We start from the raw sequence: 72089 nt of genomic DNA, 5'->3' as shown, positions 1-72089 counted from the left end.
GCCTTCACAGAAGCACACAACTTCGAGCCACATGGGTAGTTTAGCTTGTGAGCCCGTGCTCTGCCAGCACCAGCGTCTGGCCCCTGTACCTTGGTGCAACAGCAAGAGACACTTCTGCGGCTAAGATGTAGACTCGATTTTAACTTTGATGTCTTCCATTTCAAACTGTTCATAGTAAATGATTCCCACTTATAAGATACATCCATGGAAGTAAGACTGGAAGAAAGATGAACAATATGTTAACAGAGATAGAACATTTTAAAATGGAAAATAAAATAATTGTTTTCCGTGAGATACTATCTGAAACATTTGGGTTGTTATGCGATAAATTTGAAACTTCTTAGCTGGGCATTCAAGCTAGCTACCACTGGTGTCCCAACAATTGTTTCTGCAAACACTTCTCTAAATGAGCATTGTCCCTGAAACCTGCTCCAGAGACATTGGTCTTCTCATTGTTTTCTAAACACATCTGCATTCCTGCTTCTCAACTTGGTTCCATATCCTTCCCCTCACTTTCTCCCTATTTAAATTCTATTCATGCTTCAATGTGCAGTTCAAGCTTCCTCCCTCCATGAAGCCTTTTCTGAGTTATTTGGGACACAGCACATTCTTCCCCCTTGGAAATTGTAGTAGTGACTTTCTGTACCAATTATCTGGCAAATTGGCCTTACAATATCTCCAGGGTTCCTATCTACCTTTAACTGTCTCCTTAAGAGCCAAGAGTATATATTTATTTTGCCTTCAATCCATTGTCCTTAACTTAGTTCTATGTTCATAATGTGTATAGAAGGTGTTTGTCTAAAGATATGCAGTGAAAAGATCAGGCCCTGATGTCAGACTGATCTGGATGGGGTTTAGTCGTAACTCTGTAATTCAGTTTTCTCATTTGTAAAATGGTGATAATAATACATACTCCCTAGGATTAAATGAAATGTGAAATGCTATGTGTAAATTTGTCATGCAATCCCTGGCACAAAAAAGGAATTCAATAAATCATAGCTATTATTGATCATCATCATCATCATCATCACCCTGTCATTACAAGGTCCTTCGGATCAGAGATGATCTGGATCTATGATGTACCCTTATTATTTATTCAATAGATATTTATTAAGGTGCCTGTTGCATGCCAGGCACTGGAGACACTGAGGTAAACATGGCAAGTTAGTTCTTGTCCTCATTGTGCTTACGGTCTAGTGGGGATTGGTCTCATTATAGAAACCAAATCTTAAACCGTCAGAGCAAGAAAGCATCTATAATAACTTTTAAGTAAAATACATTATATGATTTCATAAATTCATTTGTCTACATAGAAGTAAAAAGAATTCCCATCTTAAGATATCCACTAGTCATAGTTGAATTCTCTGTTTTACATCTGATATGATTCAATGATGTTTTTGTTATACCTCAGGGGTTCATCGCCTAAGCAAGCAAATGCTCTGTGGAATAGCAGAAAGGAAGATGTCTGAAGCACCTGAATCCTCTCTTTACACACTCACACACACACACTCTCTCTCTCTCTCTACTTCTGGGTTTATGGACTGTGCACAATATTGTAATGGTGCCTGGGGTATCAGATCAGCTGGCCCCACCGTGAAACTAGATGGCTTCCTTTCCTCTCATTTTTAAAAACTCTGCTCGCCACCGCTTTCTCCAAGGCAGGCTCTTTGACTCTGTTAACAGCTGCTGCTGAAGTATCTTCTTAACATCAGTCGAGTAAACATTTAAAATAATAATAATTGAGAAAAAGGCTGGCACGTGCACTCATTATCTCTTAGTTAAACTAGTTCTTAGAACTCTGATCCAGAAATTTAGGGTGTCATTCTTCCACAGCACCTGTTAAAAATGCTTCTTTGTTAAATGACTCAGCTGGTGGCTTAATATTTTCCATATTAAAAGAATGTTGCAGATGGACTGGTATGTCACCTTCTGCGTATCCATGAAGGGTAAACCATGAGAGTGAAATGAATATCACCAGGAAAGTAATAGCAGCTATAGCACAGGAATAGGATAAAGAAGAGGAATGCTTTATTTTGCCTCTTGCATTTGAAAAAGAACCTTACTTTCAGCAAGTTTATTATTTATATATTATATGATGCGATAAATTGATCTTCCTCAGTGACATGCTTAGAGGGATAATAGATGGCTGTGGATTCGTCTTGGTGCTGTTTTGTTTTGGTTTTGTCTAGCTAATTATGGTGTGTAAGCACATTTGGAACTCTGTACAGGAAAGTTAGGGAAGAGAGTGGGAGGCATTTCACTGGCAAAGTTGAAAGGATTTTTCTGGAAGACAGAAGAGATAACATGATAGCTTCCATAAAGAGTGGAATACTGGAGAAAGAGATATTAAAAGAGGATTTTAAAGAAGTTTTGCTGTGTGCAATGTGATTGAACTCTCTGTCGACATTCCCCACTGACAATTTTAGATTGTATTTGTATGTGTGGGAGAAGTAAACTACAAGATCAGTGTTGAATGAGAAAGAGCCTTATAAGCAGCTTGAGAATGATATTGCTGGAAAAAGGGATCAGGTCATTCTTCCATCTAATTTTTCAATATAATTTTTATTCAGTGTAAAGACACCTGGGAACTTAACAAAAAAATCAAACAGTAGTTTATGGTGTTCAAGCCAATTCCTTAAATAGCCATTTAATATTTATATAGCTCAGATAAGCCACCTTAATTTAAGGACATATTATCAAGCAACAGCTTAGTATTCATGATTTTATTGATTTTAAATTTTTTTCTAAATAATGCATGTCTATCGCCAAAATTTCATAAATATGTACAGGTAAAAGTTCCCCAAGGGTAACTGGTAACCTACGTTAGAAATTTAGTGTTAGGTCACCTAGACTTTTTTCTATGTATTTATCATTCCTCTCTTTAGTCGTTTCTACCTCCATACTTGCTACAATGACTTTACAATTATCACCTAATACTGCACAATCTTAGCCTTTGTCGTTTTACATCTTTTGTGCCTAATTTTCTGGAGTCAAAGTTACCTAGTAGAATTCATATTTAGAAAGTAACTATCAATGGAATAGATTGCTACATATTTTTTAAAGTTCTTTTACATGCATATTATTATTAGATACTTAATTCTTAGGTTTATTTTTCAGGGAAAATTTTAAATTTCCACTTGGTCTTTCCCTGAAAAACCAGTATTTCTGAATCTCCTCTTCATACTATTTCTTGATTGCTTGTTTTGTGTTTTGTGAGAATGTAAACCTACTTCACTATTAATCTTAGCAAAACAAAATTGGAAAGAATTATCTGCCCTTTTGTATTCCAAAGCATTGAATGCAATTTTGAAGTTAAAAAAGCATGGTTTTAGTCCTACTGTGTTACGTGTCCCAGATGACATAAATAATTGCGACTCAACAACATTCACATTTAAAAGTTTTTAGGCCTCATGCTTATTGGGAAAAAATTAATATCGAATTCTAACTTATAAAGAAAGGAAGAAAAGTAAAATAAAAAGGAGAATCTTAGAAGTCAGGAAGAGAGACGAATTATGTTACTATTCTTTTCATATTCAAAATGACTTTCTAAAATGAGGATGTCTTCTTCTCTCCCTGGAATAACTGCACAAATGCTTCCTTCTGCATTGCATCCACGGTCAATCATTGATCCAGGCTGCGGATAATGAAGCCTCCTCTGTTCCCCACGTCCTGCCTTTGGTCTCTCTCTACATCCTGATCAGTACAAAAGGCTGTGGCCAAATAATAAAAACATTCGACAGTGACATCATCCCATCTCACTGAGTTTAGAAAATTCCTTATTGCTGTTTGCACATATTCAAATAACCTACCTAGATAATAGGTATTCAATCTCTTTCCATTCCCATGTGACACAGTTCAATCAAAAAAATGGTTCGCTCTATTTTTCTTCTTATTTCCTACACCATGAATTTTTCATGAAATTCTTTATACACAGAATCATTTCCTCTTTCATATCTTTTAAAGTCAGTCTTTCTATTCCTATTCAAAACTCAAAATTGCACAAAAATATATTTGTGTTTCTTCAGGAAGGCTATCATGAGTAACTTAGCTGAGGTAATGATTAGAATAAACTATGTAATTCCTAAGCTCGACTCATGTAAGACATCCCCCACTCAAGGATTCAACACCTGGGAAATGTTTTGTTCATTCACTCACTGATTAATGAAATACTTATTGACCTTATTATACCCCAAAAACTAGGGACAAAAATTTATAGCAATATTATTAAAACCATGGGCTTGGGTTTGAATCCTAACTCTGCCATTCATTAAATATGTGGCTGATTCTGGAAAATTATTTGACGTTCTATGCCTCAGTTTCTTCATCTGTAAAATGGGAATAATGATAGTAGTCCCCAAAGGTTGTTGTGAGGATTAAATAAAATAATCTATGTAAAATGTAATCTACATGAAATCTATTGTAAAATGCTTCAGCTCAGCGACTGGCCCATGTCAGCTATTTTTCATGATATAGAGATGACATTACATTGGTCAGCATGAGCTGGACACAATATTATTTTAATTTTTATGCTCAGGATTAACTTTATCTTTCAAAGTAAGGGCAACCAATTGGGCCCCACCTGCTTCTCTGACTGAGTCTTAGAAGTAATTAAGCCAAAGAGAAATATGCCCCCACTTCTGATGTAATAGAAGCATGTGCTTCGTAAAAGCAGCCCCATTCTCAGAGAAAGAACTCCATGCCTAGGGACTGGGATCAGGATAGGATAAGGCAGCTCTACAATACTTGAGAGGGTCCCACCATAGTTATCAGAAGGCTCTGTTATCAGAGTTTCCTTTCAACAGCAATATGTTCAGAACCAACTCAACTCCTCAGGCATGAAGCAGAAATTCAAGGGACCTACTAGCATTTAAAAGCCATCATTATGATGGTTACCATTGCCCCTCATGGTGTCCCAACAGAAAATACCTATCTGTGGCAATGCCCTTCCTTGAGACCAGTAGAAGAAGAGTGAGAGTGAAGACTTGGGCAGAACTTTCCTCTTTTCTTTTTTATCCATAAGACCCCCTGCCTATGTATATCTGTTTGATGAGTTAGAAAGGATTTTTGCTAAGCTCTTTTCCACTATGTCTTCTAGGCTAATTCAGAGCAACCATTTTTATAGTATGAATTGATTTTTAAAAATCAATTTTTCATACAATTAAAACACCTATTATACAAAGAAAGTTGTGACCATGGTTCACATAAACCCTCTAGGACATTCTAGTTTCTGACAATTTCCATAGGCAAGAAATACTTTGCATCTATCCTAAATTTCTCCCCTTGCCATGCACGATTATGCCCTCTCAATATGCCGTTAGTGGATCTAGATAAGTGCTCATTTCTTCTTTGAGAATTTGTTGGGGTATACTGCAGCAGGCTGCTTGCTAACCATGATAAAAAATGATTCTTCAAACTACATGGAGACTACTATTTGGTTTCCTATCAATATCATTGTTCTCTTCTCAAATTCAGAACATAATTTTTGAGTTTTATTTTAATGTCTGTGTGTCAGTAAGTTACATACTTCTTTGACTCTTCCTGAATAACTACTCAAAATTTCATAACTCAATTGTAAAGTCTAGAGTTACATAGAATATTCTAAAAGATTTATATGCAACACTCTAATAAATTGTTTTTCTCACTGTTGAATACATAGTGTTTCCTGTGATGATGGTAACACTAATTCACAATTTATATTATGTCAGGGTGTGGGCTATGTGCTGCTAGACATATCACAGGTACTTAACACGAGGTTGTTAAGGAAAAAAATGAATCAACTAATGTAATTCATGTATTATTCTCAAGTTCATAAATTATCTATGAATGATTCTATGTTCAATAATAATTTTTAAACCACATAATTTTTGTTAACAATGTTCAATAGTTCCATCCCATAATAAGGTGGTGGTTTTGTGTAGTAATTAAGCATGGAGAAGAAGGATTCTGCCAGTGTTCTTCCAAGGTATGAATCCCAGTTCTGTCACTCAGTTTATGTGTGACTCTGGCAAGATATGAAAAGTCCCATTCACAAAACCCACACCATTGATTTGTTGTTAAGAGTAAATGAGGGAATGCTTATAAATGCTCTTAGCGTGGTCACTGTCAAATGGAAAGCTTTCAGTAAATGTTGGCATGGTGGTATGGATTGAATGTTTGTGTCTCCCCCAAATTCATATGTTAAAACCATAAGCCCCAATATGATAGTATTAGAAGGTGGGGTCTTTGTGAGGTAATTAGATCATATGGGTGGATCCCTTGTGAATGGGATTAGTGCCCTTATGAAAGGAACATCAGAGAGTTTTCTAGGCCCTCTTCTACCGTGTGAGGACAAAGCAAGCCGACTCTCACCAGATACCACATCTGCCAGCACCTTGATCTTGGACTTCCTAGCCTTAAGAACTGTGAGAAATAAATTTCTGTTGTTTATAAGCCATCCAATCTATTGTATCCTGTTATAGAAGCCCAAACTGACTAAGACACATAGGGTGGTGGTGGCAGGATACCAACTTTCTGATTATTCAACTAACCAAGAGGAGGAGAATTATCCGTTTAGAGGTTAGACTCTAGATAATGTTGCTTGAGTGAATGAGAATGCATCCTTGTCATAGAGCTACTGTTATTCTTCTGACCTCCCTCCCTCTCATTCTCCCTTCACTTGCTCTTTGCTTCCATGGACTCCATGAGAGAAATTGTGCAATGCCTGTTTGTTCCCTGATTTCATTTCCATTCCTGTTCAGCTTAGGCTGCCTTCTCCATTGCTCCAAACACATGGCCACCAGTCAACACCCTGAACTCTGATCTTTCTGCCCCACTATCCTGGAAAACTCCACCCATGGTATCTATATCTGCTTTCTCTTTCTTTATTGCAAGACTGCAGAGTGCTATTGGAAAAAAATCATACAATAGTACAGATTATGCCTCTACATTTTTGTGTCTTCTCACCTCACTTGGGCACTCTGGGCCTCCCAGCAATTCTTTCACATATCTCAGTTGACTTTCTCTCCAATTATTCATAGCAGCTTTTCCAAGCTTTTCCATTTTGCAACAAATGTAAAGATTAGACAGGAAGGACTAGCTCTGAAAGGAAAAGGAAACAATCTACTATCCATGTTAGGATGCCTTTTTAGGTCATATTTATCTGCTCCAATTGCCTGTACCTCATCTCTGTGCCAATCAGAAAGCACTCATCTCTTGCCAGTTTTATTTTCTTTCTTCCAGCACATTGGATTAACTAATATTGAAAGCTCTCCCACCTGTGGGCTGTCTATAGCTTTACCATTAGAAGTCTCACCAGGGCCAAGCAGCTGCAGAAGCTTCTTAAACAGCTCACAGTATTGACTGGACTTGGTAGTAACTTACTTTGGAAGCACCAAACCAAAAGTTCTAGCTGGTGTTTCATTTGATTAACTGAAATCTAGACTTCCAAAATTGTTGACCATTTTCCAAGAAGCAAGCAGCTATGGTGCAGGGCTCACGTTTGTGGCTGTTGACCTGAGCCAAGACATTCACTACCTGACAACATAGGCATGTCAGGAGCAGCCAGTAGTAGTACTAGAGTTTGGGAGTGAAGGAATGTTCTGGCTAATGAGTACCAGACAAACAAAAATCTTTGATATTTTGTTGAGTTTTTTAGTTTCAACTAATTCATTTATTTCTTTGCTGCTGATAAAAGGGGTTCGTTGTGCTCAAAAACCCAAAATTGTCCAAAAGATCTGAACCATTGTTCAGTGGTCACTTGCCTAGGGTACTGCAATATCTCCTAAACAGATTCCCTGCTACTTTCCTTCCATCTATTTTCTACAAACTAGTATTTTCAAAAGGCATATCTATTGAAGCTATTCAGCTGCTTAAAGTTTTCTAATGGCTTCCACCATGCCTAAAGTAAAATCCAAATTCCTTATCCTGATTTACTAGGACCTACCAATCTGCTCAAGCTTATTTCCTACAATTCTTCTTCACCCACTGCATGCCAGGCACAGAGCTCTTACTGACCTCAAACAAGCAGGGTTCATTCCTGGCTTAGGACTTTTATGCTTGATGTCCTCTCTGTCTGGAATACCCGGAAGACTTTCCTCAATTAAACTTCCCTAATGTTACTGAAATCTAATTGGTGGAAATAAACAGAATTAAAGCAAGCCTATGTTTATTTAGCCACCTTTCTGGTAGATCTAAACACAAGCACAGAGCTTCCTGTCTCATCTACTTCTCTTAGAACATATGAATAACATACCCATGGTTGCCATTCATTTCTCTAAGAAACAATAGTACCCATACCCCAGAGGTCTAGTTCGTAGCTGAAGACTTTAGTAAGTCAAATTCCATCCACCTCTCTGGATCTTATAATATTGATCATTTAAGGCCCAAACAACTTGATCCTGGCTTTTAAGGTAAAGGCTAAGTGGGTGTAAGAAAGAGCCCCAAATACACAATGGCTTAAATGAGATAAGTGTTTACTTCTCTGTTCTGTAATAGTCCAAGGTAGCCTAGTGAGCCAACTCTGCTTTACAAGGACATTCAGCAACTCAGATTCCCTCCCTATTGATGCTCTGCTGATCCCTAGGGCTTATTCCTCCCTCCTCTAGATAGTCAAACTAGCTCATAGCCATATCTAAGGTCTAGTTCACAGACAGAAGAAAGGGAAAGTAAACTCCTTTTAAATAAGTGAGTTAGAAGTTACATTCATTATTTCGGATCACTTTCCATAGTGGTATTAACTCTTACGGCCACACCTAGCTGCAAGGGGGCTGGGAAATAAAGTCTCTGGGTGGGCTTCCATGTCCAATTAAGAACCGAAGAGCAGATTGCAGAGGTGACTAGCAGTCTGCCATACTCATGTAGTCAGTGCTCCACTTGATGAGTAAATGATTAATTGGCACACAAGATAACACTCTTCTTTCCCACCCAATACTGATATAATTGAGAAACGCAAGAAAGGAGTAACAGAGAGCAAAATATCATCTTTATTACTTATTGAGGTCCCGGGAGCTTGTTAATGCTGAATCTCAGAATGAGGCAGACACAACCAAGTTCAAGGCAGCATGGACCAGGGCAAGTCTTCCTGTGTGGTGGGGAGGAGTGTGCCATGGGAGGAGCAGGAGAACGTATGCTCTCTGCTGGCAGATTGCTCCCCAAAGGAAGGATGTCTACAGTTCAGCCAAGGATTCTAATGCCCAGTTATTCTAATAAAATTTACTAAATACAGCAGTAGCTCCACCTCTCCTGAGATGGTGTGAGTGGAGTGGAGACAGCCTGGTATGCATTCCCTGCTAAGAGTAAGAATGAGGAAATCACACATCTGACCGCAATCAAACCAAACTGGATATCAATGCATTTCTAAAATCCCCAATTATCCACCCTGCCCCTGCCTTCAATCTAAACCTAATCCCTCCACCAATCCCCCATGCTGTATCTCTGCTCGTACTAATTTCTGTGGCATAAATTTTGCCCTCTTGCTTATCTTTGAGATTCTTTTCCTCCACTGATCTCCCTCCACAAGTACATGTACTCATATCTTTCCCATCTTTAAGAAAAATTTCCTTTGGCCCTGAATCCTCTTTTAGCTAGAGTATAATTTCTGCTCTTATCTTCATAAACAAGCCTCTTGAAAGAATCATCTGAATTCACTTCATTCTCTGTTTATTCTTGGTCCACTGAAATCTGACTTCTGCCACCACCACTAACTGAAACTGTTTTTACTAATTACCAAAATCAGTGGACATTAGTCAGTCTTTATCTCACTTGACCCTTCACGGTGATGAATACTCTTGACAACTGTATATTTTTTGAAAGTCTTTCCTCCTTGAGTTTTCCATGACCACCTTCTCTGTTTCTTTTTATTTCCTTAAAAATTGTCTTCATCTTCTCTACTTTATAAATAGTGGTATTCCTCTGGAATTCATCCTTGATCCTCTTTTTCCCCATTATACACAATGTCCTTGGATAAACATCTAAATATAAATCACCAACATACTAAATTACCAATACCAATTACTATGATTTCCAAATTACAACTCTAACCTAGATCTTTCTCCTGAGTACCATACCTATACATCCAACTATCAACTAGATATCTTCTCATGAGTGCCCCTCAAATTCATCATGTCCAAAGCTGAATTCACCTACCTCCTCCTCAAACCTGAACATTAACATCCCCTAGTCACCCTGGTCAAGAACTTCAGAACCATCTCCCATTTTTTCCACTCCTTCAAATCTCTTAGTCAATTCTATATAAAACTCACATCCAAATCAATCTCTTCTTTATCTCTGCCATTATTACCATGTAGGTCCAGACCTCTTACATGGCCACCTCTACTATCGCTTTGGCCTCTAGTCTTTCTACTCTGGCAGGGATAAGGATTTTTCATACCACTGCCAGAGTGATTGCTCTAAAGTATGACTTAAATCCTATATATTAATAAAAAATCACAAATTAACTGCTCTTTCCAATAACTTTTGTCTCTAGTCCCTCTAGCTGCATTTTGTAGCAAAATCCCAACCTTTTGAGAGTTTGCCTTCTTTCCTCCTATGTTGCTGAGGACTCCTGGAGAAAAATCATATAATGTATGGATTGACTTCCTTACAAATTCATGGCTTCAGCTCAGTGTTTGTTCTCTGTTCCCTCCTCACATTTTCCTCATAACATCCACTGGGAATCTTTAACACCTTCTTTAGAATCCTGACATAACCATCTCTCACTTCACTCTTGGCAGGTAATATGGCCTCCTTCAGAAGAAGAAAGAGGATGTCAGAACTGAGATTTTTGTTTTAAAGTAGTTAATGTTAATATATACTTGATGAGATAAATTAGGCAGCAAGACCTCTGTATAAATCTCTGAGAGATTGTGAAATATCATCAGTACAGAGAACAATTTATCGTCACAATAAAGATTGAGCTCCTTCACGTGACATAGAAGGTCCTTCATGATTTTGCTCCTGCCTCTATTTCTGGCTATCCCTGAGTATTCCCCATCTGTAACCTACCAAACTGGATCCTTCACACGAAACTACTTGGAGTAGCCTTTGCATAGACTCCTTGCTTAGTCAAATTTAGATAATGGAGTGACATTTTTGAAGTATCTAGAACTTGACCTACTTTTAGATCAAAAGTGATTATCGTGGTCTATCACATAAACAAAGGTGCCAAAATGTTGTTCAGTGCTACATATTGTTTCCTCCCACAACACTGCTCCATCCCCCATGGAATTACATACATACCCAACACCCCAGACTCAGAAAAAGCTGGTGACAACTTCAAAGGAGTTACTATTTAACTACAGTCTGACTAAAACTATATTCTAAAGCAAAGTATTAAATACTAAATTCATTGCCTCCCAGTTTTCTTCTGAATTTACTCTGAGATGTCAAATATGAAGGAGGCTGGTCCCATGTTCCATGTTAGTTCTAGAAGAATAAAAAAGTTGTACACTGACTTGAAAAGAAATCTGACTAAAACAGTATTAATTTTATTATATGGGGAGATAAAATAATATTAACTATCATTGCTATAGAATTCATATTTTATTATAAGCACAAATAAGACTAGTTTAAAAAAATGGCTCTAAAATGCCATTTAGGATCTGACATATAAAAATCTGAGAAAGAGCTTCTGGACCATTTCCCTAGCATTTTTTTTTTTTTGCCACACACACACACACAAAATAGCATTTCCAGGATTATAATACATATAAAGTTCTATTAGCATCTCCTCAATACTTGTCTGTCTCCTCTAATTGACTGTACATCCCTCGAAGGCAGTCATCTCTGTATTTCTAGAGCAGAACAGTCTGAGCCCCACTAATGAATAGTAAATGAAAGCTCATAGACCTTCCAGGATGAAGGTTAAAAGTACTTAGTCATGTAATTAGTACTTCAAAAGGCATGGGAAATTGTGTCACATGCTGAATCTTACAGTCTAAATGACTAACAAGGTGGGACAAGGGTACTTTATACTCATACCTCAGTTATTCACTTTCTATTCCTTTGCTTCTGTGTGAAATTTACTATATTTTGGTTTGTATTTTCCTTTTCCTTCCTTCTGCTTGTCATTCCTCCCCTACACAGCTGTTCCTATTATGGAAATAAATTATGTTTAAATGTTTATTGAATAAACTTGAGTTTTCCTGGACTAAATATTAATAGTGTATTTACATTAACAACTTTTTCTCAGAACAAAAATCTTTCTGGATTTCTTTGACTTCTGAGGGCGTTATTAATTTGGCAATGTTAATTAAAAGGCACCTAACATAAAATATGGTAAGTAAATTTTTTTCAAAAAGCATATAGTTTATAAATAAGATGTTACCACTGTCTTCTGCTCTCTCCATTTTTCACCTTAAAAAAATAGAAAAATTTGTGTGAGGTAGCAATTGGCTTTATAATTGACTTTTCAAATTCTACTTATCTTTTTTGATAAACACAAGGTATAATCTGCTGGAAATTCAGTAATTCAAGAAATTAAGAGTCATTTGTGGTGCTTATGTTTAGGTTAAATACTAAATAGTGCTTTAAATAAGGAGTCTTAAATAAGTGGAACTGTGAGGATTATCTAAAATAGAAATACCATTGTGAACCAAGAGTTGCTGTGGCCTCACGTGAATACAAAATTGGATTTTACTTATTGTTAAAAAATTTGGTTATATAAAAATGTACATACAAATTTTTATGCAAAATAAACTATATTATATTGCCAGGTTTATACAGATCTGTGCACTACTTTATAATATCAAGAATTAGAGGTATGTGTTTTAGAGTTTCAGATGTCTCCTAAAATTTTTTCAAGTATAGTAATATAACATTTCTTTTTCTTTTGCCTTTCTAACAAAATTTAAGAATTGTTGAAGCATAAGCCTAAAACAACCTTGAACATGGCTGGCTGCAGTAACTCTAGTAGGTGGTATACACATTAGTCTTCTTTTTCTTTTTACATTAATCTTCTAATGGTGTTTCGCTGAAAACGTGGAAGTGATCAAATAAGCAAAGTGTTTTATATTTAATGATCAGTGTTTATGAAAAGAGATTACTGAATGTTTCATTCATTCATTTAACGAATGCTTGCTAAACATCTAATATATGCTAGGCCAGGTGATGGGAGCTAGGAATCCAGGGGTGAGGGAACCAGACAGACACAGTCTCCTGCACTCCAAAAGTTTATAGTCTAGGAGATATGTAGATTTTTATGAAGAAATTACAAGTGAGTGCGTGAAAGGAGGATGTCCATGGGGCTATGGACAAATAAAACCTAGTCTGATAGGTTAACAATTAAAAATTCATTTATGTTTGAGGTTTAATTTTCCTAACATCATGTTATTAAAAGGATAATATTTCTAGAGTTAATGTTGGCTAAATACTATATGCTTTAGAGGATGTGAAGAAGCCCTCCCCCACACACCCTCCCTGATGGTGTTCTGAATAAAGGTTATAGTCAAGGTCACAACTAAATGTCATTCAACAGGAAAAAATACTATCGAGTGCCTACTAAGGGCTAGAGAATAAGATAAACAAGTCTCGGCCCTGGGGAAGCTTCCAGTCCGGGAAGAAGATGACTGCTGAAGAATAACAAAACGTGATGAGTATCTCAAGAGGGGAAGCTGAGGAAAGATATAAGGAAGAAACTAAGCCAGTCAGCCAATGGCTGAAGATTTCCAAGAGATTTGAAGATAAATAAACAGCTCTGACTTTGGCATCTTTAGAGTTCTGTGAGGATCTCAATTTTGCTGCTCTTTGTCTCATATAGAGTGTGTCCTTGTTATGTGGATCAAGGCTGCCCCAGGTAGAGAAGCCCAAGGTGTCCTGGCCTACATGCTGATCTATATGACCCAATGGATTTTATGGTGTGGATTAGGGCTGCCCCAGGGAGAGAAGCCCAGGGCATCCTGGCCTACATGCTGATCTATATGACCTGATTCATATCTAAACTTATATGACCACAAAATAACCAGACCCCATCTGCACTGAAACCATTTAATGACTTTTTACATCATCTTTCCTTAGTCTAGTAAAAATAAGTCACGTACTCATGCCTTATAAATCTAGCCCCAACTCTCAACACATTGCAGCTCTTCACTGCCCATGGGTCCTATCCCCATGCTATTCCGTACTATTCTCTGAATAGAAGAGCACTATTGCCAGACCTTGAGAGTCCAAGAAATCTTTCTTTCAACTCCTCGGCTCACTGAGCCTGCATCATTTCCATGTGATTTTTGTATTAAAATGCCCCCCCAATGCATGCACACACATCCCAAGGTTGAGTGTAATGCCTACAACTTGGTAACTCAGGTAAGATCAGTTCTAAGAATAAAGAAGAAAGACTTTTATCAAACTTGTCTTTTCTCCTTTCTTACTATTGAAGTAACAAGACACCGAAAGCAAAAATTAGGATGTAGGCCTAGGGCAGAGGAGTCGAAGAGAGCTCTTTGCTTTCTTTTCATCTAGGCTTTAGGCCAGTGGCACAAAAGGAGTACTTGTAGAATTCCCTGACTCAGCCTTGCTCACTAGGGCTCTGGTTTAGTGCCAGAGACTTATTATAAAGAATGTACTTGTTTGCTTAGACTTTTCCACTGATCCCCAAGGAATCAGAAGATGGCTGATTTACTTTTCGGGGACTTGGGGGGTCCCAACAAAGGCTCTTTTTATCTAATAGAAAAAAATAAGACAACAATATATTGTTTTCTCTAGGAAATGTACTCAAATACTTGAAATATTTTTGTTGCTCTTTAGGTGTAGAACTCCACTCGACATTCACATCCTTTTTGCCACTTTAGGGAGGAGAGATGTATTGGTAAAGATCATAGGATATTGATTAACTTGCTTTTTTTCTAGAGTCAAAGTTTTCCAAGGGGCTGCAGGTCACTACAGGCCTCTCTCCTCTCTCTTGCTTCCAATCAGCTCACTGGCAGGTCAGGGCAAGGCAGGGTTGGGGCGGGGGCACAGAGGGGCTGCCTTCTCCCCCTTCTCCCTCTCCCTAAGTTTGGAGCACGGCCTAGGCCACATGCTGGCTTTCTCTCCATTTCTCTTAGTGCCCACTGGAGTCTTAAGGATGCCTTTGGAGCACTAAAAACCAGAGAGAGCAATCCTAGGAGACTGGTTTGGCCTGAGGCTATTTAGGTCTAACAAGTTCAAGAAAAAGAAGCCTTTCATGTATTCAGCCCAGATTACTAGAGGTTTGTACTTGGGCTTGAAGCCAAATTCCCAACTAATAAAATTTTTTACTGTTGTTGTTTGGTTATTTGACCTTGAATTTTGTTTTATGAGAATATACCTCTGGGAAGTACTGGGGAGGAGAAAATTTGTTGAGGCAAGTTCAGGGATATCATTGGTACTCTTTGGCAAAACGCCTTTAAATAGTACTCCAATCTCACTCAAATTTAACAGTGTAAGAATAAAAAATTGATTTAAAGGTAAAAATACTATTTGTTTGCAGAATATATTTTACTGATAGTGGTGTCAGTAAAAGCCTTGCCAGCAGAGTATACAGAGCAATTAGGTTCTTACAAGTCAGCCCATGGAGTTCAACAAAATCTTGACAGTGAACTCAGGGCTGCTCAAACTGAACAAAGGATATGCATGCTACTACCACATCTGTTCATGAGCCACTCCATCTGTCTTGCTAAGTTTGGAATTAGAGAACTATTAAACATTGAGATGCAAATGATTTGAATACTGTTAATAAAATATCTCTATCCGCAGTCACAATGCAGCCATGTGGCTGAAATTGTGCAATGAATAGAACTACTAATTGCAGTAATATACCATGCTAGGGTTTCCAAACACAAATGCTAAAGATTTCTCATTGTACCATGTTTACAAATAGGTATGTTGGTAGCAAGAGCATTGTATAAATTTCGACTTTTTCATACTGAGTCTTGAGGATCTCCACCCATATAGTTTCATTAGTTGTTACTAGCAACCCTGTGAGGTGGGTGGGACGCCATGACTGTTCCCTTAATCAAACTACTATGCTCAGCTGGCTGCTCTTCTTCTTCTTCAGGGGGTTTGCATATATGGTCTGGAAATGCATATTAAATTTTATAGTAATCTGAAAATGAAGCAAAAATATCAATTTTATAACATTGTCGACGAAAATAATCCATAACCAATCTATAAATGAAAATTTGGGAGAGTTTATTCTGAGCTAAATTGTGAGGACCATGGCCTGGGGCTTTTCTTCCCAAAGGAAGAAAGGGCGCCAAAGAAGTGGGGTGTACAGAGTGGTTATATATCCCCAAACAGGATGTTTCACATATGATTGAAATGTCCCTTTTACAATAGTTGCGACACTGCTCTCTCAGCACAGTGATTGATGGACACAGCAGGTAGGTCTGCTGTCTCAGTGGACACAGCAGGGTGGTAGATCTGTTGTCTTGAGCTAGGTGATCAGAGGGGAGCTGGGTGGTCAAAGGTGAGCACAGTAATCAGTTCCCAGCCTGAGGAAAGATGCTTATCCTTAAGGAAATGCCAATGTTGGGGGAAGTTGTGCCTCTATCTTAAAGGCATTTGTTCTTGCCTTAGGAAATGTTTAAAGCAGATATATAATGCATGATCATGTCAGGCCCTTTTAGAAAAACAAAGTCAGGCCGAAATTAGGTTTACACCAAATGGCTTCCTCATATATCCTATTGCTTGCCATTTCTATTTGTCAACATAGACCACAAAAAATAAAGATGGAACAATGTGGATATTGAGGCTATGATTCTCAGAGGATAAGGGGAAGTCACTGTGTTTATTCCAAAAGGGCATGGATTTGAGACAGCTCATAAAAATTGCTCTACTCCTTTTTCCTAGATGATCTCATCAACTGCCATAGCTTTACTAACCATTAAAATACCGGTGCCTTCTAAATTTTACATCTCCAGGCTGGATTTCTCTTCTATCTTCTCACTAGTATATTCATTTGCTTGCTGAGTAACTCAGGAAAAAAATGCCAGCTTGATTCACATTGTCTTAAAGCATGAATGGGGCTGATCTTGCAAGCTGAGATTCTTGGGCAGCATCTGCAGATAAGTAGGCTAAAGAAGACATGCAAGGAGCAAAGCACATGGCCTTTATCAAATCTGAGGTGCTAAAACCACTATTCTTTATAACGTTTTCTCTATTTATGACAAGTAATACGGATTGTTTTTTATTCCAAATTATTTTTGTCCTTCAACAGACCTCCAAAATCAGTTAGATAAACAAACCATAGGCTAAAAACAAAAGACTCCAAATAAGCACAATTTACTAGTGGGTTGGTCTACAACAGAAAACGAAAGGTCTATCTAGATATTACCAAAACACGACATGAGGGTATCTGGCATTATTCTGACAAGTAAACCCTCAAAAAATAATTGCAAACCAGGCTTTCCAAAGCAAATAGGGTAACTGATGGTTTACAACTGAAATAATGATCATCCCCCATTTTTATGAAATTGAAGATTCGAAAAATTAATCATCAACAAAAAATCAAACAACCCAATCAAAAAATTGGCCGAGGATAGGAACAGACAATTCTCCAAAAAAGATATACGGATGGCCAATAGGCACATGAAAAGATGCTCTTCATCACTGATTATCAGGGAAACACAAATCAAAACTACACTAAGATTATCACCTTACACCCGTTAGAATGGCTATAATAACCAAGATAAAAAATAACAAATGTTGGAGAGGTTGTGAAGAAAAAGGAACACTCATATACCGCTGGTGGGAATGCAAACTGGTGCAGCCACTATGGAAAACAGTATGGAGATTTCTCAAAACATTAAAAATAGAAATACCACATGACCTAGCCATCTCGATATTGGGTATCTATCCAAAGAACTTGAAGTCAGCAATTCAAAGAGACTTAAGCACCCCTATGTTCACTGCAGCATTATTCACAATAGCCAAGACATGGAAGCAACCTAAGTGCCCATCGACTGATGACTGGATAAAGAAAATATGGATAAAGAAGATATACATATACACACACAATGGAATACTACTCAGCCATAAAAAAGAACAAAATCATCCCATTCACAGAAACATGGATGGACCTTGAGGGTATCATGTTAAGTGAAATAAGCCAGATAGAGAAAGACAAACTCTGTATTATGTCACCCATATGTGGAAGATAAAAAAACACATGGACAAAGAGAACAGATTAGTGGCCACCAGGGGGAAGGAGGGTGAAGGGTGGGTACAAAGGGTGAAGGGGCACACCTATAAGATGACTGACAAATGGTAATGTACAACTGAAATTTCACAATGTTATAAACCATCATAACCTCAATTAAAAAAAGTAAAAAAAAAATTAATCAGCAGAAAAGCTGAACATGGAAAGAAGGAACTCCTGCTTAAAATAATTAAGACAAGAATCATATAAACCTTTCTATGAGGCTTTAGCAATCATTAAAATCCTTATTCTAGCTACATATGTATAAATGCATGACTCCTGCTGACTTCAATAGACAATACGTTTGCATAAACTCAGCAGAAATATTTACACTTGGGAGTTATGTTTTCCAAGGTTATTTCTGAGAATATTTGCATAATGAAGTTTTTATTTAGTATTTGTCTAAGCTTGCCCTTATTTCTCATTTGATTGAACTATATAATAGCAAACATTATTTCACCAGGGGGAACATTTTTCTATTTGTCTGAGAATATGTATTTTTATAGGTAAATGTTTTAAGTCTTAAAAACACAGAGACACTTTATTCTTTGTCTCATTCGATTTTTTCTTTTTTGTGTTTTGAGGTTGAAACTGAACATTTGAAAAGGAATATTACTGGTTTCATATTCTTCCACTTATATATTTTATTTGATAACATCCATACGAAAACTTGGTTGAAAAAATATGAAAGAGGATTCACTTCAAGAAGCAAAATGGCTGTTAGCCCAACAAAAATCTTACTGAGACAGAGTGAAAAAACAGCAATGGCAACACAAAACTGATGTTGTCATTTTCTATTACCTGGATAGTGTTTAAAACCAAAAGTGCTCCTGGCCGCTTTAATTTCATAGAACAATGGATTTCATGTTACCCTTTCCGAAGAGGTTGTCAATTTATCAAACATTGTATCATCAAAAAGCTATACCACTGAGATAAGCTGTATATAGAATTTAGTTACAAAAGAAGAAAATTTATTAAAATGCCATGCATCCACAAATTTATACAAATATATTCCAAGTCTCTATCTAATAAATTAGTAACCACCATATGGCACTCTAAGGTCATAGTAAATACCTAGGCACTTAAATAAAAATGTAATTTCATGACCTTTTTTTAAACTTATGCTAAAATTGAGTATGTCAGTGATACCATTTGATGTTTTTTTCCATTAGGATCATAGTTTCTCAATGTCACTGTAAATATTTCTTACTTAAAATGAATTTTGATTGATTAAATTGTTTAGAACATTGGTTTCTTTCTACTTGCATGCCTCATGGATTGGTAAGAAGAATGAGAACTCTTCAGCACTACTTTTGCCCTGTAAGCATGTCTAGGTAGAGATTCCTTAGAAGGGATTCCTTAGAAGAGATACTCCATCCGCTCCATCTGACCCTAGGGAAGATAACTGCAGGCCCAGCTGTCTTCACATGAGGATGAGCAGCAGAGACCCCACTTAATCTCCTTCCATCTATTTACATTTGCAGAATAAAGCTGATACCTTAAATTGAAAGTAAACAAACATCAAAACCAATTAAATTTTTATGTAAGAAAGTTGAAAAGGATAGAAAGTACTAAGGAGATTTTGTGAAATCACTCATAAATCCAACACCCAAAGGAAAACATTTGGTGTATTTTTTACAGTATTTTTATGCATACTTTTTTTTTCTGCTTTATCTCCCCAAACTCCCCCCTGGACACAGTTGTGTATCTTAGTTGCAGGTCCTTCTAGTTGCGGGATGTTTTTTATGCATACTTATTTTCAGTATATATTTCTGACACAGTAAGTCTTCATTTTTTGTCAAGAATGCCTAGCACAAATGGGAATATCATATAAGTTCAGTATCGAGTGAAAAACTAGAAGTGAGCCAAAATGAAAAATAATATGAAATAGACTAAAATACTGAAGTGGGGAGGTGATGAACTCAAAAGATGTTTACATGACCTATATCATGCTGAAGACAGTGGGAGTAATTATGGAAGATGTCCCTCCCAATAAAAGAAGCTGGTAATTTCTTAGTAGTTCACCTGTAATACCAGGAAGGAAATCACTCTTAAGGGCACTCTGTAGCCTGTTGTAATAACATGAAACTAATATAGGGGAGAATCTTGGATTACTCATACCAAAGTCTAAATGCAGTGCAAGGATGCTCAATGCAATCTTTCTGTGTAATCACAGGACCAATTTTTGTTGTTGTTGTTGTTTTAACCTGAAGAATGGCTCCAATAAAAATGTAATTTTGAAATAGATCCCTTATTTATGGTTTGCCAAATATAAAAAAGTTATTTTATAAACTGGGGATGTGAGGAGGAATTATGAACAACTCCAGAAAAATTCTCTTTATTAAATAGATTTTAAAAACTTATTCTAAATTGGAGATCTTTACTGGTTAGAAGGGAATGATATTTCTTCAACTTAGTTGTAAGGTAATAAAGATACTGTAGGGCAGGAAGACATTTCCTCTACCAGCTCTGGGTTCTTCTGGCTGGAGAACAAATTAAATTCACATGAGACAGAATAACAGGAGAAAATTAAACAAAGTTTTATAACATGTATACATGGGAGAGGTTCAGGCAAACTGAGCAACTCACCAAAATGGCTAAAAGACAAAGGAGGATGTTGAAGGTTGGGGGGAGCCGATCATGGGAGATTACCACACAAGTACAGTAAACAAGAGTCAGGTTATTATGCAGACTTGAGTCCTTGCCTTCTGCACTGATAAGAGTTTCTAGAGATAAGGTCATCCCCCCTTCTTCCTGGTACAGAGAGGGAGACACCTTTAGAGGCGGAGATTTCCTTTACAATGTAAATTTCTCTTAACAAAGGGTAAGTAAATTCTACTTTTCAGAGTTTCTTTCCTGTCTGAAGTTTTTAAAAGTAACCAGCCCTAAATAATCCTCATGCCAAAGAGACATATCTTGGGGTGGCCAATTCCAGTCCCCCACAGTACCAAAACAGGAGTCAAGGTCCATAATAATCTTAACTTCTATTCACATATATAAAATTTGTAAAGAGATTGGTCAGATTTTTTTGTGCAAATCAAGAAAAAATTATTTAACCATAGTAATTCTTTTTAAATATTAGTTTTGTTATACATAGCAGTATTAGTTCCTGTAATTATTGATATTTATTAACTAATTCACACGATATTCCCCTTTATTTTACCAATTTCTTATAGGACAGTTTTTCCAAGAAGACAGAGGAATTAACAAATATCACATTAAAAATATTCATATAATTTCTTGGTACTTAACTCAATTTAATAGATATTACTAAAATGTACATCAAATGCCCCTTTAAGTCATTTTCTTCAACATATTAAAATATTGTCCCATTTTCATTGATCAAGTGGTAACATTTCCTAAGAATAAAGCTTTCAAATTCTTTTCTTTCTGGCATATTTCTCAAGTCATCAATTATTAACAAATATTTAAATCAGTCAATATTTTACTTAAAGAAATTATTTAATAATGTAAATTGCTTTATAAATAAAAGGAAGTTTTTTAAATAACAGTTTTTATCACATTCTCCAGCCAGAATAATCACTATGGGACAAACTGTATATCTGATTTTCTTAGATGCGCAAACTTACCTGTCCAATACCTCAATGGATGGGTTTCTCATTGCCAAGTAGCCTATAATTCTGACATGCAGTTTCTTTCCTATTAGTTTCTTTTTTAAATAAAACAAACAGTGTTGTTTATGTACACATATCCTCTCCAAGGAGACTATGAACCTCTTGTATGTTAGGACTCTGTCTCTCTCATTTTCACATTTTCTGTACTTTTCAGTGACTGACACATTTCAGGCACTCAGAAAATGTCTTACAAATGAATAAATGAGCCAGTTTTATGTAAGTGCTCTATGCTCCTGTTAGTATTTCATAACAAAAGAAGAAATGATTCCTTTTATTTCTCTATGTCCAACTTCATCTTCATTATCAAATTTTCTTAGATAGCTGTATTAGTTTCCTAGAGCTGCTGTAACAAGTTACCACAAACTGGGTGTCTTAAAGACAACAGAAATTTATTCCCGCACATTTTTGGAGACCAGGAGTCTGAACTTAAGGTGTAGGCTGGGCCATGCTCCTTCTGAAAACTCTTAGCAGAGAATCCTTCCTTGCCTCTTCCAGCATCTGACGGCTCTGGAGTTCCTTGGTTTATAGATACATCATTTGAATCTCTGCCTCTGACTTCACATGGCCTCCTTCTCCTCTCTCTGTATTTCCCTCTTCTGTCTCATATAAGAACACATGTCATTTGATTTAGGGCTCATTCAGTTAATCCAGAATGATCTCACCTCAAGATCCTTAACTTAATTACATCTCCAAAGATCTTTTTTTCCAAATAAGCACACATTCACAGATTTTGGGTAGATATACCTTGTGGTGCCTCTATTCAACCCACTGCAATAGCTAATTGTACAGATTTATTTCTATTAACTATTTTATCAAATATCCTTGAAGATAGGCATAAATACTTGTACTAGTTAGTATAAATATTAAGCTGACATAAAACAGATAACCAAAAAACACAGTGGCCTAAATAAGGTAGAGATTTCTTTTTCATCTTACTGTATGGCCAGTCTAGGCTGGTAGAATAGCCCTGCTCCATTAGGTTATTAAGGGTGCTAGGCATCACTTGTCTCTGCCGTGTCAGCATTTCAGTCCAGGAAGGGAAAGAAAAGTGGAGAGCAAGGCATTTCTTTTTAAGCAAGTGAGGTTAGAGTTGCATACATCACTTCTACACCGCCAATCAATTGGTGAAAACTTATCCATGTGGCTACCTCTAGTTACAAGTGAGACTGGGCTGGTAGCTGTGTAACAAGCTATAATTCTAGTACTATGGAAGATGGAGGAATGGAATGAGTCAGAACTAACAGGGCATGACAACTTTTTAAAACTTTAACTTTCCTAATTACATATTTTTTAAATTTAATAGATCATTGGTAGAATCAACACAAGCTATATATCTAATTACTGCATTCATCAACTTCATTCATAGCCTGGAAAATAAATAATGACTTTCCTGATACTTTAAATTCCTAGTTGTGCTTGACATTAATTACCTTAAAGGAAGAAATTATTTTTCTAAAGTTCAGAAGTCATTGTTAGACACTGTTATGATTAGTTGTTATTTTCTTATAACTATCTTTAAAACTCTATTATAAAACACATCTGTCTTGAGTAATTCATCCTCTGATTTCTATGAAGAAGTGTTTATATTGACTTCTAGCCCTACATCACTTTACTCCTCCACATGGTGGCGGAATGAATTACCTGGGAGGTGAGTGACAGCCAATGGCTTAGGTAAATGTGTCTATCCTACAGATTCAAACTTTCCCTCTGGCAGGCTATTCAAAGGATTAGACTGGCAGCAGGTTGTTATCACCTGGCTCTCACTCCAAGACATTCTCCATCAACTCTGTCAGTGACAGAGTTGAAGTTTTTATCTTTGTTTCCCTGACTCATGTGTTTGTCTCAATGAGTTCAGAACTTAAGTGGTAAGGAGGAGTAATTTATTAAGCCCTTCTAACCCCAATAGTGACTAAATGTATTATGAAGCTTTTGTTTCCCACATGATTTGTGAGGATAAAATAGTGAATCAGAAAAGTTCCTGAAAGATTACAGCCAAAGACCATGTTTAATGTTGTTTAAAAAAGGCTAACAAGGGAGAAATTTGTTTTCAATTTAGACCCAATCTGAAAGTTACTCTTCTAGTCAAAAGAGAAAAATATGAGACCTACCTTGCCTCCACTGCACTCCATACTTTCCACCTTCTCCACCCCACCCTATCACACCAAGGGGCAGACACAGAGTCTGTAGTCCAGTGCAAGAAACACAGAGGTTTAATGGGCTGCAAAAACAAAGAGAAGTTAATGAGTTATAAGTATTTAGCAATGAGGATTGAAGAAAGTGCCTCCTTAGAAATGCTATTGACAGAGATTATCATGATGGAAAAATTCAAAAATTGCAAAAAGATTTTAAAAAAGGTTTGTACAAGGAGCTGATCATTTCAACAGCCCTGCAAGAGGAAAGAACAGCACAAAACATGCGAGTCAGCGGAAACTGTACTCCTTAAGAAAAACAACTCTGAAAGAAAGAGAGAACAGAACAGAGATGGGTCCTTAGTCACACTTGGCTAAGGACTCAATTGTTAGAAGGAGAAACTGGAAGTTAAAATCAAAACTTCACTGTATGCCATTATGGGTTGAATATAATTAGGATCAAGTTACTCATATATACTTTTCTTTCCATTTTGTGGTTTCAGTGAGTCTCAATTCGTCCTTAATGTTGTAACTATAAAGTCCTATGTATTGGAGGACCTCCTATAGTTATTAGAGAGTATACTGAGGCTGGAAAGACCACAGATGATACTCGCAGGCAAGGTTCCCATACTCAGCGTGGGCACAGTGGGTAAACAGCACCCCTAGATGGTCCTTCCTTAGGAAGTCTTAATCCTACATGAGTGGGCTTCATGTCACACATTTTTAAGGTGTGACTGCTGAAAGACCATGACCACGTCATCTCTCTGACAAATAAAAATGGAAAGCGATAGGATATATTGGAGTATATGAGGAAGACATTTGGTATAAACCTAATTTGGCCTGACTGTTTTTTCCAAAAGGGCCTGACTGTGGCCCTTGAGCATGCATTGTATGTACATTTCCTATGGCAAGAACAAAGGCCCTTGAGATAAAGGTGCAACTTCCCTCCCCCTCCCAAAGTTGGCATTTCCTTAAAGATTAAGCATCTTCCCTTAGGCTAGGAACTGATTGTGGCGCTCACCTGTGACCACTCAGCTGGAGACAACAGACCTGCCATCCTGCTGTGTTCACCTAGACAGCAGACCTACCTGCTATTTCCATCGGTCACTGTGCCGACAGAGCAGTCTCGCGACTATTGTAAAGGGGCCATTTCAATCCTATGTGAAACATCCTGTTTGGGGGTATATAACCACTCTGTGCACCCCACTTCCTTGGTGCCCTTTCTTCCTTCCCCCGGGCCGTGGTCCTCAGATTTCAGCTCAGAATAAACTCACCCAAATTTTCATTTATAGATTGGTTATGGATTATTTTCGTCGACATCTCTTTCTTTAGCTGCAAAAGCCCAACCCACAACACTGGCAAGAAAGTGAAGTGAAACTTTGTGTGATTTGTTGGAACCTATTTGTAAGATTTTGGTAGTGTAAAATTCTTTGAATACATAAATATTATAGTATTTCATTTATATTATGGAACAAAATTTTAACATCCTAAGATTCCTTCTTTCTCCCTCACTCTCTGTATTCTATCATTCCAAGTAATCTTGACTATGCCTCTAGACATTCTCAAGTCTATTTCATCTTTCCATAAATGGATTGAGGCCCATTTACTTTGTCTCTTGGACATGTGAAATAATCTACCAAGTGGTTTCCTCTTTCCCCAATTCTCTTCATAGCTCACGGTAAACTTTCTAAATCCAGATCTGAGTCTCCCTTTCTCAAGTTATAAAAGTTCCAGGTACTCTCAATTGACTGTATGATAAAATCTAGCTCTAGCGAAGTGGTTCTGAAAGTGTGGTCCCAAGATCAGCCACATCAGCATCACTATGGAATTTAGTAGAAAAGCAAATTTTTGCATGGGCCCAGCAATCTGTGATTTGAGCCTTCCAGAGGATTCTGAGGCATGCTCAAGTTTGAAACTCACTGTTAGAGAATGGCACATGGTTATGATACCTGCCTCGCTTCCCCCAGGCTCACATGTGTACTCTATGCATTTGCCCTCAGAGTTTGTCACCACTTCCCAAGTATATCCTGCCCTTTCACACTTCTATGCTTTGTCATTTTCTGTGTCCAAAATGCTACTCTATGCCTCCATCACCTAGTCAACTGCTACAAAGCACCTTAAATCCTTTTGGAATGAGCAGGATATAAATAAGTATGTACACATCCTTCAATACAAAGCTCAAATATCACCTTTGCTGCAAAACTTTCTCTGACTCACAAACAGATTTAGTCATTCCTTCCCCTGTGCTGTCATTGTGTGTAACACACCATGCTACAATTGTTTATGCCTCTCACACTGGAAGGTGGATACTTGTGGGCAAAGTCTCACTCTCAATGCGCCCTTTAAAATGCTGGGATCATAGATGTTCCCAATAAGTAATTACTGAGTAAGAGCTAATTTGGCAGTTTAACAAGCAAGCTGGTCTACTCCTGATGTGCTTTTTTTTCTTTTTAAACTCTTTTCTTTTAACTGAAGATGACTTTTCTTTCTGGGAAGATTCCCCTCCTCTTCTTCTTCAACTGAGAGCACAAAATTAGAGTAAATGACATGAAGAGATGAGATTAAAGAGTATTGACCAGATGGGTCACTTTATGCCTGGAGATAGCAGAATATGCCTTTCCTCCCTAACTCACACCTAATAAATAAAACAAATACTCTTGATATCAATCCAAATTCACATTTTTTAAATGTTCCCTAATCACAGATTTTCTTTCAGTTGGTTTATGAGAACAGTTGAAAAGCTATAAGTACTGAATAAATGTTGGGAAATATATACTTCTGGGTATGTATGGCTAAAAAGTAATGGATTTGTTCTGTGGAAATAATCAATATCAGACTCTGATGATATTTTCTATACTGGGGGAAATAGGGCTCATTGGCGGTAGGATATTCTGAATTTTCCTTTTGCTTACCTTCTAAACAACAATTTAAAGGGGATTTTTTATACTCATTTTTCTCCCTAATATCCTACATAGCGGTAATTGATATAGTGGCTAACTTGAGCACCACTTTGTGTACATCAACTTGTATAGTAACAGAATTATAATAACAGCAAGGTTTGGCATTTTCATCCACTACCATGAATGTACAACAGTTTTCTAATTGAACCCTGAGATACTATTTTCCACAGAATTGAAACTATTTGAAATTAGAAATACAAATCTTCTGACTATCCTGAACTGGCAGTTATATCTGTAGAGTCCACCTATAAGTTTTCATTTTCTTACTGTGAGTACTAATTAACTAAACAATTACTTAGGTGATGTGAGTGGGTGCTTCCCCTTTTTCCACTAATCTTTTCCTGCCATCTCCATCAAGACCCACTTCTTCGGGGTCAGATATGTAGAGAAGAGCAGTGAAAAAGGAGAGGAAGGCTTGAGAGATTCCTCAGGAAGATGTGTACTTGGTAAAAGATGGACATGCGTGTAAGCATGATGATGGTAGGTCAAGGCTGGAGGAGATTACAGCATTTCCCATCACAACAGTAATGCTGGACAGAGGGAGTTGTAGAAGATTGGTTACAGTCACAATTAGCTCAGGGTATTAAGGAAGCCTTCGGTTCAAAGTGTCTGGTTAAATACAACCCAGGAACAGAACTAAGAGCATTACTTGGAAATGCCCACCCCATCAGGAATCATTTCCTTTGCCCGTGCCATCCCAAACCTCTTGGTACTACTGTGATGTACCCTTCACACATGCTTTCTAATAGAGTATTGTTCTTTCTTCACAATTACACTGTATTTCCTGAAGTCAGGAAATGCCTTTAATTCATCTTTATCTTCTCAAGGGAGTCTAACAAAGTATTATCCTCAACATACTTTTGTTGAACAAATAAGTTAAATATACATCATTCAGAAAGAATTAGTTGCTAACACTGAAATAGCAACTTCATTCAGGGGCCAGATATATTCATTTAAATTGTATATCTTAAGCAAGTCTGAAAAGAGAAGATATTTGTCTTCTGTAAAGGGCTCCAAAAGGTTTTTCAAAGTATTGGCCTTGCTAGCTGGAGGGCCTATTGAAGAACAGCACTGTTGTCCTGATACCACCATTTGATGCAGATACAGTACTCACACTTTCATGTCCTTCAGCTGCAGGAGTAGTATTTGAAGGATGCCTGGCATGTGTGTTTATTTGGCACAGAGTTTCATGAAGAATTCAAGGCTTCTGGAACACTATTATCGAAAAAAGTCAGATTCTAATTTTGATCCCAGCCCTCTAAAATCTCCCCAAAACACACCAATCAAAGGTGTAAATAGGAGCCAAAGAAAGGCAAAGACACCACAGGCCACCAAACCCAGAAGAAAAAGAGACTCCTAATTGTGCATGAGAAACAATTTGCATGAATCACAATAAATCACAGCAAACTAATTTCAACTGTTAGCTTCAATATCCACATACCAAAATGTATCTATCATTATGGATGTGCTTAAATTTAAGTGGAAGATAATATTATACAGTACATGGAAATCCATAGCTATAAAATAGATAATCTGGAATTTGCAGAGTAATTTACCATTGAATTAGTTTTTAATAGCATATTCCCATTTTGCATTTAAATATGATTAGTTAATAATGTTTGACTGGATTCCCTCTTCTATCCCATCCCCAGTCCTCACAGATACTAACAAAGTAAGGTATCCAAATGACAGGCACAGTGGAAAGTCTATAACAAGGAGCCTGGAAAAATCTCCCCATTGTAGGACTAAGAGCTGAGAAGGTAAGTCAGTCCTTATATTTGATCAGAGAATCGCATGGAAATCATGCCCCAGGCTATCAAAGGGGAGACAAAAACTATCTGTCTCACCCCAAACATATTCAAATAAACCCTCAAATGACAGACTCCATACAATTAGAAATAAGCACTGGCAAATTTGCATTCATTTGCATGTCTTTCCTGTGAACCTCAGAGAAAGCATCATCTTCTCTGCCTCTAATCCTTTCCCCAGATCTTAATCCCATCCCCTCTCAGAACCTGGCTTCAATTTTTTTTCTCCTTCTGTTCCTTAACCCTTTTCTCTCCCTAGGCTTCTTTGTCTCAACTTATATACACACTGTGACATCTCACTTATAGTATTCCCATCTTCTTCACCCTGCATTACCTTCTAGCTCTCACCCTCTCTTTCCTTCCTTTCTGTTCAGGATCATCAAAAAAGCCATTAAAACTCACTCTTTTACACTCACTTTTCATTTGCTCTCAAAGTTCTCTTTTTTTTTAAAGATTGGCATCTGAGCTAACAACTGTTGCCAATCTTTTTTTTTTTTTTCCTGCTTTTTATCTCCCCAACCCCCAGCCCCCCGTACATAGTTGTATATCTTAGTTGCAGGTCCTTCTAGTTGTGGGATGTGGGACGCCACCTCAACGTGGCCCAATGAGCGGTGCCATGTCTGTGCCCAGGATCCGAACCCTGGGCCGCCGCAGCGCAGCACGGGAACTCAATCATGGGGCCGGCCCCTGCTCTCAAACTTCTGCAATTTACTTTTCACTGAAAGTATTTTCCCTAAGGCCCTAGCGGCTACTTTTAAAATAGATTTCGAGGGGCTGACCCCGTGACCAAGTGGTTAAGTTTGTGTGCTCCGCTTTAGCAGCCCAGGGTTTCACCTGTGCGGATCCTGGGCGTGGATATGGCACTGCTCGTCAGGTCATGTTGAGGTGGCATCCCACATGCTACAACTAGAAGAACCCACAGCTAAAATATACATCTATGTACTGGGGTCAGGGGGGACTTTGGGGAGAAGAAAAACAAAAGATTGGCAACAGATGTTAGCACAGGTGCCAATCTTTTAAAAAAAAATAGATTTCGAAGGGACCCTTATTGGTCCTTCTCTCACCTTGAACCCTTTGCTACATTGGGCACTGTTGACTGACCCTTCCTTCTTAACATTCTGTCTTCCTTGGACTTCTAATATAACAGCTTCTCCTGATCTCCTCATAATTCCTGAACTTGCTTTGAAGTTGAAATCTGGTTTCATCACTTTCTTTGTGGGGCCTTGGGTAAGTTATGTGAACCTGAGTTATGTGAAACTCAAATGTTAGTTTTACTGAACTCATTAGCCTCTGACCTGTCCAGCTGTGTTGGTCAGGGTACCAGCAGGCAACAGAAGCCATAGTAGAGAGAGTCTAGTGAAGGGAGTATTGTAAAGGATGGTGAAACATCAGGAAACCATTACCAGAGCCGAGAAAGAGCTAAAAACTTGGCAAAGGGGACACTCAACAGCAACTTTTATTCATGGAAGAATTAAGTCACCGACAAAAACATATTGAAGCTGGGTTGGGAATAAATAAATACCCTGACCACCTCTAACTCCTACTATCCTTCAGTCTTCTGGTGCATCTCATTGGTCAAACTTAACTGGAAACCCCAAGCACAATGGAGGCTGGGTGATGCAAACTCTAGAGGTCAACCTGCTGATATGCACAGCAATGCTGGGAAGAGTATGGAATGAACCCAGAGAGAGGACCAGAAGAGAACAGCCAGCACATGAGCACACTACCTCCCATCTCCTTCAGTCTCTTAAAAAGCATTTAGTGTGCCAGGGACTATTCTAGAGAATATAGGGGATCACAAGACAGAAAAGATGATCATTTTCATGGTGCTTTCATTCTCCTTAGAGAAGACAATAACAATACAGGACAACTTCAGATGGTAGGTGCAACGAAGAAAAAGAGTACATGACTCCAACACAGGGAGGTCAGTCCTTTAGATGAGGGTAATCAGAGCAGTCCTCTTTGAGATGATAGTAGAGCTTAAAAGAAATAATAATGAGAAACAATAAGAAAGTTTTCTAAGGGCTTTTTTTTAGTGCTGTCTAGTGGATTCTTTTCTCTTTTCTTTTTTTTTTTGCTGAGGAAGATTTGTCCTGAGCTAACATCCATGCCAATCTTCCTCTACTTTTTTTTTTAGTATGTGGGCCACTAGCACAGCATGGCCACTAACAGAGCAGTGTAGGTCCACACCTAGGAACCAAACCTGGGCTGCCGAAGTGGAGAGCACCAAATTTAACTACTAGGCCACTGGGGCTGGCCCTTAAGTGGTTTCTGACTCCTAGCCAACCTGTGTACAGAAGAGCAGAATCCTGCCCAGTCTTTTTGCACCATCCTCCCCACTTCTAGCGCTATATCAGACAATGCTCCACTGCTATTCATAGGATTTTCATGGCCAATTTTTTTGGAAATAGGTGGCCAGGTCCTTCTTCCTAGTCTGTTTCGGTCTGGAAGCTCTGCTGAAACCACCATAGGTGACCTTGCTGGTATTTGAAATACCAGTGGCACAGCTTTTGGCATCATCGCAACATGTAGCTGCCACTACAGTATGATCACTGACAGAGAGATGGTGCGGTTCCCTGACCAGCAAAAGAAGCTGGGCCATGGGAGTGAGGGTGCCAAATCTTAACCACTAGGCCACCAGGGCTGGTGTTCTAAGCACTATGGGAAGAGTATTCAAAGAAGAGAGATCAGAAACGGCAGAGTGCAAACATCTTGAGATGGAAACCAGTTTGGCTTATCCGAGGGAGAGACAGGAGGCCAGTGTGGCTGGAGAGAGGGTGGCAGGAGATGAGGTAGGAATGGTAGACAGAGGCTAGATCATAAAGGACTTTGTAGGCCAGGCAAGGAGTTGGGTGTTTTTGCTTAGGCAACAGAAAGATTTTAGCCTGGGGGTTGGAGGTTGGAGTGCTTGTAGGTTAAGACATAACTAAAATATAACTTTCACAATTCTGTGAAAAATAAATTGTAGTGGTACAAGAATGGAAATGTCCTATTATAGTTTGCATTGCCCTGACCAAAGCCCCCATGCTCAGGAGAGTGTTGTGGTTGCTGTTTTGCAGAGGGGGGGCACCGTTTGGATTAGGATGGGCACCAGACACAAGAATGGCCTGACGACGGGCTGCCTGGCAGCTCATAAAGTGGCCTAAAGCTAAAGGCTCTTGCAACTGGATTGTACTCCTCCGAAATGTGGATTATGGGATAAGAAGAGGATTAATTAGCAGTTGGCAGTATGAGAACAGATCGAAGAGGTAGAGAAGAAGAGAGATAAAATGGAAAAGAAAAGAGAGTAACTTCTCTCTAGAGATGACTTGCTTCCTAGCAACTTCTGATATACCCATATAAATACTCCTGCTTTCACCTTTTTAGTTAGGTGGTCTCTGGGTCTCTCTTTCTTGGGTGCAAAATAGTATAATGAGTATACTGGTGTCCCCAAGCTTTCATTCTTATTCTCTTCTCATTCACATCAGTCAGAAGAGACAAAGATCAGCTCTGGTAACAAATAAAACCCTCAAATCTCAGTTACTTAAAACAATGAAGGTTTACTTCTCACTTTAAATATCCATCATGAGGTGGATGGGACACTATTCGGCATCATCTTCTCTCCAAGACCGAGACTGATAGAGCATATATTCTGTGGAACATTGTTGATTGCCATAGCAAAGAGAAAAAGAATTCTGGAAGATCTTGCATCAGCAATTAAATGCTATGCTCACAATTCATTGGCAGAATGCGTCATGTAGCTCATCTCAACCACAAAGAGGCCAGGGCATGCCAGCCCACCACGTACCTGAAAGGGAACAGGAAGTATTTGGCACACCCACCAGCGTTCACTCATCCATAACCATGGCTTTAACTTCTGCCTATACACCAATGTCAAAATTTCTAGGTGAGATGCTCCATTTTCACTCCTTATCCATATTTTCAACCATTTACTAGAATGCTACAGTTGGATCTTAACATAGACACTTCAAGTCTCACGTACCAAGACTGAACGCTTCATCTTTTCCACAAGTTTTCTGTATTCTTTGTCTTGGTTAGTGGCCCCTTTATCTATCTACTACTTCAAATAAGAAACCCAGGGGTTATCTTTGCCTCCTTCTCCCTCTCTTCCAATACCCAATCAGTCACCAAGCCTATAGATGCTTCTTTCTAATTTATCCCCACCCTACTAACTCCATGATCATTACCCTACTTCAGCCCCTCATAGATTCTTGCCCAGACAATTTTGTTAGCCTCCTGTTTTTTCTGCCTTCATATCTTCCCCTATAAATTGTGATCATTTATTCATTCAACAAACATTTAAAGAGTGCTTACTGTTTTTTAAATTAAATAAGTAATGGACCCACCTTGAAGAAATTCAGTCTAAAGAGGGAGATAGTGATGTAAACAAAAAATTTCAACAGAATGGACAAACGTGATAATAGCTACGTAGAAAGCAGAGTGAGAATGGAAAGGAAACATTAAATTGGGAGTGGTGATGATAGGAAGGTAGTATTGGAAGCTTCTAGAGAGGAAGTAAGACTGCACCTAATTGAGGGGCTAGTAAGAGCTGCTCCCTCATGTGAACCACAGGAATTGGAAAAGGTGAAGAAAGCAGCATGTGCCTGGCACCTTTGAAGGATTTTTCCTGACTCAGCCAAACCAGGGTGAATTGAAAAGAAAGGCACAAATAAGCAAGCAGGCACCTGATCAGTAAGGACCCAAAGCATCGTGGCCAGTTATTTGGTAGGTAAGTGGGTGGAAGTTCATGCACTGAGGTAAGAAACTCAAAAGGAAGAGCAGGTCTATGGGAAATGATACTTTTAATTATGGATACCTTCACACAGTTGAACATTGATTCCAGCATCTTACTTTATTGTCTTATTTAATAATCTTCACAACAATTTTACGAGGTTAAGTTGTACTAGTATCTTCACTTTGCAATTTAAAAACAAAGGTGGATTTAGGGATTAATGATGTGCCAGCCACACAGTTACTAAATCTGTTTTGCACTAGAGCCCTGGTTAATATCTATCCACCAAGCTATGCTGAGCGCTGAGTTTAAGGGGCCACAGGAACTCCACCGGGATGTGTCCACAGGCTGGAGCGCAAGGGAAGAAGCGGCAAAAAGACACAGACTTGGGGGACATCAGCATATGGGGGACACAGTGGGGTCAAAGCTATGAGCTTGCATGAGATGGCTCGGTGAACTCTAAAAAGGAAGAAAAGACGACCTGGGGAACACTAACCTCAAAGGAGCAAAAAGAGGAAAAGAAACCAGCAAAAGAGTTTGCGAAGGAGCCATATGATAGCGCGAATCCTTAAGAAACGTCCTTTTGTGAATCTTTTTGAGAAGTCCCTAGTCCAAGTGTCTAGCACTCTCTAAAGGGCCTCTGGGGTCAGAGGAGTTCTGTCAGGAGTGGACCTTTGTACGTAATTTCTCCAGCTCCTTAAGAACCTAGTGATGACCTAAAACCGGCATGGAGACTTCACTACCTGGGGAGGTAAATAATTAGCAAATCCTCCTCAAAGCAGATAAAGAACTCTTCTTCCTCCAGTGTCCCAAAGAAGCTGTGGATGTGAGCGACCCCGACAGCTGCCCGCTCTGATTAGAGGTTACTACAGAAACGACAAATTGGTATTGAGCTAGGGTCCAAGCAGCTTGCGGACTGGGACCGAGTCCGAGGGGAAGAGCGCGCGCCCGTTTGGGAAGGCAGGGAGGGCGCCGGGCGCCCCGCCCGTCATCGACTCTGGTGCCCCTTTCTCTCCGGCGCCCCCATTCCCTCGGCTTCTTCTCCCCTCCTAGCCGCTCCATTCAGCAGCCCACATCCCCGGCCTTCCGACGCGGCTGCCGCCTCCCCCCTCCCGCACAGCTCCCTCACAGCCGGGGAGGGGTGGAGGAAGGGGAGAATTGTACGTCACGGGGGCGTGGCCAGGATACCGCTCGCGCCAGGCCCCGCCCCAGCGCGCCTGAGGCCCCGCCCCGCTGCCCGAAAGGGGGCGGGCTCGGCCGGTGCGGCGCCCGGAGTTTTCGCACTCTCCGCGGGGCCGTTCCTCCGGCCGTCTCCTACCCGCTGAGCGGACGCAGAGAGTCGAGGTCGGGCGTGCGCAGCGCCATGAAGGGCCGCTGCCTGACGGGCGCCGCGGCGGAAGGGTTGGCCGGCTGAGGGCCCGAGCCGGACCAAGGCATGTGGAGCCCCGGTGGGAGCCTGCTCCAGGCGCTCCCCCGGCTCCTGCAGCACGCCGCCCTCCCGGGCTGTGCCGAGCTGCCGGCCCGCTGGGCCCTGCCGAGGGCGGCGGACGGGGACGACCGGGCGGATCGCCCTTCCCGCGGGGGCGGGGCGAGCGCGGCGGCGGCGGCGGCGGCGGCCTCGGGCGCCCTGCTCGGCGCCTGTCTGGAGCGCCACGGTCCGCCTGCGGCCTCGGAGCTGCCGGCGCTGGGCGGGGCCTTGGCGGGCGGCCCCGGGAGCGGCAGCGGCGGCGGGGTGGTGGTCGGCGTGGCGGAGGTGAGAAACTGGCGCTGCTGCTGCCTTGGCAGCACCTGTTGGTGCCGGAGCCTCGTGCTGGTCTGCTTGCTGGCCGCGCTGTGCTTCGCTTCCCTGGCCCTGGTCCGCCGCTATCTGCAGCACCTCCTGCTCTGGGTAGAGAGTCTCGACTCGCTGCTGGGGGTCCTGCTTTTCATAGTGGGCTTCATCGTGGTCTCGTTCCCCTGCGGCTGGGGCTACATCGTGCTCAACGTGGCCGCTGGCTACCTGTACGGCTTCGTGCTGGGCATGGGACTGATGGTGGTGGGCATCCTCATCGGCACCTTCATCGCCCATGTGGTCTGCAAGCGGCTGCTCACCGCCTGGGTGGCCGCCAGGATCCAGAGCAGCGAGAAGCTGAGCGCCGTTATTCGCGTCGTGGAGGGTGGAAGCGGCCTGAAAGTGGTGGCGCTGGCCAGACTGACCCCCATACCTTTTGGGCTTCAGAATGCAGTGTTCTCGGTAAGTGCTGTCTCGCTGGCCCATCCCTCTCCAAGTCTGTTTTTGAGCGGTCTTGTGACGGCCCTGCAAGGGCTGTCCATCAGATAAATGCCAGCAGAGAAGTGACATTGACAACAGGAGTTACAGTTACTTTATATCGCACCCTGAGAGATCTCATACAAATAAAGCACATCTAAGTCGGGCCCTCAATAGGAGATCTGACAGAGAAAGAACGCCTTATTTGGCATGTGAGTTTGACTAAAAATGAAGAATCCTTTTCATTATGAGAGGAGATGAATGGAAGTGTCCATTTTAAGCATTTTTCATCTTATATCTGCAGCAGCTTTGGCAACGGAGTAACGGCGTCACATTTCTGGCTTTTTCTCTTGCCTGCGTAGAAGCAGCCAGGGTTTTGACTTAAGTTTTTAACAACATGGGACTAAAAGAAGAGTTTGGGTAAACAATGGAGGGGGTAGCTATAGACTACTTTGGAGGTCCCTAAAATTTGTAATAGACCTTCTCTTCTTCAAGTAATTAGCTTTAATGCATTGTAAAGGGGCAAATCCTCCTGTTTATCTTTCTTTGGAGGAACTTCATTTTGAAATTACTAGGTAGTGAATAAAACAAAATAGGACAGATAGCCTTTTGCCCAGTGAGCATGTACCTTTCTTTATACACACCTAGACTCTTTTCTGCCTTTGTATTCTTATGTGCTGCTTATCCAACTTAGGTTTCTCTACCTAGTATCCATCTTCATGCGACTGATATAGGAGTAGAAACACTGCTGGCAGGGAGACCATCCTGTTGGAAGAAAGGAATGGATCTTTAGAAACTTAGTGATTTTGGAACAAATTATTAGCCTTATCTAGCCTTGCTTTCCTTTTTTCTAGGATGAAGGGGTTGTACTAGATGACTGGGTTCCCCAAATTCCATGTTTCTAAACTACAGAGTTCATATAGAGATTCCCAGAACTCAGCTAGCCTCAGTTAGACGTAAAGAAATCTGTGTATGGAAATAAAGGAATATAGTATTCAAAACCATAGGAATTGATGCATTTTGTATTATGTTAGTGATTCTGACATATTGTGTTTTGTTTAAAAAGTAAATTATTGTTAGTCTCTAGAAACTTTCTCATTTTACTTTGTATTAAGAATAATTCTAACCACCCTTACTTCTTTGTGAAGAAATTAAGATAGTTTTCTTTTTTCATCTTTTCTTTTAAAATGCCTTTTGCAAATCTCGTGTTGATTCTAACCAACAGCAGCAGTGACTGTAGAATGATGTTTGGTGGAGGCATAGAAATAAATAAGGGGTTTTCTGTAGAGGTAAAGTTTGGTGTTTATGGTAATTTGGTATGGTCACAACCTTAAATTTTTCCCTTTTTACAGCCTCCTGTGGTATGAAACATAAACATGAACTTTTACCCAACCTTGGGTAATAATTGATCAAGTGTCCTAAGACTTTGAAAGAGGGTTGGGACTAAGGAACCTGAATAGTTTCATTCATTCATTCATGCTTTGTCCTCTAGGATAGCTTGTAGTCTTCTCCCTCGTCGACCTACTATGTGCCTACTATCCACATACTGTTTCTTTCCACATCCTATTTCTAATGTTTCACCCAGCCCTGCAGAAGATGATTATGCATACACTATAGACTGTTGTCTAATAGTTGAAAGCACAGGGCTCGTGCTCTGGAGTCCTGCTGTCTCTTTTAGAATCTGTTAACCTTGGTCAAGTGCTTATTCTCTCTGTGGTTCAGTTTCATACTTGTAAAATAGGGAAAGTAGCAGTACCTACATCATAGGATTATTGAGACGATTACATAAGAAAATACATGCAACAGAGCCTGATTTAACAGACACTCATGTATTGGCTTTTGTTGCCATTACTGTTATTTCCCGAGGTCACCTAGGTCGTAAATAAATGGTGGAGTCAAACTTTGCATTATGATCTGACAATAGTCTCAATCCATGGCTCTATTTCTTCAGTGTAGATTTAGCACCTAGTAGAGTCCTGGATGTATAACAAGGACTCATTATGTATTTATTAATTAAAAATAAGGCTTTACTTTTGATAATGCCTTTTTTAACAGGTTAAATATGTGAGTAAGAAGTTATACTGTGTACTTGGAAATAATTTAAGGTAATTATGTAGTTGAAACCGAACTTGACAGGGCAGCTCTCAGTTTGGCGTTGTGCAGTCAAGAGTAAAAACCAGAAAAAAAGAAAAATAGCCTCTTGAAATAGGCATTATTGGCACAGTTTTACTGAGGAGGAAACGGAGGCTCAACTGTTCAGAAACTTGTTTCAGGGTCACCTGCCTACCAAGTGGCAGAGCTGAGGTTTGAATCCAGGATCCGTGGGTATGGTGCATCGTTCTGTAAAATTCTTACTTGTAGCCGTAAGCCAGTTGTGTTGGGAAGCCATTGAATATAGTCTGTTGTATACAGCTAGTTCATTTCTATTATTCTGAATTATTTGCTTATAGAAGTAGCCTTTTCAACCAAAACAGTTTACTGAATTTATCCAGGGTGAGTGAGTGAAAAGAAAGCTTAGTTTAGGCTGACGTTGGTTTTGTTCTGACTTTCCCTTCTGCTTTCTAGAACTTCATTCTTCCTCTGCTCTCATCACCCCCATACCTCTCTGGCTACCCACAGCTATCCCCTTTCGAGGCATATTTCTCTTCTTGTCTTCTTCCCTTCCTACCTTTTAAATTATGTTGTCTTTTTCCCGCCTATTCCAGTTAAAAGTCATTTTCTCAGTGCCCATGATTAAAGAAATTTTCTGGGCTTACCTCAAAGAGGAACTGAGGTGTATCGTTCATGAGAGGCGCAAGCTTTGGAAATAGACAATCCTTGACTAGTGGCATGCTGTTTGGCCTTCTCCAGGTTTTCTCATCTGTAAAGGGAAGTCAAGTTATGAAGGTTAAATGAGTTAATGCAGTAAGGGCCTTAACTGTTTTGCCTAGCACATAGTTTTCAATAATTGTTAGTTATTATTATTATTAGTGGTGGAGGTAGTGGTACTTACAATTTAGAGGCAGGAGCTGATTGTAAAAGGTGAATATATGGAAGAAGGAAAGGGGCTTTCCCTTGCTTCTTATCTATTCTTGGGATAAGCACACTGACACTCCACTTTTCAAACTCTTGAAATAGAAAATAAGTATATAACGCTTTATAGTATCGATTCTTAGATCATAAGAAATGTAATTTCTTAAGTACATATTGAAATTTTTTCCTCTTTTAAAAATGCAGCCATCGTTTCTGCTGGGACATAGTCAAGGTTTTTTTTTTTTTTTTTTTTTTTTAATGTTTTTAATGTAATCTTGTGTCTGTGGCTATTACTGCCCTTTAAGACAGATTTCTAAATATGTAATTTGTGTGTATTTCTAAGTACTGTTCTTATTCGGACATATATATCCAGGATGACCATTGTTGCTTTCTCACTGTATCAGTCAGGATAGACTAAATTATGCTGCAGTAACAACCCCTGGATCTCAGTGGAGTAAAAAGCAAAGGTTTGTTTATCCAGTTGACTCTGGTCCAGGTTCACTTTGGTTTGAAGAAGGAGCAGAGAATCTCTACCTTATGTCATTTTTACTTTGGGATCCAGGCTGACAGAGCCACCTCTTGCACTTGGTTACTGTGACATGGTGAATTGCAAACTGGCTTTTAAAGATTCCACCTAGAAGTAATCTCACTTTTTATTGGCCTGAACAAGTTACATGACCACAGCTAACTTCAAAGGGGCAATGCGTGTACCACAAAGGGAAAAGAAATGGAGTGTTTGTTTGGTAGCATCTTCATGACTCTGGCACTTGACTACCTCCTCTCCCCACGTCTAATCACTGGCTAAGTCCTATGGATTCTGCCTACTGAATGTTTCAGTCTGGCGTAGTGCCACTACCCTGGTTCAGGCATCTCAGCCTCCCAGCTGGCCTCCTTGCTGCTGGGCCAAAGCTTTTCAATGTCCAGAAAGATCTTTCTAAAATGCCAGTCTGATCTTGGTACTCTCCTGCAGGAAACCCTCAACTGGGTTTTCTTTTCCCCTTAGGATAAATTCCAAAACCTCATAACTTACCTCTATACCCTCTCTCTTGCCATTCCACAATTACTAAATGCCCTTTGATGTGTTAATTTATATAATCTTGAGCTCTCTAAGAGGTAGATATATTTGTGATTCAAACATAGCAAATCTTGTCTGTAGCCTTGAAACTTCTGGCTTAACTTTTTTATCAATTGCTGGAAAAGGAAACTGGTTCTGTAAGAAAGGCCTGTTGCTGTAGGTGTGGAACAGGATGCACTCCTAAGAGTAAAGCCATCTGGAAGAAACTTGTTAATAAGGTTGAAAACTGACGTTTGCAAGAATAACATCCCATTCTGTTTTTAGTAATTGTTAAAATATTCTTATAAGTTCTGCTGTAAGATGCCCCGTAGGAACATCTGGACTTTTACAGTTCGAAGTTACTTTCTGTGAAATGTCAACTTTAATCCAAAAAATATTACGTGATAGTTGGTTGTTACGGATAACAGTATTGATATTGGTGCTTGCAACTTCCAAAGGGGTTTGATGAAGTTGTTGCTGTTCTACAGGAGATCCTAAAAATCATTCTGTCTCTTTTCACTTTGGTCATAGAAAAACTTAAAAAGTCAGTTTGTAGGTTTCTTCTCTTAAACAATTCCAAATGGGAAATTTTGTTACCATCATTAAATATTTGAAACCTAAAGTAAAAACATAAAGCATAGCATGAAAGATCCTCTTATTCATGTTGTATACCATTTTACAGCCTGCAGAGCAAATTTTCATACATGATATCCCTTAATCAGCACAGTCCTTTGAGGAGGTATCAGTGACTAAGAGGCAGTTATCTTGAGGACACATGTCACACACTTGAAATCAGAGTTGGTTCTAACATTTGCTGTGACATCTTGAGCTAGTGTGAGCCATACTTTTTGTTATAAAACATGTTTAATAATACCTGCTGCATAGCTATGATAAAATAGTTTATCTACTATTTCCTTATGTTCTTCCTCTGCATTCCAAAATGAGGACAGTGAAATTCAGATTTCTTTTTGTAATTTAACAAATATTTGAAGTGCCAGGCACTGGTTTTTTTTTTTCTTTTTCAAGGAAGATTAGCCTGAGCTAACATCTGCCAGTCCTCTTTTTTCTGAGGAAGACTGAGGGATGAGCTAACATCCGTGCCCATCTTCCTCTACTTTATATGTGGGACGCCTGCCAAAGCATGGCTTGACAAGCAGTGCCATGTCCACATCCGGGATCCGAACCAGTGAACCCCAGGCTGCTGAAGCAGAACATGCGAACTTAACAGCTGTACCACCGGGCCGGCCCCCAGGCACTGTTTTTATAACATGCACACATTGCTTATTTAATGCCCCAATCCTAATCCTCATCTTAGAGGTAAGGCAGTTGAGGCACAGAGTGGTGAAGTAACTAGCCCAAGAGCACACAGTTAGTAAATAAATGGTAGAGTCATGAACTTACCTCAGGTTCTGTTGTTGGTCCGAGAAGAGCTGGGTTTCTCAGAACTCTTCTTGTTCCAGTTGCAGAGCACTTGCCCTACAGCGCATGGCATAGCAAATGTTAGGGAGGATCTCCGGTGCGTCAGGCACTGGGCAGGGTTCTGCACTACTGAATTAGACATCATCCTAGGACATCAGAGCAGGAGTCAGCAAGCCATGGCCTTCGGGCCAGGCCCACTGTCTGATTTGTACAGCACATAAACTAAAAATTGTTTTTCCATTTTTGAATGATTGGAAAAAGTACCAAAAGAGTATTTCATGCATGTGAGAATTACCTGAATTCAAATTTCAGTGTCTGTAAATAGTGTTAATGCTCATTCATGTATTTATTGCTTGTGGTTCCTTTTTAAGGTAAAACGGCAGAGTTGACTAGTTGTGGCAGAGACCCTACTGCCTGCAAAGCCTAAAATATTTCTTATTTGGCACTTGACAGAAGAAGTTTGCATTAGAGCTATAGCAGTCACTGTAATAAAATAACTACGAAGCCAGAGCCCTGCAACTGTAAGAAGAGGCCCTACACTCTCACGTGTATCTTATTTACCTTTATGTTTAACAAAATTCTTTTGCTTTTCTAAACAAAAGCAATATATGAGTACTGTGAGTACACTGCAAACAAAATAGAAATGAGTAAATTTAAAAGCCCAAGGCCAGGCTGGCCCCGTAGCCAAGTGGTTAAGTTCGTGTGCTCTGCTTCGGTGGCCCAGGGTTTCGCTGGTTGTGATCCCGGGCACGGACGTGGCACCGCTCATCAGGCCATGCTGAGGTGGCGTCCCACATAGCACAACCAGAGGCACTCACAACTAGAATATACAACTATGTACTGGGGGGCTTTGGGGAGAAGAAGAAAAAATAAATAAGAAGATTGGCAACAGTGGTTAGCTCAGGTGCCAATCTTAAAAAAAAAAAAGCCTAAGGCCTTACCTATCACCCTGGCTCACTTCTCAGGGGAACCACTTTAAAGAATTATATGTTAAACTGTTAATTACTTTGGCTATTTTTATGAGCCCACGGTAGGTTAGAAGCAGCAACAAAAAGATTTTTTTGTTTTGTTTTGGGAGGCGCAGGGACCTGTGAAACTGGTTTACAGACTAAAATAATGATAGTGAAAGATGATTAAAGATGAACTAGAAGCAAATATAACTATAATGAATTTTCCTAGCGTTTGCAAGTTACTTTTGGTAATTTAGTTCACAAACTGAAATTTATTAAATAGAAGTTTTTGACTGGCTAGTCACCACAAATAGGGTAAAGTCTTAGCCTCATGTACTCTTTGGGGACTTTCAGTCTGTCTCAGCTCCTGTGTGACTTTGGTGAAGTTATTTAATGATCTGGCCTACAATTTTCTTATTTGTAAAATGAGAGAGGTTAGACAAAGTCTCAAAGTTTGCTCTTAAGAAGACAAATGTTCTGGGGCCAGCCCTGTGGCCGAGTGGTTGTGTTCGCGTGCTCTGCTTTGGCAGCCCAGGATGTCACAGGTTTGGATCCTGGGCATGGACCTAGCACCACTCATCGAGCCATGCTGAGGCAGCGTCCCACATGCCACAACTAGAAGGACCCACAACTAAAAATATGTACAACTGTGTACCAGGGGGCTTTGGGGAGAAGAAGGAAAAATAAAATCTTTAAAAGAAAAAAAAGCCATGTTCTAAGCAACAATTTAATGTTACCTTTTATTTTGTAACAGTCTAGTGAGAGTATGTTTTATTGAAAATATTTGTTTTCTCATCTTCTTAAATTCTTATTGTGTGTTATAGATATAGCCATAAATTCAGATATAGATGATGGGTGGTAATACTTGTCACTGTACCAGTGTATCTAATGATTATTTCTTCTAACAATAAAGTATACTGATTTGCCATCAGTGGTACAGTTCAGATGGAATAAAGACGGAGACGCACTCTGTTTTGAAGGAGTTTGGACTCTAATTCTGAAGGGTCAGATATGGTCGCCAAGGTTGGCAAATGTGATTCCACCTCAGCCATACCCTTAGACCTCACAGTACCACAGAGGATGGCTGGCTGTTACTCCTGGACACTGTTTCCGCTGTTTGTGCCTCTTCAAATATCTCATCAGCTTCTGTGGTTTTTGTGTGCTGGCTGTTACTCCTGGACACTGTTTCCGCTGTTTGTGCCTCTTCAATTATCTCATCAGCTTCTGTGGTTTTTGTGTGTTATATATGAGCTTACAATTCACAAATCTGTGTCTCTAGCCTATTGTGTCATAATAACACATACAGTGTGTCCTTTACCCCTTCCTGGATAAAAAAAACTTCTTTAAAGTCAGAAAGGTCTTATTAAACTTATTTTAACAGTAATTTTTCTGTCTACAGAATAAGTATTTATTATAAAAACTTTGAAAAGTATAGCAACTAAAAGAAAAAATTAACATTTTAGTGTTACTTTTTCTAGTCTTTGCATTTATTAATGCATGTACTTTTCCTATATAACATTGTGAGTAAATGTTATAAATGATTTTCGTGAACTTTCACTGAATGCAGTGAGCATTTTTGTCATTAAGTATACTACAAAGGGACTTAAAACAACCACACAGTCATCGTTATCCTTCTGTAGAGCTGAACCTTATGTATAGAGGCATTTGGTCAATTTTTGTTGAATGAATAAAAATTATAAACCTGTGGTTTGTCATAACTCTGTAAAGAAGATCTTTTTAACTTATGTTCCAGAAATTACATGTAATAAGGTATATATTTTTTTATGGGGATAAGTTTCAGTGCGTGTGTGTATTAATCAGATTTTCAATGGATCAGTGACTCCCAAAATACTTAGGAACCACTAAAAGAAGTTCCTAATTTAGGGACATCGAACAAATGAAGAAGTCAGTATATATGAAGATGGCTTCTATATTGTAGACAAACTTACTGATCTAACCATCTCTGTCCGTAGAAGCTTTACAGTGAAGACCTCTCCAGCTGTTAGAGTGAGGTTTCTCAGCGCCCCTGCCTTGCTTTTTTTTCCCAGTAGCAAGACTTTTCCCAGTACTTTCAGGGTTGCTGCCTGACCAGAGGGTCTTAGCTTTGACATCAGGTTGACTTCAGAAGTTACTGGAAATGCTTTTAATATTCATTTAATAATCACTCAACAAGTAACTGGTAGGTACCTACTCTGTGCCCACTGCTGTTCTAGATGCCAGAGATATAGCAGTGAATAAAGCAAAGTCCATCCTAGACCCCTCAAGATGCTTGCGGTCTGGTGGAGAAATAGCGTTCTAGATATATCAAGGTGTGTATTTTACTGATAATAAAGTAATTTCTAATACTTAGAACATTCCTCTGTGTGGGACAGGGAGCGGGAAGGTGTTCTCAATTTCTGAACAGTCTATTACAAATGGACTTTGCTTCCTACCCTGTTTATAAACGGGTGAATGTTATAAGTCTCCACATTTATAAACGAAACAGTTTTAATGTTGATGCATTCAATATCCAATCAACATATATTTAGCACCTAATATATAGTAGGCATTGTGCTAAAGACTAGAGACACATGAAGAAAAGACGGATAGGTCCCTTCCTTCACAGAATTTATAGTCTGGGGAGGAGGTGAAAGGCAGAAAGATTGATGAAAGCTTCAGTTACTCTCTAGCGTGAAGAGGACGGACAGGTATAGTGACGGGCAGGTGGTTTTCTGTCAGAGAACTTGAAAGCAGTTGTTTATGCAAACTTGGGAATCGGGGAAGGTCTTCTGGAGAAATTGATGACTGAATAGGGAAAGACAGTTTAGGACTTTTGCCCAAGTAAAAGGAGTGGGAGGAAGGGTGTGAGTGTCCTTGCCAGAAGGAACAAGGTACAAAGGCCCAGAAGGAAAAGAGAGCAAGAAGTGTTCTAAGAACAAGAGAATTTTGATGTGGCTGGAACAGTGTGTGATGTGAAGCGTGAGGCAATCAGAGGCCAGGTCGTGAAGCGCTCTGCATACTGAAGAATGTGAACCTCATTTTGATGGCAATAGGAAAGAGTTGAAGCAGGATTAGATTTGCATTTTTAAAAGATTTCTGTAGGTTTTAGCATAGGTGGTGAGTGGGTGTCAAGACTAGATGGGGAAGATGGAATAGGAATAGGAACAGACAGTGGGTAGATTTCTTAGATATTTAGAAATTGGAATCAACAAGACAGGGTAGATGATTGGATGTGGGAATGAGTGAGAATTGAGCTATGTGACTGACTTCTGAGCTATCTAGCTAAGGTAACTGAGATTGGGAACACAAAGGTATTTTGAGGAGGGAAGGGAAGGGAATGGGCGGTTAATGTTTTTCCTTAAACCTGTTTTAAAAATTTCGTATTTCTGGAAGTGGAAACTAGTTGCCATCTGTTAACTCTTTCTCCATCCTCTCTAGCTGTTTCTGAAATACTGATAGTAATTATTTTGAGGATATATATAATAAAATATGTAATTTATCAATAAATAATAATTAGATGAAAACATTAGTCTTTTAATTTTTTTGACCATTCCTTTCTTAAAAATTATTGTAGAGGTTAATGATTTTTTCTGTATAATATTTCTAAATATATTTTTTATTGGAATTTAGTAGTAACTTCATCAATAAACAGCATCCCTATTATATAAACCAAGAAACACATCTGCTTAACAGATAGATCGCCGTTATAGTCTTCATTTGATCCTTGTCAGGTTAATCTACGCAAAAACAATAAAGTTCCTTAGCCGGTTAAAGCCAGTAACGCTTTCCTGTAAACAGCTGTAACTGAGAAAGTGGAGGAGCTGGAGGCAGGGTTACTGGGGAGCTGTGCTTTGTGCTATGCCTGAGAGGACAGTAGGCTCCAGGTTCAGTGAGCATCTGAGTGATCCAACTAAAGACAGAAGTTCTCCTATTGTCAGCTCCAAAAATACCATGTTCAGAGGTGAATCAGCTTCACCTTCAGAACTAAGGTTTTTTTCAGATGGGCACTTCTTTGTTTTTAGGATCTATTTGGTATGTGGTAAAGTAATGCTCTACATTAACCCTTCGTGGCCCAGGCAAGTGAATTACATCTCCAAGTAAATCACAGTACCGCTTGGAATAAAAATGTATGTACTTTCATGGTGGTTCTAGAGTTTTAAACGCATGCGAAGATGGATATAATCGATGTCATCCGTGAATGTCAATTATGTGTTCTGTTTAGAGAAACTTCATTACATTTAAAGACTATGGACAGAAGCTTTGCATTCTCACATTTTGGAACTTAAATATTTATTTAAAAGAAAACTTCTGTAATGTGTAATGATTTATTAACAACTGCAATATAGTAATTTTTATAAGATTCATTTTTGTCTCATTTACTTATTTTATACCTTTGACATGTTTATTCTAAAGAAAGTTCTCCATTTCTGTAAGTGTTCCAAACTGGCAGGGGAACCTTCCTAAAACTTAGCCCCATTCTGATCATTCCTTGACTAGAGTCCCCAGTGCTTTTCTTCTCTTTTCTTATTTCTTTTCTTTTCTTTTTAAGGAAGATAAGCCCTGAGCTTACATCCACCACCAGTCCTCCTTGTTTTGCTGAGGATGATTGGCCCTGAGCTAACATCCTTGCCCATCTTCCTCTACTTTATATGTGGGACACCTGCCACAGCGTGGCTTGATAAGCAGTGTGTAAGTCTGCACCTGGGATCCGAACTGGCGAACCCTGGGCCTCTGAAGCCTAGAGCGTGAACTTAACTGCTATGCCACCAGGCCGATGCCTCAGTGCTTTTCTACTGAGTACAGACTCGTTCCCCTTTCACTCAAGGCCCCTAACAAGTATCACCTCCAAGTACTTGTCCTGATTTTATTTTACAGGATTTCCATGCATGTGTCCTATAAACAATCTGAACAGGACTGCCAGCCCCACTAATACATGCCATACTTCCCCTGCCCCATTGTCCTCATTCATGCTCTTCCCAGAACAACTTACCTTCCTCTTTCCGCCTGTCTCTGCCTGCCAAACCCATATGTAGCTTTCAGAGTCAATTTCGGATACCTCTTTTGAAGGCACAAGGTTACCCTTTGGTCCCCATTCCTCCAGCTAATTTTAATCCCTGTTTACTCTTTAATGCTCTGCACGTAGTCCTTCTCAGGGCTCCCTTTCTGCCTGTTTCTGAGGTGGTCGGTGTGTTCTTGTCAGTGTGAAATCTTTTGAGGTAGGAGTTGTGTCTTTCTGTCTCTTGCAGGCACCTACAAGAGCGTCTTGCGTGGGGCAGTCACTGAGTTAGTAATTGTTGAGGTGAATTGTTAACCAGCACTGCCGTATTCTTTCCACACCAGCAGTGATGCTGCTCCAGTTAATTGTCTATGAGTAGAGATGAATGTAACTTTATTGAAAATATGATTTACATAACTATTAGATTGTAGTTAAAGAGTAACTATAGGTTGCTCTATTAAAATACCAGATTTTAAAATTAGTGAAAAATAGTTTAGTAAAGTGGCCAGTGGCTTTCTTACATACTATTAATACCTTGATGGAGATATAGAAAAGTTATTCTCACAATTAATAGCAGTAGCAGCAATAACACAATGCTCAGAAATAAATGAATAAGAAATGCATGGTATAGATGAATAAAACTACCAAACTTTAGTAAGAGATGTAAAAGATTTTGAGTAATTATAGAAACATTACTGGATAAGAATACTGAATATTGTGCAGATTTCAGCTCTATCCAGATTAATTTCTAAATTGACCTTAATCCTAATATAAAATCTAAGATTCTTTTTTTGAATAACTGAATGATACTAAAATTTATCTGTAAAAATGGATAGGTAAGAATAGTTATGGCAGTTTTAAAAAGAAGAAGAATTAAGAGGTTTGAAGGATGAGAAATTCTTTATCAGATACTAACTGATAGTCTTACAGCAATTTTGTTTCAGTACAAGATTTAAGATATTGTTGGGGACAGTATTAGAACCCCAAATAGAGCTTTTATATATAATTACTTCATCTATAATAAAGTAAGCATCACAAGTCACTGGAGAAATTATTGATTATTCAATAAGTAATGCTAGGAAAATTGGCTCCTGGTGAAGGGGAGAAGCAAGGCTATATCCTCACCTTTAATCCTAGTAAATTCCAGAAAGAATAAGTGGTAAATATCATCAGAAAAGAAATATAGGTAAAACTAATAATGGGATGTAAAAAGCCTTTGTAAAGCTAAAAGAATGGAAAAATCAGAGGAAAAGATTGATAATATTTGATTATGTAAAAATTTAGAAACATTTGTATATCAAAACATAAAATTAAAAGATAAGGGACACTTTAGAGGAAAATATTTGCCAAATATAATAAGCAAAAGGTTACTCTTAGTATATAAAGAGCCCATAGAAATAAAATAAGTACTTAACATTCCAATAAATTAATGGGCAAATGTGAACAAATAAAGCCATAAAGAAATACAAATAAGAAAATGAATATTTAAAACTAATATCAATATAAATTAAAATAGTATAGGTTAAACCATGATGAAACATCATTTTTACCTTTATCAAACTAAGAAAGATTGAAATTTATTGCTTACTTAAAGTTGGTAAGTGTATGATACAATGGACACACTTATGTGTTACTTATTGATAGGTATGTAAATCAGTGTGAACTTTTTGAGGAAGCAGACATTTTTACTGTTTGATACAGTAATTCCACTCCTGGTGATCTATCCTAAAATAATGGAGATACGTAATGTATTAGTCGTTTCTTGCTGTGTACCAAACCACTTCAAAACTGAGTGACTTAAACAGTAAACATTTATTATCTATCAGTTTCTGTGGGTCAGGAGTTCCAGTGCAGCATAGCTGGGTGCCTCTGACTCAGGTTTTTTCACAGCCCAGTAATCCAGATGTTGGCCAGGGCTGCACTCATCTTAAGGCTTGACTGGGAGAGAATCCACTTCCAGGAACACTCATGTGGCTGTTGGCAGGCCTCAGGTATTTGCTAGCTGTAGGCTGAAGACATCAGTTCCTCACCACATGACCCTCTCCACAGAGCTACTTAAAACATGGCAGCTTGCCTGTTTGAGAGAGAGCTGGAGTTCTATTCTTTTTGTAACCTAATCTTGAAAGTAACATCTCCTCACTTCTGCTGTAGTCTGTTTGCCAGAAGTAAGCACTGGGTCCAGCCCACATTCCAGGGGAAAGGATCACACAAGGGCATGAATATCAGATGAGGTTTTTTAGAATATTTTAGACACTGCCTCCCACACAGGTTAATATACAAGGGTTTTTGTCATAGTTTTTTTTTTAATTTATAATAGAAAAAAATGTATAATCACATATACACAAAGAAACAAAGAAGCAATTTAAATGTTCCACAGCAGAAGTTGTTTTTAAATTGTGCTACATCCACATAGTGGTAGTATAATTGCATAATAGTGATAATTTCCACTTTTTTTGAGTGTCAGTCATTTGCTAGGCCTTTGCTAGATAGTGTATAAATATTTCTGACCCTAACAACAACTATGTAAGGTGGTGGTGGTTATCCTCATTTTACAGATGAGAAAAACAGATGCCCAGAGACAGAGTAGCTCATTGAATTCTCAGCACCGGAATGTCTTTATAGGGTTATCTGGCTTCAAAGCACTATGACCACACTGCCATTTAAGTGTGCTTATGAAGAATATTTAATGACATGAGGAAGGCTACAAAACTGTCTTTACAAAGTGATCCATGTGTGTGCACATTTTATTTACGTCTAAGGAAAAAAAAGTCACAAGTGTTGTTTTTCAGTGGTAGAATAATAAAATATTAATTTTTTAAAAAACTTTTATTTCACTCTAAATCTTCTACATTTTCCATGTATTCCCTTTATAATCATTTTTTAAAAATCAGTATGCTTTATAAAGTATTTCAGCTCTCTCTACTTCTGAGGAAAAATCACTGGCAAGACTTGTGCACAGTTGTATGTGAAATTGAAATTTTACTTGGTAATGATTCATTCCCTTTAATCTGCTCTTCTAGATTACTGATCTCTCTTTACCCAACTATCTGATGGCATCATCAGTTGGACTGCTTCCTACCCAGCTTCTGAATTCTTACTTGGGTACCACCCTGCGGACAATGGAAGATGTCATTGCAGAACAGAGTGTTAGTGGATATTTTGTTTTTTGTTTACAGGTGAGTTTAAGACCAAGGGTTGTCTTTTTTTTAAATTTTCTTTTTGTATGGCATTGCTCATTTAAACCTAACAGATTTCACTGAAAATAATATAAGAAGATTTTTCCTGTTATTTCAATTATACTTGATATTTTGACAATATTTACATTTTTAATTGTGTGGATAGAGAGGTGAATAGAAGTCTATAGAACTGAATTGACACTTACTGAAAATTCTCTTTAAACAAACAAGGGAATGACATAAATAGAGTTCTTTTTGCATTGATTATTTTCAAAGTCATCACTAAATCAAATACTCTATTTTGAGTTAATGTGACATGTTGTTAAAAATGTTTCTGAAGATAATTTTAGTAAGATTTTGTGGGATTGGGTTTTCATCTTAGTTACTGTGTCTTCAAATTATTGAACTCTTCTACTGATATTTTTTAAGGGTATTATACTGGGAATGTAAATTTTTTTCTAGGATCATTTGGTGTAGAACAAAATACTTTGTTTAGAAAGTGTTGTTGTATAAAAAGTGTCTATTCCGTTATAAATCCAAATAAGATTTGTGTAATGGATTATTAATACCATGCAAATTGTAATATAGTTTGGAGTACATTCCATATTGGAGATTGATAAAAGAGGAAAACCTTGCTACATAGGCAGATTTATTCAGTGTCTTTCAATTGTGTACAGGAAGAGTTAAAAATTCATTTCTTTAGTTATGATATATTTCATTCCTGAGATTTACCAAAATATAAAATCACTGTAATTTTTGATGATTTAGTAAGATGATGACAGTGATGATAGCTAACCTTTATTGAGTGCTTTATGTAGATAATTTAAGCTCATTTAATCACTACCGAAACCCTAGGAGGTACATACTTTTATTATCTCAAGCCAATTGTGTACATATCTTTCCAGTTCTGTGTCCGGAGATGTCAACATTGGTAGCTTGAAATTGATCCTGGTGTGGGGAGTATTTAGACCATGGAAAATAGCAAGAGCTCCAAATCAGGGCTCCCACCTCTGATCTCTAAGAGCTAGTTTATCACCACACCAGTGGATAGTAATTTGTCTAAGTCACAGCTGAAAGGCATAGAACAAGGATTTGAACCAGGGCAGTCAGCTCTAGAAACCATGCTCATAACCAATAGACTGTAGTCGACTGAGCAGATAATACTGAGATAGCTGATTTAACTTATTGGTCCCTTAACTTGCTAGTTTTAATTTATACTGTTATTGAATATATGGTATCATATTTCAAATTTACTGTTAGTGGCATTATTCTTGAGTTTTGAAGTACTATATTGTATTAAAAATACTATGGTAAATAAAGCCAGAGTTAATTTTCTTTGTGTTTATGCAGTACAAGTTTAGTAAACAAACTAAGGCCAGGAATATTTACATTGGATTATAAATAAAGCTCGTCAATAAAATGGCTTGCTTTAAGAAAAATTTGGAATATTTTTGATATTTGGGAGTCAATTTTTATTTTTCTTCACTATTTTATCTTCAGAGCTATATTTTTTTAGATAACCTGAATCTAGGTTTAGAGTTTTTATTATAATAGTTGGCTTATTGTTACTAATGTAGTATACTAATCACACATTAAGCTTTCCGTTATATCTATGTAATAATTTATGTTTATAATAATCCCTAAGTACTATAAGATTCTGACATACCATACATTCTCAGATAGAGTTTTTTTAGTATATATTTTATGTTTTTCCAGTTTCCTGCAAATGAGTAATCCATTTGAAACATCTTTGTTTCCTTATGTTATGTTTGAGTAATTAGAATTTGTCATATTAGTAGCTTTCACAGGATTTTCTCTATTTGATACTTTATATTTCTATACATCCTAGTAAATTACTCAACTATAATCAGGGGAGTTACAGTAGAACAAGATAATTGATGTATTTATCAGTGGTGCTTTTAAAAATATAGAGTCTTCTTTTTTTCCAATAATTTCTTACCCTTTTGTTTGAGCTGACAAATTTAAGTTTAGGATACAAGACAAGGGAAAAAGGCAGATATTTCTTAGCCCAGGCATTTATGAAAACAGTAACAACCACAACAAAAAAAAGTGAAGGCATATTTATGCCTCAGTTTGATTTATTGATGTTACTTATAGTTTAGTTTATTTCAGAAAAGATTTAATGCAGTTCACAAAAGATGTGGGAGAATAAAAAGAGAGAGAAAGGAAGTTATCTTGAAGGGGAAAATTAGCATAGGAAAAAAGGATGCAGCTTAGGTTAAAGTTAGTATAGTAAGTGTATTCATGAGGTTCATCATTTTTGCTAGAAATGAGGCACAGATTTGCCTCTCAGCTTTATAGCCACCTAAAGAGAATCCACAGTGTCTGTAAAATTAAAATAATACAAAATAGATGTTCAGAGGAAGCCACAACTATTTCTTGTATGGAAATCCAACTTAGATTCTGTGTCTGTGAATTCAGTTACTCTTTTCCATTCCCTATATTTTTCTGTGTACCCACCAGCCAGAACCCCAATCCTGGTAAATCCCAGTTTTGATCTGCGTTGCACCTGTTCTTTTGTGGAAGTCATACAGCCAAAGATTGGTAATATTTAATTCATGGTTACAAACTTCCAGCTGGTTTCTCAACACTGCCACGTATTATAACTCTTTCTTTTGTTTTCCCACTCCCCCATTTTCCTCAGTGACTCCTTCAAACTTATCTTCACTCTCCTTGCAATTTCCACTCCTTTCCCTACTTCCCTCTTCATTCTCAAGAGATTATCTCTCTTGCTTAACAGAACTCTTCAAATGGGAAACCCCTCAATTTCCACGTAAGAAATCTGCTAACCCTCTTGTGTTCTGCTCATACTCTCATCCTGCTTGACAGCTAACAGTGGAAGAGATGCCTTTCTGTATAAGGCTTGTCCTTCTACTTGTGTTTGATTCTTTCATTTTAATAAGGAAACTTTTTTAAACAGTTGTCTTTTTTTTCTTCTTCTTTTTTTTTTTTCAATGCTTCACTGGGCTGAGAAGGAGGGCGTGTTGGGAAGAGTTAATACAAATTGCCAGGCCCTGGGGTCCACAAGGGCATCTGGGGAAGAGCCCATGTAAAGATGTAGCCAGTTCACTCTTGCTGGGAGCCTGAAAGAGTTTTCACTGGTCTAACCTTACTTTCTGTTGCCTTGCTGCATCCTTCCCTCAAACCGTCATCACTAACCTTGTCTAGAATCAGATGCACTTTCCGTTTCTCATCTAGCTTGACCTCTTAGCAACCTAAGATTCTGTTGACCATGCCTTTTTAAAACATTTTCTTCCCTTAGCTTCCTTGATGCCACTATCTTGAATGTTTTTTTGTTCTTGGCTGCTCATTTATTATCAGCCCCTCCTCATCTTTTCATCTCCAAATTGGTGGTCCTTAAGATTCTAGCCTAAGCTTTCTAGTCTCACTCAGAATTTTTCTTCTTAGCAAATTCAGTTACTGTGTTGGCTGCTATTATGCTTATTTATGTAAGGACCCCTAAACACATCTTCAGCTCAGCCTTATTTCCATAGCGTTAGACACATTCACTGAACAGCTTTGGATACTTAACAGGCACCTCAAATTCACCATTTCTTAAACAACTTAGTGTCTCATCCACATCCTCTCCAGTTAGTTCTCTAACTTTTCCCGTCTCTTTACATGGTGTCACCATCCACTGATTAAGTATCAAACTTAGGGTTTTCAATAAGTTAGTTTTGTTTTTTTTTAAGAGCTAATATGTCAGAGAACAAACACAAGATTTAAAGAGCCCCGTTTAAAATACCTAATTTGCTTAGAATTGTGTTGAGTAATGGGTACTCACTTAACGGTGCCCCCTTGCACAAGTTCAGAGTTCCCTGTCTACACTCACCCCTAGGATGCTCTGCCTCTGCCCTTTCCCCACCACCTCAACACTTGGATTTAGAATATATTTCCCATAAAACTGTTGAAATTATGAATAGGCTTAATTGAAACAATGGTATGTTTTAGGATAACTCTGGTTAGAGCAGCGTTTGAAACTTGCCGGTACATTGAACACCTGCTCTAACCTTGTTTTGCTGAGAATATTTGCTCCAAACTCGAAAGAACTGATTTACAAATGAACCTTGGAATAAATACCATTTAAAAGATGTGGACTGCTTAGACATTCTTTTGAATTATATGTAGCATGTTAAAGCACAGAGGACTACAGCTTCCCGTTGGACAGTGGGAGAAGCCCACATGGTTTAAGGGACTTAACTGAAATCCCATCACTAGTGAGTGGCTAAACCGAGACTGGAACCTGACTTTCAGTTTGGTGCTTTTTCTAATATCCCTTTGACTGGCACTTTTTCCCTCAACATCATAGTTTCCTTTGTTTTTCCCTAAGTACAGACAATTTCATGTTCATAACCTTGTTGATTTCTTTGGAAGTTTATTGGCATTTCATTTTTTTAAAGTGGTTCTTAATATTTTTAATTTTGGCTGCATCAGGTAGTTCATTTGCAAATGGTAGTACTTTTCCCTAAGTGGGCTTAGAAATACCTGTGGACATTTATAGTCATGCAAAGATAAAATGCTACATTAATTACATTAATGTTTAATTACGTTAAAGTTTAGCTAGCTGTTACCTCTATGGTAAACATTTTTTATTCCTTGAACGAAGCTTTTTGGTAAAAGAGACAAGTTTGACTTATCTCAAACTAACATCATTTATATGGACTAAAAGGGATGTATGCTGGCCTTGTGTTAACCTGATATCATATAATGGTTATCTACAGATTTGACTCTCCACTCCCAGTAGAAGCAGCCAAGGAAGAATAAATGACAACTGTGTGTAAATCATTTAAAAATCTGACCTGACTGTATTTGAGAAGCATCCTATTTGAAAAATTTCTAAGCCAAGTATTTGTTGAATTTATTTCTCCCTTTTCTCTTTGTAAACTATTGTTAACTGTAATGTTTTACTTTTATTCACAGATTATTGTAAGTATAGGCCTCATGTTTTATGTAGTTCATCGAGCTCAAGTGGAATTGAATGCAGCTATTGTAGCTTGTGAAATGGAACTGAAAACCTCTCTGGTTAAAGGCAATCAACCAAATACGAGTGGCTCTTCGTTCTACAACAAGAGGACCCTAACGTTTTCTGGAGGTGGAATCAATATTGTATGATTCTAACAAAATGTGTGACTGTCAAGAGCCAAGTGTGCTGTCCGAGGTCTAGTGGTCACCTCACTAGGGGACAGAGACAAGTTTTAATTGTATTACGGCACAAACAAAACTGACTAGTTTTTAAATTGCACAGTTTTTTTAAAGCAAGAATCATTTTCTGGGTATGTAAGTGCAAATGTAGATGCAATTTTGGCTGCACCTCTTTATCATTTATTATGCCCATAATGGCCTATAGGTTTGCACTTTAGTGTTTTTTCTTTGTTTTCTTTCTGGGTACTTATGAACAGAGAAATAACCTAAATATTTTTCTGCTTAGTGTCTTTATTTATAAAGTCTATGGATAGTTGCATTTTTCCTACTTAGAAAGATGGGTAAAAGTATGCAATCTGAAATGTATAATATTACTGTATGTTCTTTGCTTTGGTAGTCTTTCCAGAAAGGATAAACAGTGTGTTTTGTTTTGTTTTATTGTTTTAAGTGGGACCACTTTGCTTCCTTTTTCCTTACTAGTTAGAAAATAGACGTTAACTTTTGGTTGAATGTATTTTTGTAAGCATCACATTGTTGCAGGGCCATTTACACCTGTTCACACAAGCTTAAATCCTACATTGTGGGACTGAAGTGCTCTTAAGATACCTTTTTATTTTCACTGTGTAATATGCAAAAGGGAAATTAATGAGTAGTGGCTCAAATTAGAACTTGTGTTCTAATTCCATTACATTAGCTTTATCCTCGTTAGATCTTTCATCAAAGGGCTGTCGCATTGCAGTCTTACTAAAATATTTTATTAAAATTTTTTCCTTTTATATTTATAATTAGGCTTTGAAATAAAGATGCTGTTACTTTAAAATGATGGGTTTACCATCATTGAAGATGTCACTCAGGTGGCCTTGCTTGATCAAAAAGCCTTTTTAAAAATCCGAGCTTTAAAATCATGTTTATAATTCCATTGAAGTATATATGTATTTGTCCCCATAGTCTTCAGCTTTAAGACTATAAATATAAGGTTAACTTAATACCCAAATCTGTATTATTTGCCCTACTATAGAGTAGATTTATTTTGTTTGTTTTTCAGTACTTGTTTTTCTCTGATAAGACTCAGGAATTCTGAAATGTGAAATTAAGTCTCTCAACTCTCTCTCATGGCATGAATTGAGTGTATTTATAAATAGCACTTATGAGTATAGCATACAGTAATTCGGCATATGATTCATATGACATAGGTATTATTCATTTATCACCTTATAATTTTAAAATAGTTTAATTGTACTTAGTGATTAGTTTTTTTACAATTTAGATTATAGATAGGAATGCAGATTTTCTGGTAGGTATATCTTTTTTGGCTATGAAGATCCCACCTTATCAGAGACCTTCCATTTGCCTTTTCATTAGGGTAAAACCTTAGCCCTCATTTCATAAAGTGTGAAAGAATTCTTTGGAAGCAGATTATTCTAGTCTTATGCTGGAGATGCATTTGATCATTTTAATGGATACTTTTTTGCCCTGTTGGAGGTATAATTGTTTTCCTTTCTTTCATAATACATAAGTTTTCTTACCTTTGAGTAACAGTGAAGTTCATTTATATGTCCATACCAAGAAGACCTCAGTGCAAATGATGAGAGGTACCTGGGTTTATAGCACTTAATTGGCCTCCAAATCCTTCCTGTTATTGGTAGGAAAAAATATAGTATTGGAATGTTCTTGTTCTTTTTTGAATCCTGATTACTTGTTTAGCTGTTTTTGGTGTTTTTTTAGAATGATTTTCGTTTCATAATCCCAATGAATGATACATTTGATTTATTCTTTTCTGTCTAAGTTGACAATATTTTTCTTGTGCTTCTTGTTTGTTGGTTAGTTTTTGTTAAACGAGTCATTAATTTAAGATCGCTACTTTCATACTTGTGTTATACTTCATGTATTTTGAAGTGCATTTATTTACTTAGCATTTTATAACTTGAATAATTTCACCAAATGAATACCTTTTGGTAGTTTGTAATGAGTTCTTCCAATTGTTGCATTTTGCTTGGTACTTAAAATAAATATGTAAAGCTAAAAGAGAAATAATTTTTCTGTATTCTGCCAATCATAATTTTATATAATAAAATCATCCATTTTTACTTAAAATAGTATGGATTTACTATTTCTAAGATACTGAAGCTGCAGTTTTCCTTTTCTTCATCATTTCCAGCCTCCAAGTAAACAACAATCCGTGCTATTTGATAGCTCAGTTGAGTTGCTGGGTCTTTAGATGTGCTAACTGTAAATTGTATAAAGCATTGCCATGCCTTGTTCACTTCATCTTCAACCCTGTATCCCAGATTTATGGCAGCAGTACATTTCTACAGAATCCTTTCATGTTGCCCAGATATTGCCTCCAGTCATAAAGTATATATTTATAAAATAGATGTTTTGGATTTCTCAGACTGTTTAGGTGCAATGTAAAGTAGCTTTATGCACAGTTTAAAAGGCATACAATATACCTAATTTCCAAATATGAGGAAAAATATGTTCTATTTTTAATTCTTTGGGCCTTTCCCTAAGTTTTCCACAGTTTGTGGTTTATTGTGATTGATTTTGTTTACTCTTTGCCAAATTTTGTCATGTAAATTATTTTAAACATCTTTTTAAAAACATATACATAATAATTTAGTAAGTGTTTTCATCTCTGTTCTTATTTGATCATCTGATTTGTGAAATAACTTGAAATCTGTACTCTTTGGTTTGTGAAAATAGTAGAACAACATCTCTTTTATTAGAATGTGTGATTTGAATTTATGTTCAGAATTGACCGTGTGGGTTTGTTCAGAGTCAGCCGTACTTTCATGTTATCACTTTGTAACCAGCTGCAAACCTTTCTAAAATGGCTTTTCCCTGATAGGGTCAAGTATATGACTAGAAAACATTTCCTCCTTGAGAAGCTATTATTAAGTTCAGTAGTTACTGTTATTTACCTTTGCTGTAACTGAGCTACGTGGTTTAGCTACAAGCATATCCCAGCATTTCTGCGTTTTTAATATGCAGTGCTGATTTGGAGTATTCTTGGGAAAGGTGCTATGGCTTACATATGTCAATATTTGTTGGCTGTGGGACTTTCTTTAGAGTCACTAGGTATTTCTTTAGAAAGTCACTAGGTATGTGCCAGGTTGATGCAGGTAAATCCTTAGATGCATGATAAATCTATGCCATTCAAAACGAGCGACATTTGCAGAGAAAAAGAGAGGTTTATGTGGACCTCAGGAAGAACGATACTGACCTAGGTTGATGACCTCGGTGATGGAATTTTATTTCAGACAGAGGCCACTCACTGAATCATAATGATGGTCAGAATGACACTATCTGGTCTTTAGATTTTACATTGCTGATTTCTGTTATAATAAACTATTTAACATATAATTTTCTTAAAGGTCATCTCTTTAAGCTGAACGGCCTTTAAAGAAGGGAGAGGAATCACCACAGGATATTTAAAACTCCGGACTTCTAGTAACCTCACATACTGAACAGAAACTGTTAACTTACTCCACAACTAAATTACGATTTGGTAATTCTGAATTGCAAAGTGATTGCTGCTAACTATTTTCTAAGGTAACTGCAGATTAAAAATAGATAATTCTAAAGGTGAATCAGTAAAATCTCTTGATAATTGGTATCCTAGATCACTTGTGTGCCTGAGAAAATAAAAGGTAATGTTTTATTTCCCTTCTCTTTCTTTCTTTCTATAATGTACCAGATAGAGAGACATGTTCCATGGGAGGAAGTGATTCTGGAAGAAGGGAGGACATGCTCCTAAAAATGGGAATGCTGGTAATTGACCCTAGAAGGGGGTGGTTATGATTATAGCAGAGGCCCTATGGGAAAATGATTCTGTCTTATGTTGGCAGTTACTCTTCAGTTTTTTTTTTGTTTTTTCCTAATACTCCTAAGTCATGAATTACCAGTCAAACAATTGTTGGTCATTTGTCCCAAGCTGCAGTAATGTGTATGATGCCGTTCATAATGTCAAAAGACTTAACCATTCTAATTTCCTGTTGGTCTCTACCCTGTTTCCTTGAGAGCACATTCCAGCTGCCATAAAATTTTCATTTTAACACCTAGAATAATGCTTGTCCTTGTTTATTTATAGAAGATCCAATACTGTCATGTGTACACCTTTTTTAGCCATTTTGGGTCAAAATTGTTTGCCAGAACATGAAATAGACCAAAGGGGGTAAACGCATGTTGCAGACTGCTTTCAGCTAGGGTGGTGCAGTGGTGCACTCACTGGATAAGGGTGTTGGCGGTGCGGTGTACTCATTACCCAAGATTGCATAGTAATTTCTGCATGCTTGCCCTGCTTAGATGAGGGTGCCTGTTGGCAATCTGGTGTAGGGGGAAACATATTTTAATAGTATAATGTTTTAATTAAATATTGAACATTTCTAGGAGTAGCGTTTTTAGGAGTAGCATGGTGGTGTTAAGGTATGTGTTGTGGCAAATTTAATCTTTTTGCCATGTTTCAACAAAGTTGATTGTCCAAATTGACTAATTACTGATATTACTGTCTTTTTTGTGACTGATATTCTGTAGGGAAACCTCTAGATGAAAGGCTTAAAACTCAGAAAATATGCAGAGAAGTTGAATAGACAAGAGAGAGTAGAATATGTATTGAATCCAAAAAGGATAATTTGAAAATTGCAAAATTCTTAGAGTAGGTATACAATTACAGTGCTATGTTTTAATGTAAGTATGCATATCCTAGGGTGTATAAAATTCTTGACTGCTTTAAAGGGCCTTCCTTGATTCTGTCTTTGTTAGTTTTAAAGCCGTTTTCAGTAGAAATGTTTTGAAGCATGCCCTGTCTCATACTCATCATCTCTTACAGTCCTGCACTAAGTTGAGCTCAGCAGGCAGGACAGGGAACTGAGGAATTTTTCACTAAGGTTTTTCAGTTCATTACTCTGATTTTAAGTTAATTAACTGTTTTTGTGTCATCACACTTCTACTTTAAATATACAGTAGGACAACTTTGCTTGGTATTAAGTTGTTAGATGGACTTGGAACAGAGTCTGGGAATGTCAAACCTGAGAGCACCTTCCTGCCCTCCACTTGGCTGCTGGGATCTACAGACTGCTGGGTGCAGACGAGGCCTTGCTTTCTAGTGGGGGTCTTGGCAGAGAATACCAGAGCAGGGGTTTCTCCTACATGGACTAGCAAATGCTGGGAGGAAACGCTAGAGAGCTGCAGATTTGGGGAGACTTTAAGTTTGAAATCTGTGGGCTTCTCAACGGAAGTTTGCTATTGGCCCCACCAAAATACATCATTTCTCCCTCACCTCCAAGAAGCTGAAAGGAGCTGACTGGTCTGAGTGTTCCCTGCAGCCTGAGGAGGTCGGAATTCAAGAAGACCATATACAGAGAAGTTTTCCCCAACCTTCCTCCAAGGAATTCACAGTCTTTCTGCTTCACATTCCACCACTGGCATTTGTGATATCTTGTATTAAATGTAGCATTGTTCTTAGTGTCAACTGGAAACGAAGTGAGCACAGTTCATAGGGAGTGGCTGAATAAATTATGGTACATCTATAACATGGGAGGTTGAGTAGCCATCAGAAAGGGAGAAGTAGATGTATCCAGTAAATTAGATGTATCCAGTAAATTAGAGGGATTTCCAGGAAGTATTTTGTGAAGAAAACGAGATGTGTAAAACTAAGTACAAATACTGCATTTTTGAAAAAATATCCTCTCTCTCTTTTCTACGCATGAGTTTAAGTGAGTTTCTATATGTGAGTTTGTGTTCATGTGAATACATGCATCCCCCCATGTAGGATTAAATAAATAGGGAGAAAAATATGGAAGGAAACCTACTAGTTTAAGGTGGATTACTTTGGTGGTGGTGGAAAGCTGGGGTAGGAGACTAATGGAGATGGAATGAAAGGGAGAGAGAGAGATTGAAGATATTAAAGCCAACAAGGAAAGGGAAAATATGGACTCTTTTTTTTAAAAAAAAAGGTGAAAGGGACCTATGTTCCTTTGTTTGGCATGGTAGAAGTCATCCTCTTCTTAAAACATCCCAGTTGATAGTCATTCTGCTCAAGACTTGAAGTAATATAGTGCAGTGTTGAAGAGTGCCATCTCTTAAGGCCAACTGCCAGCATTCAAATCCTATTGCCACCGCTTCTGGGATACATGATCTCGAGGAGTTACTTCTTTCTGTGCTTCAGTTTCCTCACCTGGATAATAGCCTACCTTGTGGGGTAATTGCGAGAATTAAAGAAGTTAATACATGTTAAGTGCTGAGAGTAATACCTGGTAGGTAGTAAGTACACAATCAACATTAGCTATTATTACCAGAAACCAAGCTCTTAGGAGTTGAGAAACACTTTCAGTATTTGAATGGGTATTTGGCAGACTACATTGAGTCGATCATTTATGGTCCAGGATAGGACAGAGTATTAAAATTCTTACCCAACTCCTATCTTTACAGAGCACACCGTGAAGTTGGAGAGGCAACATATATACAAATGACAACTACACAATATGTACAGGGTAAAATCCCAATGTAAAAATTACTATAGCACAAACTGAGTAGTGAAAGGAGTACTTAGATCCTTGAATTTGGGTGGAGGTTGGGGAAGTTTTCTGAAGAAGATACATTTTTAACTTGTGTTTTGCAGGTAGGGACTCTAAAGTGCATGGTACTCAAAGGGGTCTGTGACTGAAAAAGACTAAGAAACATTGAGATAAAAGGTGAAAGCTGTGCAAGCAAATAGGAACCTTATCCCTTTCCTTATGTCATTTGAATTGGTGCATTGGTAGATTTGTGCCTCTACTCCACATCTCATATACTCTGTTCATATCTATGAACCTTGTGGCCTTCTAAATGCTGGGAAAGCAAATTTATCCAAGAAATGCTGTAACTTATCCTATTTTATACTATTTGAGGGGCTTTCTTTTGAAACACGAAGGATTCTGCAGTCTAGTAAATTTTCCCCCAGTTGACTACTTCCTCCACCAGTGGCTCTTTTAATTTTTTAAGCCAACACATAACTTAGACTTGTTATTTTTGAATTCATATCTTATGAATTATCCAAGTTATTTCCTTCATGAACAATTGATTTTAAGTTTATTACATTGTGGTTTGTGATGCAAAATAATTCATCCCTTATATTAGTTAGAAAGTAAGATTTGAATTTTCTGAATTTCCGTTCAGTCAGTCATTTTTTCAGGAAATATTTAAAGAAATGTAACTAGATATCAGACTTTGCTAGGCTTTGAAGTTACAGAGACAGGAATAATACTAGAAGAACTCATCTAGTGGGAAAGGGAGAAAAGTGAAGGAACAATGGCAATAAAATGTGATCAGGTCCATGGTAAAGGTTATAGAAGCAGAGGGATAGGTTAGGAGTTGGGTCAGGGACAGAGAGGACTAGGGGGTGGGAGAGATGAACCAAGGTGGGAAAGTATTCCAGTTACTGATAACTGAATTGAGTTTGGAAGGATAAATGCAAATTGTCCAAAGGAGGCGGAGAAAGAAGGGCATTCCAAAGACAGAAGCACAAGAGAGGATGGCAAATAGTTCAGTGCAGCTAGAACGTAAAGAGCAAGTGGGGAATATTGAATTAAGGCTGGAGAATTACATATAGATGTGTGTGTGTGTGTTGTTATACCCGCATATATATCACATGAATAGATTTCTATAGAATATTAAGAAATTAGGATTTTATATTTGTGAATGAGGAGATATTGAAGTGATAGTGAAGTCTGCATTTTACATGACATTCATACCAGTTTGGAGGAGTTGAAGAGTCAAGACTACCAGTTCGAAGACTGATGTGGGGTGAAATAATGAAGGCCATTAATAAGATATAAAAATAAAAGTGGGAAAGGGTTATCTTTGAGAGACATAGAAAACAAGTTTGGTGAGCATAGGATGAGGATGTCAAAAAGAGGGAAGAGGCTGTGGTGGCCCCTCAGGTTCTGGTGGTGGCGGTGACGTAAGTATGAACAGTTTGGAGGCAGAGCAGATGATACTGAGTTTTAAATGTCTATGAGGCATGGAGATCAGAAGACACTGCTCAAGTGGATATATGGATCTGAAACTCGAGAAGAATTATGGGCTGAGGATAGAGGTTTGTAAATTATCAACCTACATAGGTGGTATTTGAAGCTTTTGGTGTGGATTTGGTACCAAGTGTGTAGATGGTGGCTAAGAATAGGACAGGTACGAGAAGAGGATCCTTCAGAGGAGACTGATCAAAAGCAGCCAGAGAGAAGAGCATCTAGGAGAGGGAGAGTTATAAGCAGTGGAAGGGGAAAGTTTCGAGAAATGGGATGCTGTTAAATACTACGGAGAGGCCAAACAGGTTCAAGACTTAAAAGTGTTCATTGAGTTTGTCAATTAGGCAATCATTGGTAGCTTGGTGGCAGTAATTACAAGCGAGTAGGGGGCATGCAAGCCTTATGGGAGTGTATTGAGAGGTGAATGAGAGACTCGGAAATAGAGACTGAAATGAAGACCACCCTCAAAAAACCTAGGCAGTTGGGGGCCATCCTGGTGGTGCAGCGGCTGTTTGCTCATTCCGCTTTGGCGGCCTGGGTTCGCCGGTTCGGATCCCCGATGTGGACCTTGCACCACTTGTCAAGCCATGCTGTGGCGGGCATCCCACATATAAAGTAGAGGAGGATGGGCACAGATGTTAGCTCAGGGCCAGTCTTCCTCAGCAAAAACTGCAGAATTGGCAGCAGGTGTTAGCTCAGGGTTACTCTTCCTCAAAAAAAAAAAAAAAAAAGAAGAAAACTTGGCAGTGGGAGCATGGAAGATTAAAATAACCATTGAAAATAGTTAGAAAAGGACCTGCTTTTCAAAGAGATTCACATTTCTTTACCCTTTACTTTAAATTTTGCATCACTTTTATAGTTTTTTACATTAATTGTTATTTAACATTTTTAAAAAGTCAGGCTATGAATTAAAGAGGAGAATGCAGGAGCTGGGGAGTGGGCAAAAGTAAAGGAGGAGGTAGGACTGTGGTTCTCTCACATTAAAGTCACCTGGGCAACCTTACCACCTAATCATAATCTCTGCAGGTTGGGCCTAGGCACTGACATTTATGTAAGAGCTCCAGGTAATTCTGATGCTCACAGAGGGTTGAAAACTGAGGAAAGATGCATGTGGCTGAAGCCTACTTAAATACTGGGGAAAATGAGCCAGCTATAATTTATATTTAGTATAACTTATTGATATGAGATAGGCTTAGCTTGTATCCGAAGATACTGATATTATAAAAGTAAATAAATGACTAGCCTGGGAGTTGAGACCTAATGCATTTTATTTCTGAATGTTGCCAATTAGCTATACAATTTTGTGCAAGTCAAAGAGTTTCCACATGTATAAGTATGAGGACTGTGATCCTTTCCCTAAGGACTATTTCAGTCTCAATTTCGTATGTTTTCATCTACTTCTTGAGTAGAATCATGGCTCTCTAGAATAAATATCTAATTTGTACCTGCAGTTAAATATAATTTCAACCCTAACTAATCTTAGGATGATTCCTTAACTTTTTTTTCTTCCATCTCTGAAATAAGAATATCAAAAGGTTCCCAGGATGAAGCACATTCTTAGAGAACTGCAGTGCTTAGAAGAGACTCATACTGTGTTATCCTCTATCCTCGATATTTATACTCCAGATTTTAAAATTAGTTTGTTCAATTTTGGAAAAACATGTTTTAAAGCTAGAAGGAATGAAGAACCATCTAATTCAGCCTCACCATGTTGAAAGAGGAGGGCATTTCCTTAGAATCGGAGAAAGTTAGCAGCAGAACATCTTACTTCCCCATCCTGTGCCTTCTATACTAGCCAACTCTATGGCAGATGGGAGGCCTACATAAATTGTGCCACAAAAGCATCCAGCTTGCCTTCGTGATACGGGAGGCCTCAGAACACGAGGTCTGGGAACCATCACCCTGAGTCAGTGAAAGTTTGACTCCACATCCACCAAAACTTGACAGAATTTGATTAAGACTGAATTTTAAACTAACTTTGAAAATATCAAAGCATAGAAAATTGCATATATAATGATAAATAAATAGATAGATTGAAGCTTATAGGAAATATGTATCTCCCAATCCCTTAGTTTCAAATCTTGGCCATTGAGATCAAGAAGAATGAATTTTAGGGTATTTAGTTTAGATAGGGACACTCAGAAGAAAGTTTGTTACGTGTCAAAGTAGATATAGTTTCAACCCAGCAAAAGAATCAAAATCTTTAGAAATACAGAGACACGTGTGAAAAATAATTGAAGGAAAGAGGAAAATTATTCCTAAGTAGCAGTTGCAAGCATTGTCATATCTCCTCCTGTCTGTGTGTAGGGCATTAAGTCAGGTATAAGATAATTTCTGCTCCAGCATTAGTCTCAAGCTTAAGAAATGAGAATGAAAGTCTAGAGATGCATATGTTCATAAAACGCTTTTATGGTTTAATATACGCAGTAAACCGTTAGGAGCAGATATTGTCAACTGAACGTTTCAGACTTAGCTTGTGGAACTTTTGTACTTACTAATTTGATAGACAAAATTAGAGCCAAATAGGATTTATTGAAAATGGTCAAGAAGAACAATTTTAGTTATAGAAAAATTGAAATGTTTATAGAAACTACTTTGCAAGTCATTTAACCTGAAATTCTGAATTATGTGTTTAATGAGTTGACTGTGAAGGAAGGAGAGTGAAGCTTAGTTGACTTCTGATTCAATTTTTGTACTTTATCCCCCGAAAAAGTTATGATAAATGGGGATATATGCAAAGCACGTAACCCATAATAGACACAAGATGTGAATTCCTTCCCTCATTGTTCGCCTTTCTTTCAGTGACAGATTTAATTACCATTTCTGCAGGCCACACTGTATGGAGAGTCCAGGGGAAAAAGGGAGGCCCAGATATTCTCACTGAGGTATGAGAGGCCAAATAATTTAAAATTACAGTATGTCTCTGTCGGGTGTCAGAGTTACTCTTGGCTTATAAGTTAAGAATTAGCCTATTTAGATGCAGCTGTTTCCACTTAATACCACATGAGTACACTGAATTTCTTGGCTCGATACTTCAGACAGATGAGCTGAAAACTGTCCATGTTGATTTAAGTCGAAGTGAAAGTTTAACCTCAGGATTGATAAAACTTTGTCATTTTGTAATCAAATGAGAAACACCTTTCTCATTATGACATACTCTGTTTCATGTTACCGTTCAAAATAAAAAAAAGAATGTTCTACTGTTTTTCTTACAGAAATAGTAATGCATTTATTCTTTTACCTGTTCTAACTTCAGCAGGGAAGGAGTGAGCAGGACTGTACCCTTCTTGTAAGATGAAAGAGGCAGTTCATCCCATTGTCAAATCGCACATCGAATTCTCTCAAATTATCCTATCAATTTCATCTCCTTACAATAATTATTCCAAAGTATTGTTCTTGTTTTTTAATTTAACAAAATGATGCAAAGATTATCTGCAATTGGAAATTTGTGAAAATGTCCATAAAAGTTTTGGAAAAAAAATGTAATAAAGGAGGACTTTCTGTACCAAAATTTAATGGGTAAAGTCATTGAAATCAGAAGAAAGAGATTAATGGAACAGAAGACAAAGTGTACAATCAGACCCATGTGTGCATAAGAATATATTGTGTAAAGAAGGTGATATCACTAAATAGCAATGGGAAAACAAGCTATCTTTTGAAAAGTTAAAGGTGAATTAAAGATTTCAAGTGCAAAAATTGAATTACAAGGTGGCTCCCCCAAGAATGAAGGATAAATTTAAAATTTTTAACTTCAAAAATAACCCAAGCCTTAGTTCCATCTCCCTGAAATACTTTTTATTCAACTATTATCCTATACATATTGTTTAATAAAGAAATGTGTGTTCATTATATTTTATGTTCCATTTTATTTAATATTGTTATGATCTTTCTTAGGCCTATGTAGTATTTCTAGTTATAATTTTAATGGTTATTTTAACACATCTTTTTTGCAGGTATACACAATTCACTGCTAACAGTTTAGTGTAAAGCCTTTTGGAGTTTTTTCCCTTTATTTACAAATATGTATCTAAATATGTGTTTGTTTGTATTTGCCTCACAGACAAAAATGCAGACATTCTCTATATACTATGATTCTTCCTAATTTATTTTTCTGTACACAATGTATTTTGGAAAGAAAATGACCTTTAGAATCACATTGTCTTATTGTGAAATTCAAACAAAAGGCCTGCTACAATTTTTTATTAGGAAGTCAAATTGTAAAGAAATCATTTTTAGTAAATTAATTTCTCGGCTGCATTTAAAAACCTTTCTATTTTACGTTATTTTTTTAAAGAATATACTGTTGCATATTTTTATTTTTACCTGAGATTCTACTTACTTTGATTGCTTAATTTATGCCATTTGCAAGTATTGTTATAATTTTGCCTTGTAATTTAAAATTTTATACTTCTCTCTCCTTTTTCTGTTATGGTGTCACTTGTATGATATGCATTATGTTTTCAATAATATTTTAATAAAGTTTGAAGGTAAATATCCTATTTATAACATTGTTTATAAATGAGTTAAGGCAATTCACAAACACTCAGAATACCGCAAGATTCAGTTTATGACCATCTAATCAAACATCCTGTAGTTTTGTTTCCTGTTAAGGCAAGAAAAATAGTTTTATGCTGTTTGGTCATGTTTTCTGTTCCCTCATTCTTCATCATTAGTTAAATCAGAAAGTCTTTTTTTTGTCTTTGTTTGTTTTATTTTATTTTAACTGTTTTAGTACTCATAATAATTAGTAGTATCCTTGTCTTTCTAGAGTATTCATAATTACTACTGTTCTATCAGTAATTATATAAATTTCTAGTAATCATGAAGTTTTTATTCATTATTCAACTTCACAATACTTATCCAAAATACTGAACCACCTCTATTTATCCCTGTCCACAGAGTTCTCTTGAGTCTTCTGGAGATCTTTAGGAAAGCTTATACTTGGGTACTAAATATTACAGATCTAAAAATGTTTTTTCTGTACTTTTATGCACACCTGATAGCTAGATTAAACAAAGTAATCTTTGACTACATACTTTTCTTTTTTAATTCACCTTTTTATTTTGAAATAATTGAAAATTCACATGTAGTTGTAAGAAATAATACAGAGAGATCTCGTGTACTCTTTACCAGTTTCTCCCAACGGTAATATCTTGCAAAACTAAAGCACAGTATCACAGCCAGGATGTAGACACTGACACAGTTGAGATATGGAACATTTCCATACCTCAAGGAAGGACCTCTCGTGTTGTCCTTTTGTAGCCACACTCACTTCCCTCCTGCTCTCACCTCCTCCTTTACCCCTGGTAACCACTAATCTGTTCTTCATTTTTGTCCTTTCAAGAGTGTTATGAAAATGTATCACACAAGATGTAACCTTTGGAGATTGGCTTTTTTCACTCAGTGTACTTCTCTAGAGATACATCCAGAATGTTGGATGTATCAAGTTTCTTCTGTGTTTTTTCCCTAAAAGTTTTATAGTTTTATGGTTAAAGTCAGTGATTCATCCTTGACATCTAATTATTTCCCAAGACATGTTTTTATCTTGGTTTCTGCTTGTTGATTTTCTTCTTTATTTTCTCCCTGACAGGATGAGTTTTCAACTCCAATCATATTCCTTAATATATTGAAAGGCATCTTTCTATTTTTTATGAATTTTTTAGCACTTCTGTTATTCATAGGTTTATGTCTATATCTTTTCTTTTCATTGCTGCATATCCTGCTCCTAGAACAACACCTGGCATATGGTAGGTGCTGTATGATTGCTTGCTAAATGATTAAATAAATGAATATCTTTCACGTTTCCCAGATTATCTGGCATTTTCCTTCTCTGTTATTTTCCCCTGTATTTTATATTTCTCCCTTAGGTTTATATACTATTTTGTTAAATTCATTTTGATAGATTGGACTATGTATTCCAATGATGATGATAACTTGTTTCAAAGACCTTGGTATTTCTAAAGTATTTTAAGATGGAGTGCAACAGTGTCCCAGAGGAAGGCCAAGGAAGGAGCACAAAGTCTAGTGGTGACCTAATGAAGTCATGAGTTTGGTTTTGTACATGAGGACTAGAAATAAACAAACCCGTTGTGTATCATGGAAGCCATGTTTCTCACTGTAATAGAAAGGAGTTGCAAATATGGAAAGCAAGAAAGATAGAATGAATCCTTTGACACTGGATTAGAATTTTGGTTTCTTGATTTTTCTAGATAGACATATAAATACGAAAATATATATTTATATAAATATATATACACACGTGTGTGTGTGTACACATATGTTGTATATGCATGTAGATTTTTTTGTGTGTCTCTGTTCACTGAGAGGGCTTGGGAGTAATGACACTCAATAATAATGCAAACATCTAGTGCTCAAATCTTGGTTTCAAAATGCCATTCTCTGCTAAAAGGAACCAGTGCTCCTTGGAGAAATGGCTAATTGTAAAGCTGGGGCAAGGAAAATACAAGCTGAGCCTGGGTTTTTTGTATTAAAGGAAAGAAGGTGCTCAAAGACTGATAGAACACCTTAAAAAAAACAACACTAAACTAAAACCAGAAGCCACCTTGAAGGGACTCTTGCTGGCCAAATGTGGGACAATTTGAGCACCAACATAATGATGATAATGTCATAACCCATCGATAAAATAGGAATATATGAGTCCATCCTGAAAACAAAATTAGTAAATAAATGGAAAAAGAGAAAGCTCTACTTTATAGCGTAGCGCCAACTAATAAATCTAGAAGAAATGATGGAAATAGAAAATCACTATTCAGCAACTGCCATACTTATAGTGGAGAAATCTGGCTGGCACCACCTTTAATCAAGTGCACGTCACCAGAAATGGTACCATCAAAATTGTATTCCACCTGTGTGGTGGCCATGGCGGTCCCCTGCTGAGATCTCCTTGGAGAGAACGTGCTGTGGAGACCATGCTTGGCTGACACTTCCAGATGCTGTCCCCAAGAATGCTGAGGTCACACTTCTAGGCTGCTCTTAACCAATAACTGAGCATGGTGAAGGTACTTGTGCCTGTAATTCCTGCTTGATATGGTATTCTTTTACAGGAAACATTTTATTGGGGGCAACCTATCAGTCTGTCTGAGGTTTCTCAGAATGACACTGCAGTCTGAGGTTCTTCCTTCATTCTCTCCTTTGACAGGTCTAAAGGCTCTCTCTGCCAAGTCCTGCTTCTTCCCCTTTATTCTTCACAGGCGTTTCTCCCAATAAATGTCTTTTGTTGTTTAATCCAACTTGGCATCTGTATCTTGGAAGACCTGAACCGGCACAATCTGATATGATACAATGAGGAAAAAAAAAAAGCATCGCTTCTGTGATACTTCTGCCAAAAATGTGTAATCTGAATCTCTTCATGAGGAAACACCAGACAAACCCAAACCGAGGCACCTCGTACAAAACAACTGCCCTGTAGTCTTCAAAAGATTATGATAATAAAAACTGAAAAACTGTTCCAGGTTGAAGGAGTCTAAAGGGACAAGACAACTAAATGCAGTCTGTCATCCTGGATTGAATCTTTTGGTCACAAAGGACATTATTAAGATAGTTGGAGAACTTGAACTGATTCTTTGTATTAGATGGTAATAACAGTCGTGATGGCAGGAGAGAAAATACTCATTGAAGAATTCAGGGATAATGAATGAATCATCCTGTCCGAAACTGGGTTCAGAAAGATAAAGTTCTTTGCACCATTCCTGCAATTTTCCTGTAAATTTGAAATTCTTACTTTTCAAAAAATAAACCTGATGGAGTATGGAGAATGGATTGGAAGAGGCCAAGAAGAAAAGTCTGTAGACAAGTTGGAAGGCTATAGCAGGTGTCCAAATAGGAAAGAGTGGGCCAGCAGGTTTGGCAAGCAAAGATAGATTCAAGGTAAATTTAAGTCATAGAATTAATAGGGCTCACTAATGAATTGGATATGGGAGATAAGAAAAGGGGTTATTAAAGGATTTTTTGTTTCTGGCTTTAGCAACTGAGTGGAGGCTAACCGTTCAATGTAGCAAGGAAGACTGAGGGGATAATAACTTTGGAAAGAAATTCAAGACTTCTGTTTTAGGCATGTTGTAACTGAGAAGCCTAGTATTACATTTACAGATCAATGAGAAGAGGAAGAGCAGCTAAGGAGACCAATTCTGATGGAACAAATTTAAATAATTACTCATCTATCTCACACTTCTAAAATGGATTGTAGGTAGGATTCTGCGTGTTTCTCCAAGAGCAAGGCAAGCCAGAGTGCTGTTTGTCAGCTCCTCTCTCAGGTAGTGCTTATACTCTAATTTTCCCTCAGGCTATGTGAGCTGACTATTCCTCCCTTTCAGCATCATCCTCCCTAGTAATAGCGGCTTAAGATATGATGAGCTCTACATCTGGTTTTAAATTTGCACATGCAATAGACTCACTCCTTATAAAAACTTTGGGAATTACTCTGTTTCTCCTGGGGCTCATTAGAAGCTTCCTAGGGTTAACAAACAGGTAAGCAACCATTTCCACTGCATACATAAGAGGGAGAAGACTACTCTCATTTTCAGTTCACTATGAGTGTAATCATCAAAGGGAATTGTGGATGAGAGTTTTCTTAAGAAATACATTTAGTTTGAGGCTGCTTAAGTATTCTTTCACAAAACATTTTTAAGATTTTTAGCTCTGATCTATCTCTGAAAGATACAAAACTTACATGAATTGA

The 72089-nt window shown here is 38.0% G+C and overlaps 1 protein-coding gene across 1 annotated transcript; it reads left to right on the top strand.

Moving 5' to 3' along the window:
- Positions 1-34684: 34684 nt before the first annotated feature.
- On the top strand, positions 34685-57482 carry TMEM64 (transmembrane protein 64). Its single transcript, XM_044744100.2, has 3 exons — positions 34685-35624; positions 50070-50225; positions 55167-57482. Exons 1-3 carry the CDS (start codon positions 34827-34829, stop codon positions 55356-55358), a joined length of 1146 nt encoding a protein of 381 aa, XP_044600035.2. The 5' UTR covers positions 34685-34826; the 3' UTR covers positions 55359-57482.
- The last annotated feature ends 14607 nt before the right edge of the window (positions 57483-72089 follow it).

Source organism: Equus asinus, chromosome 12 (genome assembly GCF_041296235.1).
Source record: "Equus asinus isolate D_3611 breed Donkey chromosome 12, EquAss-T2T_v2, whole genome shotgun sequence".
Lineage (NCBI taxonomy): Eukaryota > Metazoa > Chordata > Mammalia > Perissodactyla > Equidae > Equus > Equus asinus.
The sequence above is the reverse complement of the archived record's forward strand: the minus strand, read 5'-3'. Positions and strand labels throughout refer to the sequence as shown.

Bases quoted from the DNA above. Each gene is read 5' to 3' on its own strand.
- TMEM64 (XM_044744100.2), top strand. From the start codon at position 34,827: ATGTGGAGCCCCGGTGGGAGCCTGCTCCAGGCGCTCCCCCGGCTCCTG. The intron at 35,625-50,069 runs GTAAGTGCTGTC...CTGCTCTTCTAG, and splicing joins TTCAGAATGCAGTGTTCTCG to ATTACTGATCTCTCTTTACC. The intron at 50,226-55,166 runs GTGAGTTTAAGA...TTTTATTCACAG, and splicing joins ATTTTGTTTTTTGTTTACAG to ATTATTGTAAGTATAGGCCT.